The following is a 71010-nucleotide window of genomic DNA, read 5'->3' as shown; positions in this document are numbered from 1 at the left end:
ATATCCTGTCTCAGCCCGTTGCTGTCTTCCCAGCTCCTGGCTGCGCCTGTGTTGGGAGTAAATCCAACAGCCGAAGGCACCTGAGAGGTCTTTGTTCCATTGCCACAGTCACAAAGATCACAAAACCTTTTAGGATTTGTTTTGAAGGACTCACTTGCCTTGGCCTGAGCTCCTGGAGCTCCCCTTGCTTCAGCCCATGGTCAAACAGGGAAACACTGTGCATGGAAAGACTTGGGAAGCTCCCAGCGGTATTTCCTGACATGGGGATCAACCCAAATCCCTGTGAAGGTGTGCAAAACCTTTCCAACCCATCCATTTCCCCAAGTCCATGAAGAGGAGCCTGGGGAAGTGTTGATTGAATTGGCATTGCCTGGGTGTGAAATAGTGTCTGCCAGAGCTCCAGGAGGGTTTGGACAACGCTCTCAGGGACAGGGTGGGATTGTTGGGGTGTCCTGCCCAGGGCCAGGAGTCGGACTGGATGATCCTCGTGGGTCCCTTCCAGCTCAGGATATTCTGTGATTCTGTGACTCTCCCAGCAGCAATCAGGATACAAAGCCCAGGTACTGCTTAAAAACTCATGGAAACTCATTTGCTTTCCAGTAAAAACACAGGCATCAGCAAAAAATACCCAGATAGTCTTCTACCAGGGCTTCTACACAGTCACCCTGCAGAGCGAGGAGGTTTTACTGAGATCCCAAAACTCCTGACCTGGTTTAGCAAGAGCAAACCACGAGCAAAAGCTGGGGTTTAGCAGGTGGGATTTCAGCAGAAAATGTGTGTGTGTGTGTATCTGGTGGATGTGTTTGCACATCTATAACACAGCAGAGGTTTTAGAGGAGAACACTGTATGAAGCAAGAGCAGGACATATTATTTTTTGACCAAAACAGCATGTTATTTTTTATCAAAGATGAGACAATGTTAGAAAACAGCCAGTACCTGTTAAAGTACTGGCTTTAACAGTGTCTCCTGCACGGCCATTTCCACACTCAGCCTGAGCTGCCACCTGCCTCTGCCTGCAAGTTTGGGATTTGGGATTCCTCAGGATGGTGGTTATGAGGATGAGCAAGACCTTGGCCAACCCTTTGAGGAGGCCAGTGGCCATCCCAAGGGCAGCAGGTCCCAAATCAGTCACCATGAAGAGAAGCCATGAAAATACCGAATCTGGTCTCAATCCAGAGGGGGGAAGAAAAAACTTCCTTCAGTGTCAGAAGTGGTGGGTGTGCAGGTGGAGAAGGGGGTGGTGGAGCCAGTTGCATCCTCCTGGGATGCTGGGAGTGGGGTGAGGCTTTTTCTTGCAATGGGGATGAGGGAAATGGCTCAGTGAGTCACCCAGGACCCAGAGCAGCGTTTGGCTAAGCCGGGGTTTAGCACGATTATAAGCGGCTTTGGGAGCAGAGAACACACACAAAAAAAGTCAGGAAAGAAAAACAAACAGTGTCAGTGGTTATGTAAGGGATCAGAGAGCTGCTGAAGTGTCAGCTGGATGCCACGTGCTCCTTGGGGTCTTCCACCCCCCCTGGGAATTCGTGGATGGGCTTTGGTTCATCTTTATCACAACTCATTGAGAATTTGGGAGGAAGACTCTCAGAGAGGAGTGAAAGAGGGTTCAAAGAGATGTGAGGGCTCCTGTTGGAGGGGGGATAGAGGAGGATTTGAATAGAGCTGCAAAATTAAAGGTGTCTGGAGAGAGGATGTGGGACAAGTCCTCTCTGTCCCCTCTGAGCTGGAGACAAGTGAACCACCCAGTGACACTTGTATAGGGCAGGTCAGACAGAACAGGGAGCTGCTCCCCATCCCAGAGACAGTCAGATGTGGAATTATTGCTGCGGGATGTTGCAAGGATAAAATGTTTACATGGATCCCAAAATTTTAGCACCTGATCATCCCAAAAAAGGCTCTTCCAGACCAAGATCCCACCTCTCTGGTGGTGGAGGAAGAGTGACTTTTTACGTGGGCAAGTGGTGATAGGAAAATGGGGAATGGCTTCCCACTGATAGAGGGCAGGGTCAGATGGAATATTGGGAAGAAATTCTTGGCTGTGAGGGTGATGAGGCCCTGGCACAGGGTGCCCAGAGAAGCTGTGGCTGCCCCTGGATCCCTGGAAGTGTCCAAGGCCAGGTTGGATGGGGCTTGGAGCAACCTGGGCTAGTGGAAGGTGTCCCTGCCCATGGCAGGGGGGTGGAACAGGATGGTCTTTCAGGTCTTTTCCAATCCAAACCACTCCATGGTTCTATGATCATTCTACGATTCTTCCTTAGGAACTGTTTGAGTTTGAATTTGCTGGAGTCTGGGAGGAAATGACTCCACATCGACTGGATGTTTTTCCCCTTTTCCCTGCTCTCAGGGGTAGGACACTGTGCTGGACAGACCTATGGAGGGTCCATAGGATGGATGGTCTATAGGATGAACAGACCATCAGTCTGCCCCAGTGTGTCCACTCTTCCAGGACACAGAGGGCCTGTGCTGTGTTGAGATTTGAGCCCGTGTTTTGGGTAAAGTTCCTCCAGGATGTGAGCAGAGTTCACTGAAAGCAGCCAGAACACCGTGTACTGCAGCCTCTCACACAGCCCTGCTCCAGAAGAGACACCCTGAGCCTGCCCTCTGTGCTTCCTGCTTTATTTTTTTCCCCTGTACTTCTCTTTAACAGATTAATCCCTCCAGCTGGAAAGTTTGTGCAACCCTCAGTTGCACCACAGCCCTGTTGGGGTTGGCAGCACAGCAGGGCAGCAAGGAGCACCCTGAGCTATCCAGAACACTTGCTTTGCAGTGACACTCAGAAATACAAGAAGGATGGAGAGAAATTAGGGAATCTGTGAGGAAACCCAGCACAGCTGGACCAGGAAACAGCCCTGTGCTGACTCCACCCCTGGGCTGCGAGTGCTGTCTCTTAATTACACACAGAAGTGAAAAATAAGATGAGATTTATGGTTTTTTTTTTGCCCTCTGGCCCATAATCTTCCTTCCTAAAAGGGAAATACTTGATGTCATGATTTCAGGAGGTTTGGCATCAAGAAATTAGGGAGCCATCACCTTTCATAGGAGGTGGAGAGCAGAGACTTGATTGTGTGTGGTCACTGGAGAGTCTGTAAGGCCCCCGAGGAGAGAAAATGGAGCATCTCTGCTATGAGGAAAGGCTGAGAGAATTGGGATTGTTCAGCCTGGAGAAGAGAAGGCTCCAGGGAAACCTTAGAGCCCCTTCCAGTGCCCAAAGGGGCTCCAAGAGAGCTGGAGAGGGATTTTGGACATGGGCATGGAGTGACAGGAAAAGGGGGAATGGTTTTAAACTGCCAGAGGACAGGGTTAGATGGGATATTGGGAAGGAATTCTTCCCTGTGAGGGTGGTGGGACAGAAACAGACCCCTGGAACAAAGGGGAGCTGCCTTTAGGCCTTGGGGTGTTGGTGGGTGAGAGGCTGGACGTGCCCCAGCCCAGAAACCTCCTGGGCTGATCCCCCAGCGTGGGCAGCAGGGCAGGGGGGGATTGTGCCCCTCTGCCCCCTCAGCTGAGACCCCCCTGCAGAGCTGCTCCAGCCCTGGGAACAACAGCACAAGGACGTGGAGCTGCTGCAGAGAGTCCAGAGGAGGCCCCGGAGCTGCTGCCAGGGCTGGAGCCCCTCTGCTCTGGAGCCAGGCTGGGAGAGCTGGGGGGGTTCCCCTGGAGAAGAGAAGGCTCCAGGGAGAGCTGAGAGCCCCTGGCAGGGCCTGAAGGGGCTCCAGGAGAGCTGGAGAGGGACTGGGGACAAGAGATGAAGGGACAGGACAAGGGGGAATGGCTTTATGCTGCCAGAGGGCAGGGATAGATGGGATATTGGGAAGGAATTGTTGGCTGTGAGAGTGGTGAGGCCCTGGCACAGGTTGCCCAGAGAAGCTGTGGCTGCCCCTGGATGCCTGGAAGTGTCCAAGGCCAGGTTGGATGGGGCTTGGAACAACCTGGTCCAGTGGAAGGTGTCCCTGCCCATGGCAGGGGGTGGAACTATGTGATCTTCAAGGTCCCCTCCAAACCAAACCATTCTGTGATTCCACGATTCTAAAATGTTTTACCTCAATTTCCCCCCCAGGTCCAGCTCAGCACAGGTCAGAGGGAAGGTCAGAGGAAGCCTTTGTCAGATCCTGACATCCTCCTCTCTGTGCCTCAGTTTCCCCTGCTCTGGAATAGGGCAGAGACACACACGGTGTGTCCTGAAAAAACCTGCAAAAACAGCTTGGATGGAATCTGATGGAGTTTGCTCCAAATCCTTGGGAGGAGATGTTTGCTTTCCACGTGGAGTTTCTGCTTGTCATTAAAGCAGAGCCAAAAAAGCCTCTTTCAGACGAGGCCGTGAGGAAAGATTTTCACTTCTGCAGCCTAAACAGGAAGGTTTGTGTCCTGAAGCTTCCTAAGACCTGCCAGGCCTGTTATGCTCTCCAGGACCACTTTGCCTCCAGTGGCTGTTCCTGTCTGGCCCTATTGTGCTCCCCAAATTCCACCCTTTGCTCCCACACTGCTGTTTGCTTCCCATGGAGAAGATGAGTTGTATCCACACTGCTGTCACATCCTCTCTCAGTTTTTCCCTTGAAAAGCTGGAAATACCATCCTCGTCCAAAGCTGTAAAACTCCTGGTTGAGCCACCCTTTCCCAACCACTCCCAGGGTGCACCACTCCTATAAAAAAATGGGCTCATACTGTCAAAAACCCACTGCTGAGGCAGTTTTGGTGAAGTATCAGCTTCAGCTCATTTGGGAAGGGTGGATGTCCATCCCAGGTTTCCTCAGATATCCAGATTTGTCTCATTTCCAAGCCTCCAGCTGCTTTGGAGTGTCTCATTCCTCATCCCCTTTTGCTGCTCTTTCCAGATCCCATTTTCATGTGGATGTTTCCCAAGACCTCCTGGATATTCCCATGCATGTTCTTGGCCTCGGTGCCCAGTGGGGATGAGGCAAATTCCTCCTGCCTTTTGTTTCCTGGAGGGAGGAAGGATCAGGAGTGGGAATTGAGTCCTCTTTGGTGGAATACAGATGTAGCCCCCCCAAAAACAGCCTCAGAGAAGCGAGTCAGGTGGTGACAACCAGCTCCTGGATGGTGAGAGGAGATGGGGGAGAGGATCCAGGCAGGAGGGATGTTCCCATGGATGGATTCATCCTTCCTGGAGCCTGTTGAGGAGGGATTTTATTAATGCTCGGAGTGATTTGGCCGTGTGTGTGTGTGGAGCTGGCACCATCCACCAGCACCTGGCCTGGGATGAAATCATCATCCTGTGGGGGGATGGGGGGGCTGATTCACTTCATCAGGAGTCCTAATTAGGCACAACAAGCTGCCTGATTAGGGCTCCTGTCTGGGGGAAAACACCCAGCTGCTGAGGGACCCCTGGAGCAGGGTGGGTGGAGGCAGAGGGAACCCCCATCCCTCCTTGCCAAATCCACCCTGGATGGTGTGGCTGAGCCTGGGGAGCAACAGGACCATCACATCTGGTGGGACAGCTGACACTTCCCCCGGCGTCATTTCCATGCCTTTCATGTGTAACCTCACCCATCTCCTTTTCTTCCCATCCCATCCCATCCCATCCCATCCCATCCCATCCCATCCCATCCCATCCCATCCATCCCATCCCACTGCAGCCAGAGGGGGTTCAAGGACCTCATTTTTTCACACCCTGGGTGTTGCTCACGAAAATCAAGAGTGATTTCTGAGGTGTTTAACTGGCTGAAGACAGACACTGCTTGGTTTTTGATTATTTTTATCCCATTTCCCTAAGGAATCCAGGTTTCCCTCTCCATGCCATTGCTGGGGTTGGGTGTCCTGAGCACAGCCTTTCCCTGGGGTCCTGTCTGTGGATGATGGATAAAAGCTGAGGTGCTGAGAGATGGGTGATCACTGTCCTCCAACAGGCCTTGGCCTCGTCTTCCTACTTCTGGTCATCACAGGATGAGTTTTCCCAGGAAAACTGGAATGAACCCCCAAACTGTTGTCATAAAGGAAGTGCGAGGTAATGTAATGTCTTCACACTGCCAGAGGGCAGGGTTAGGTGGGATTTTGGGAAGGAATTCTTCCCTGTGAGGGTGATGAGGCTCTGGCCCAGGTTGCCCAGAGAAGCTGTGGCTGCCCCTGGATCCCTGGAAGTGTCCAAGGCCAGGTTGGAGCAACCTGGGCTAGTGGAAGGTGTCCCTGCCCATGGCAGAGGTGGAACAAGATGTTTAATGTCCCTTGCAACCCAAACCATTTAGGATTCTATGATTCCATGATTCTATGGGATTTTGTCCAACAGCATCAGCCCCATCCTGAAATTAAATGGAGTTGATTCCCCCTGCAATTTTATTAAAATATCCCTCAATATTCTGATACTGGGGGTGTGGATTTTTTTTTAAGTTTTTTCCAGTGAAAGGCTTCCCTGCAATATTTGGCCTGTGTTGGAGCTGGCTCTGCTCGTTCACATCCCCCCCAGCATCTGGGATGTGCAGAGGTGACTGAGCCCGCCTGGATTCTGGAGAGATGGGAATCTCTGCAGCCCGCTTGGCCAGTGAAATACTCGTGGGGTTCGGTGTGACCCCAGTCTGCCCTCACTTCCCATTAATTACAGCAGCATCACCAGCTGGCAGCACATTCCCAGCCTGCTCCATGGACAGGTGTGCAGGGAAAGCACCACTCCGAGGACCTCGGACCAGGAATATCCACTGCTGGAGGGAGCAGAGCATCACATCCCGGCAGGCAGGACACAGGGAGACCGGCAGCCCACCGGTTTCCATGACAACCAGTTCAGGTGTCACCGGTGGAGGGCTGCAGGTGGGGGTGCCTGCCGGGGAAGGGACCGGAGGACGGGGATGCTGCAGTGCCAGGGATTTGCACTCGGAGCCGTGGGGAGACGGCGGCTCTGGCGCTGGAAATCTCCTCTGGCAAATGTCAGAGCAGAGCTGGGAATGGCCTTACACAGCGAGTTGTGCTTGGCTCAGCTCAGCCCTGAGTGAGCTCACGTCTCTGCACAGCCCAGGACATGGTGTGACAGCAGCCACGGGGCTGGGAGGGCACGGGGGATGTGCCGCCGGTGTCCTTCACACTGGGAAGGCTCCTGGCATCAACAGGGCCCCCAGTGTTGGCTCCAGCTCGCAGGTCCAGGCTGCCACCAGGAATGTGGGTCCTGGCAGGCTGCCTGAACCTGGGCCAAAATGTTTTCCAAGCTGCTGACAATCCCAGACACTCTTCCAGTAAGGTGGAAGGGAGGAAGAGTGAAGCAGAGACATTTCAGGCTCCAGCACAGCCTTTATTTTGACCTGAGGTCCTTCTCCATCCCCCTCGGCCTCCCTTGGATCTGCCCTGCCAACATCCCATCCTGACCTACTGCCAGAGATGTGGAAAGATCCCTCCTCTACCCGAGGTACCTCTTGGTCTCTGTGGTGGCACGGGTCATTCCCTTCCTGATGGGTCCTTGTCCTCTGGATGTTAAAAAATAAAGTTTTATTTAAAGCTCCAAGCTGTTGGGAGGGGAATGAGCTGTGGGAGCCCAGCTGACTCCTCTTGGTGTGGGGCTTTTTCCTCATAGAAGCTGTATGTGCATCTTAAGAACAGGCCAACTTCAATATCCAGAGTTGGAGAGGAGGGATGTGGTTCCCAGCAGTCAGTGTTCAGTCTTGCAGAGGAAGGAAAACTCCTTGTCCTCCCTTCTTCTGGTCTGGGCTTGGTACAGATGCCATCAAACCCACGATCTGCTCTTCCTTGGGTGGGTTTTAAGAACAGGATCTTGTTCCTCAGAAGTGGCTGGGCTGACCTGGGTGTTTGTGCAGCTCCTCACAGATCAGAAACGAAGCTCAGGCTGCTTTGGACAGCAGGGTGGACTATTTTCTTGGTATAATCAACCTTCTATCAGAGGATATCAATGCCCTTTGCAAGCATCACTTTCTGCTGTCTGCCCAAGCAGTTTATTTTGTATTCCAGCTTTATCCTATTCTATTTAAATTTACCCAAAATATCTTGGTATGCTGGTGAGTGGCAGCTCTCCAGGATGAGTGTGCATGTGAATAAACTCCTGCTAACTTACAGAATCCCTCCTGCCAGTCAGGCAAATAATGGTGGCAGGGAAAATCAGGAAAGAAAAAAGGAAGGTAAAGACATGCAGCATCTCTGGGAATGACCAAACAGGAGAGCTGACCTGTGCCAAGTGCCTCACGTGTCATGAGGACTCTGAGGTGAGATGTGCTTCTGTGGTTGGACAGGGATGTGGGAATGGCTTCAGTTCTTATCCAATTCCCAAGGCAGAGGATGACATGATGTTTTTCAGTGGGTTTGGTGGGGGATGAGGACCAGTTTCCAAAGGGCTGTGTTTGACAGGTACCCTCCCATTCCAGCTCAGCCCTGGGCTCACACTCCCTGCTGAGGATTCACTGGGGCAGTGCTGGTCTCCAGCTCAGCCACAGCCAGGCCCTGCCTGGCCACGGATCCTTCAGCCCTGCCATGAGGGTTGACTTCACAGCTTGGCCTTGGACCTGCCTCACCACCAACTCACCTGCTGATCTGGCCTCCTGGATGAGCGTGGCTCTCATCCGTGGGCCTTTCCTGCTCTCCTTGACCAGGTCCTGTGGAGCTGGACAACCACTGGTGATGTTCCTGCCCTGCCTCCGCGCCATCCCACTCCTCTCCTGGCTCTCCATCCCTTGGGAACATGTCCTGGGACAGTGCCCCTCACACACTGTTGAGCTGGCAAAAGCTGCAGCCCATCAGAGCTGCTCAAATCACAAAATGAAAGGAGTCCGGATCTGTCCAGTGCTTGAACGAGAAATTTCCAAAGAAAAAATGGGTGTAATCCTTCCAGGGAAGGAACCTGATACTGCACAGGAGCAGGAGCCATCTGGCAGGTCCCCAAGGATCCTGATGGCCTGATGATGATGATAATGATGATGTGTGTTTTTCTACAGAGCTGTATCTGCTGTGTCAGTCCATGCCTGGGATGTGAAACCACAGCAGTTCATCGGCCAGGGCTGGAACAACACAAGGGAAATGCCTGGTTGTGCTGTGTCAGGGCCCAGCAGGGTGACACCAGCATGGTCAGCACCTCTTGCTGGAGCTGAGTCCCAAAGGGAAAAATCTAGCAACTGGAGAGCAGCCCTGGGACAGGATCAGCATCAGTCCTGCTCCCTGTTGGGAGGAGAGGGATGAACCAGCTCCAGGGCTCAGCCTGTGAGTCAACATGGAGAATGATTTAGGGGGGCTGGGTTATCCTCCCCAGGGCTGAGGGGAATAACTTTGGAATCACGGAATCACGGAATGGTTTGGGTTGGAAGGGACCTTAAAGACCATGCCATTCCACCCCCCTGCCATGGCAGGGACACCTTCCACTACACCAGGCCTTGGACACTTCCAGGAATGAAAGCATCGGCCTGAACAGCCAAATGTAAATTATTAGGACAGCAAAGCAGCCTTGAAACCTTGATACAACCCCCTTTCCAAACACTGCCCTTGTGCTCCTTGAACAGGACTTTGAGCCATTGCTCTGACTCCAAGTAACAACAGCAGGTTGGTGCCAAAAGTGGGAATGGTTTCCCGCTGCCAAAGGGCAGGGTCAGGTGGGATATTGGGAAGGAATTTTTCCCTGTGAGGGTGGTGAGGCCCTGGCACAGGTTGCCCAGAGAAGCTGTGGCTGCCCCTGGATCCCTGGAAGTGTCCAAGGCCAGGTTGGACGGGGCTTGGAACAACCTGGGCTGATAGAAGGTGTCCCTGCCCATGGCAGGGGTGGAATGAGATGGTCCCTTCTATCCTAAATTCTATGATGGTAGGAAAACCCCCTTCCTGTAGCTTCCCAGCACAGATCTGAGCTGTGCCCCAGAGCTCTGCTTGTGACCTGCCCAGAACCCACCCTGGTGTGAGTGGCATCAGCCACAGACAGAGGGACACAACCCCAGTGACAACTCAACCTTGTGTGGTGCCTGATTGCGAAAACTTCCCCGTGCAAACAACCAGCAGCAGCCCCGGTGACTTCCCTGCTGCAGGAGCTCCATCCTGTTCACATCAGCACAGGCTGATCAGCTCCCACCGCTGCTCCTGCCACATCCTGCCCTTGGATCACACCACATGTGCCGAGCAGCTTAGTCTGGGTGGCAGCACAGGGAGCCGAGAGGGGGCAGCCGCCCTTCCAAACATTTAGGAGCAACACTTCAGGAGCAGCAGGATCTAAGCCCACAAGCATTTCCTTGCTCTGGCTGCTCCCTGCCCGTGGCTGTTACATTCAGCTGATGATGCTGCGAAGGTTTTGCTGCCAATGCTGCAGTTTTCAGTACATCCAGGAGCTGTGTAATTTTTCCAGTAGCTTTTCCATCCTGCTAAAAGAAGTAAAACTCAGTAACCTGTTAATTCAACAGCAATACCTGTGTTGTCGCCTCAGTGATGTCACCAGGATGCTGGGCCAGGAGCAGAGTGGCAGGTGGCCTCCTCCTACCTTTCCCCCGGCCCTGGGAAGTCGGGAGAGAGGTTGTTTGCCGGGATGTGATGGTTTTCCCTAACCTTGTGGTCGCCCTCCAAGCCCTGGAGGATGCTTCGCTCCCGTTGCCATAGAAATGCTGTGCGGGTGGGGGGGATGAGAGATCTGCTGCTGCCATCTCCTGGAGGAGGCCTGGATGGCGTGGGGGGGTTTAGGAAGAGCACAGGCAGGTCGGAGATGCTTCAGGCAGAGCTCAGCCCAAATCTGGGCAGGTACATCGGGACCATGTCGTTTGGACCCCAGCAGGGCTCACCTGGGACCACCTCTTAGGGCCACCCTGAATCACGGGGTTCTGCCAAATAAACAGTAATGATGCAAATGACCCGGAATCATAAAATCATTTAGGTTGGAAAAGCCCTCCACGATCATTTAGTCCAACCCTTAACCCAGCACTGCCAAAGCCACCATTAACCCATGTCCCCAATTGCCACATCCACAGGGATTTTAAATCCCTCCAGGGATGGGGACTCCACCACTGCCCTGGGCAGCTGTGCCAGGGCTGGACAACCCTTTCCAGGAAGAAATTTTCCCCAATATCCAAACTAAACCTCCCCTGGCACAGCTTGAGGCCGTTCCCTCTCCTCCTGTCCCTTGTTCCCTGGGAGCAGAACCTGACCCGACCCCCCCCCCCCGGCTCCCCCCTCCTGTCAGGGAGTTGCAGAGCCAGAAGGTCCCCCCTGAGCCTCCTTTTCTCCAGGATGAGCCCCCCCAGCTCCCTCAGCTGCTCCTGCTGCTCCAGCCCCTTCCCAGCTCCGTTCCCTTCCCTGCACACACTCCAGCCCCTCCATGTCTCTCCTGTCTGAGGGTCCCAGAAGTGCCCCCAGGGCTGGAGGTGCCTCAGCAGTGCCAGCACAGGGACGGGCACTGCCCTGGGGCTGGGACACACCAGGGCTGGGAAAAACCAGGATCATGCCCAAACCTGCCCAGGTCATATTTTGGCCGCAGTAGCTTCACTCTAGAGAACTTTGGGCACGTCTTCTGCTGGTCTGGGCCCCCTGGCAGGACCCTGAAGTGTTGGTGAGGTCAGCTCAAGGATGGAGAGTGGCTCGGAGGTGGCTGCTCTTGGAAGAGAGTGCCTTGAAGGAGTTAATCCTGTCCTTAGTGCACTGATGGAAGAGGCAGCACAGGATGCAGATGGGAGGGGATGGGTGTGAGGTTTCTCTGTGTGTGTGGAGGCACCACAATGAACGTGGGACGTGTTAGAGCTGCAGCTGAAATGTTGTTTCTCAGGGTTATGACCAAGAGCTGCAGCTTTGCTGCACTTTCCCATGTATTCTCATCTCTCCTGTCAGCAGCTCTCACAGGGAACAGGAACCTCAGCACACGAGGGTGACTGCTGCTTCCATCAGCATGGAAACCTTGGCTGTGGATGGCTCCTGGTTGTGAAGGTGACATCAGACATCTGCCAGGGAGCCAATGTGGGGCAGGTGATGGGAGACACAGCCTGGATCCCTGTAACTCGGCCCACCCTGGGGTTTTGCACTGGAGCAGATGAGAGATGTCTGGATTATTGGTGCTGCCAGCACAGCTCCAGCTCCAGCAGCACCTCCTGCAGTCATTGTCCCATCCCAGCCTTCTCCTTGCTCAGAGCTTTCCCCCCACGATCCCACTGATCCCCCTCAGCCATCCAAGCCCTGCCCTTCCCACAGAGCTCATGCAAAGTGGGAGAAGCTCACACACAGCATTCCAGAGGGGCATCTTCCTAGCAGGGGAATAGGGAACTAAAAAAGCCCCCACAAATGTCCCCCAGCTCTTCTGGTGTGGGAGACTGTCCAAGGGTACCACAGAACCAGGACACCATGTCCTGCTCCGTGACTGTGGCGCCCGCTCCTGATTCCAGAGCCCCCTGCCAGGCTGGAACGAGGCCATCCTTGTGCTCTGTCCTATGACCTTAATTTGATGCTGGCAGGAATTGTCCTCTGAGACAAACCAGAAATCTCTGAGACAAGTCAGAAATCATCTGCAGTGTCCCTGGATCCACCTGGCCAGGAGGTGTTTTAGGAGATGAGATGCCCATCCCTCCAACACTTCCCATCCCATTTGTCTCTGAGCAGTGTGATCCTCCCTGCAACCACTCTGACCCTGCTTTTAGGTCAACTTAGCCAAATTTCAGGCCACTAAAATGGCCTGAAAGAGAGGCCAAAGAGAGTTGTGTCTCTCTGCATCCCACAGAAAGGGAACTGTGTCTCTCTGCAGCCCACAGTGCAGGTCTGTACAGGACCTGTGGGGTTTAGGGATAATCAGATCAGCTGGATAAACTCTGTGCTGAAGATGCCCAAAGTTCAGGTTCAGCTGCAAAAGTCTCCCTGTGTCTGTTCTTTGACCTTCAGGGTGGGCAGTTGTGCATCTTGGCCATCACCTCTGCAACCTTCCTTTGCCCGAGGAAGCCCCTGAATTCCCCTGGTCCCATCTTTCCACTGGCACCAGAGTTGAGGAGGGATTGTCCACCTCAACATCAGCTGGCTGGGAGCACAGGGAGCAGCTGAGCTGTGTGTCCCTGCCCCAGGGAGGTGGGTTTGGATCCCATCCTCTGGGTACTTCCATTGTCCATCTCTCCCTGTGGGATTCCTGAGACCAGGGCATGGGTTCAGGCTCTGAAAGGTGGGAGCACAACTCTTATCCACAGGGAAACATGAATGATCTACCTCCAAACTGGAGTATTCCCTGGAGCTCCTCTGAGGGGCTGCTTTTCCTCACAGCCTTCCCTCTGTGGATGGGGCAGGTCAGGCTGGCTGGAGATTCTGTCCTGACATGATGTGCAAGCTCAGCAATTTGGGAACATCCAACAGCTGCACAGGCACTTTCTGAAGGAGAGAAGCCACATCAGAGGGGCTTGTCTGGTGTCAGAAAGGGAAGTGCAGATCTTTGACTCAAAAAGGGGACATGAACTGGGTTACTGGTCAGCAAATGAACCTGGAGCTGTTCCTCTCTCACCACCAAACGAGCCCATCCCGGCACAAGAAGCCTTTTGAAAGGTGAAGAATCACAGAATGGTTTGGGTTGGGAGGGACCTTAAAGATCATCTCGTTCCAACCCCTGCCATGGGCAGGGACACCTTCCACTAGACCAGGTTGCTCCAAGCCCTGTCCAACCTGGCCTGGAACACCAGGATAGGTGAAGAAGGCAAAGCTCAGCCTGTCCCAGGTGGGCTGGGAAGGGCTGGGGCACTGCTGGTGTGGGGGCTTGTCCCAGGCCAGCTGAGAACCCTCCAAAAATGGTCCCCCTCAGCAGTTTGGCTGATGCCACTCTTTGTAAGAAAGACTTGTCTCCAGGGACAGCAAGTGCCACATTTGGTGACTCCAGATGTATCCAGAGATAAAATGTTCCTTTGTCTTTAGGGCAGGAAGGAGATTTTTCCCCATTCCTTTGTTTTATTCAAGCTTCAATTTTTTTTTTTTTTTATCTCAGAGAAGATAAAAAGAATTAAAGTCCCATCCCTACAGTGCTGCAGGCACAAAACTTCCCTGGATATGGGCTCTTCTGCAGGGATCCCTGCAGCCACAGATTGGCATTAATGATCTGGATTTGCTTTTGGGATTAAAAAGAAAGAAATCTGTGAATGCAGACTGTGGCTGTTCCTGTGCAGAGGGGAATGTTGCAGCTTCGTGATTCAATGCCATCTTGTGATATTTAGCATTTTCCTAAAAGGATGAACATACAATATGAATTAAAAAAGAACCCCAAACAACAAGAAAAAAACCCCAAGTCTGTTCCTAGTATCCATAGTTACAGAGAAAACCTGGAAACCCTGAGGCTGATGGGCTCTAAAATTTGTACCACAAAGAAATAAAATTAAAAGCTGTGACATTTGTTGCTTTTACATTTATTTTTTAACCTGTAAATGCTTCACACAGACTAAATTTTTCAGCTGAAATAGAAGCTGGAGTTTTCCTTGATTAGATCCAACCTTCTGTGATCCGAACAGAAGGTTTTCAATCTAATTTTTTTTGGCCTTTGCCTTCAGGTGGAATGGCAAAATTAGGACAAGCTCACCCAAATGAGCAAGTAATTATTATTATTATTCCTTCCATGTACAGCCAGAGTACCTGGGAGCTCTTGTGCTACTTCAGAGCATTTTTCATGGGGAAAAATGCTGCATAATGCATAGGAAAAGTTTAACAGAAAATAGGGAATTTATTTTTTTGAAAGTCAAATAATAGGTGGATGTTCCAGATTTTAAAAAATTACAAAAGTAGATTGGCCAAAGCAGCAGGAAGCAAAACATTGAGACCATTCTGCCTCTGACAGAGGGGCAGTGGGAGGAGGTGTCCTTGCCCAAGGCTAGTTCTGATGAGGGACTTGCATATGGATCATCATCATCCCAAAGTTAGGAGCCCAAAATCTCCAGTGCTGCCCAGTATTTTATTGTCTTTACAATTTTACCACTATTTTACTGCCCTGTGTTTTGCTGCTGATTGAGCCAGACTGTGGTGGGTTAACCCCACCTGGCAGCTGAGCCCCACAGAGCCCTCACACGGCCCAGGGTGGGATGAGGGAGGGAATCAGAGGGGAAAAGTGGGAAAACTCATGGGTTGAGACCACAGAATCATGGAATGGGTTGGGCTGGAAGAGGGATGAAGGATCAGATCATTCCAAGCTCTTGCCAGGGGCAGGGACACCTTCCACTAGCCCAGGTTGCTCCAAGCCCTGTCCAGCCTGGCCTTGGACACTTCCAGGGATCCAGGGGCAGCCACAGCTTCTCTGGGCAACCTGTGCCAGGGCCTCACCACTCTCATAGGGAAGAATTCCTTCCCAGTATCCCATCTATCCCTGCCCCTGGCAGTGGGAAGCCATTCCCCCTTGTCCTGTCACTCCAGGCCCTTGTCCAAAGTCCCTCTCCAGCTCTCTTGGAGCCCCTTTAGGCACTGGAAGGCTGGAGGGAGATAAAGAATAAAGACAGTTTAATACTTAAACCCTGGGGAAGGAGAAGAGGAGAGCACAGACTGTTCCACCTCTCCACCAGCTCCCTCAGTCACCACCCTCACCCAGGACATTGGGGACAACCCCCAGCTCAGCCACGACACACGAGGGTGTTCCCTAAATCAATGCCAGAATAACTCTTCCCTCCCTTCCCCCTCTTTGGGATCTATGAAATGTGTGTTATCACATGATTTATGAATTCTCTCAGTGAAGTAATTTTGGGGGCACAGCCCTGACTTTCTTCCCCCTCCACTTCCCCAGACACAGATTGAAGCAGCAGCACAGGTTTGAACTGCTTTGTTTATAAACCATCCCAACAAATGGCCCCAAGCAATTGCATTCCAGGGTTCAAACTGTTTCCTTGGATTTTGTGAGAGGATTCCTAGAAAACACAAGATGCTCCTTAATAAAAAGATGTTGATATGATGCAACTGGGTGCAAAGAAGAGGAATGAGAATGGTGGCAGAGGATTAAGGCAGCAGAGCAGCTGCTGGCAGAGCTACACGGTCACATCTTCCCCCAGCTGTGCCCATTTCTAACACAAATCTCTGCAATTCTTTCAATATTGTTGATTTTATTACGAGAACAGTTTAAGACAGAACAGCAAAATCTTGGTAAATTCAAGTAACTTTTAAAATGTAACAATGAGTCGATAATTAAGAGACTTTACAAGCCTCAAGTGTCAAGGAGCCTCTTTGCTGGTTGTGGTTGTGCAACACTGAGGATGTGCTGGTCTCTCACACCAACATGTGGTGCTGCACTGTAACTCCACACTCCTGCACTCCCCTATCCAGCAGCAGTGCAGAGATTAAATGGAAATATGTTCCCTTCCATTGTTTTATTGCTGTCTCATCCCACTGATAACGTGGCTTTTAGTCTCCTCAAGTAATCTCTATGTTTGGCAGAAACAAAACCTCTTGCCCTCCCCAATTACTGTTTATCCACATAAATCCTGTTGATTTCAGAGAGGAGAATTAACAAATTATTAAAAAAAATAAATATTCTTATGCAGGAAATATACTGACCCCTACAGTTAATACATTAGTAATCATTTACTTGCAGCATTAATTGCATGACTCAGAGTGTCTCAAGTTTTTATTTAAAAACCCCCAAACATCCAGAACACAGAGGCCACAGGGTGGGGGTGTCTGAGGCCTTCAGACACTCTGAGCTGGCTCTGACTTCAAAGGATGAATCATCAGAATCTGGTTGGTATCAGCAGAACTGGCCTGCACAATAATTGAGGCCAGTTCAGCCTTTCCCTGGAGGGGTTTCTGTCTCTTGGCTACAGGAAAATGATGCAGCTTGTCTGCAAGCAAACTTTTTATATTATTTAAACAAAGGAAAACATATTTATATAGCAAAGGTTGTCTGAAACAGCCTCTGGAAGTTTTAACAACAGAGCAACTACTCCTTCCAGAGTTTCAGGATATATTGCAGTGAGAACAAAGAGTATTTTCTTTTTATTCTGTCCTTCCAGTGTGGATACAGCAGATAAAACCTATTTTCCTGGGCTGTATCCATCACTTCCACGAAGTTTAACAGCAGAGCAAGAATTCTGAGTGCAGTGAAACCTGAATCTATTTGACAGAGACATCAAAATCTGCAAACAATACAAAGTCCGGGTACAGTCACACAGGACTCACTGCTGAGGTATAAATTACTGATATTCCTGGGCTACAGCTGCATCAGAGTGTTACAGCCCCATCAGAGTGCTGGCAGCCTCTGCTGCACAATCAAATGTCTTATTTTATCCCAGCTCTAACAGAGTGAAAAGCAAAACTTCTGAGAAGCCTTGCAGCTGAGGCTTCAAAAGCCCATCCTACCTTCAAGCACCTCCAGCGAACTAGAGAGGCTCTTGTTTGCTTTTAATTACGGGGTTTATTCATTCAGAGGTCAAACTCCTGCTGTGCTTTTCTCAGGCCACAGTTGGAGCAGCAGCTCTGCTGTCAGGCTGGAGGTTGATGAGGGAGTTGCTGGCCTGGGCCAGCTCGGAGATGGAGACTCGCCCTCGCTGTTTGATGAACTGCGCCACGGCCGCCATCTCCTCCGGGGTGATGTAGATGAACTTCCCTCTGTCATCAATCACACCTACGGGGGGGAAAGAAAGGGCCTTGCAGTCAGCACTTCCCCACAGACATCAGTCACTGCTTTGGGAAGGGACCTTCCAGCTGCTGAGGCAGCATTTCCTATCTGGGGCAGGCAGAGACAACGTGCCAGCAGTCAGTCAGGCTTTTATCTGCTGGCTGCTGCCGGGGCTTGGAGCGGGGCTGTGGCAGTGGCCAAGTGCCACAGTGAGACCCTTTTTGTTCAAAGTAACACATTCTTTTCACTGGGCACAGCTGGCTGGGAGTTCCACAGCTTCAGCTACATTGTTCTCAAAGAATCATGGAATATCCCCAGTTGGAAGGGACCCACAAGGACCATCCAGTCCAGCTCCTGGCCCTGCCCAGGACACCCCAACACGCCCACCCTGTCCCTGAGAGCATTGTCCAAACCCTCTTGGAGCTCTGGCAGCCTTAGGGCTGTGCCCACTGCGCTGGGGAGCCTGTTCAGTACCCAACCACCCTCTGGGGAAAGAACCTTTTCCTGGTATCCACCCTAAACCTGCCCTGGCACAGCTCCAGCCGTTCCCTGGGTCCTGTCCCTGCTCACAGAGAGCAGAGATTGGAGCTGCCCCTCGTGAGGAAGCTGCAGAACCTGATGAGCTCTGCCCTCAGCCTTCTCCAGCCGAACAAGCCAAGGGACCTCAGCTGTTCCTGATATGGATTCCCCCTCTAGACCCTTCACCATCTTTGCAGCCCTCCCTTTTTGGTGCTGGTGTTCTGGGCCCGGGCAGCTGGTGGAGAAAAGCAGAGCAGGGAGATCCAGGAGGGGATTCAGAGCCCCTGTGGGGCCCAGCTCAGCCTTTAAAGCTTCCCCTCTGAAAGGGAATAAAGCTCAGCTTCCATATTTCAGTTGCTCCAACCAGACTGAGAATAGCTCTCTCTGTTCTTATACATTACACCAAGGCACAGCCTCCCTGGCATGACTTCTGGGACACAGACACAGCCAGGGCAGTTACACATCTTTATCCTTTAATTCCAAGCACTCTGAGGTCATTTGAACAGGTACCCACATGTACCTGCCAAGAGAGTTGTTCCCCAGCCATGACCACAGGCTCAGGTCACTAAATGTTTGTGCTGGCACCTTCCCCTGCTTCACCCTCAGAAAGAACAAGACTGCCCAGCACTAAACCAGACTTGTTCAGACAGAGAGCTCCCCACAGGCTCAGTCTCTGCTCACATTCCAACTTGGACCGTGTGGGTACGTGGCTGGGAACAAGCACTTCACTTGCTCCAGCACCCTGGAGTGCTCTGGGATGTTTGCTTCTCCCACAGTGTGCTGCATCCCAATCCTGGGCTTTAGCCACCAGGCTGGCAAACCACCCCAAACTATTCCAGGGATCCTTTCAAATTCAGATTTCACAAGGCCCCATTTGCAGCTGGCTGCTCAGCAACCCCCAAATGCCTTCAGGACATGGATAAATAAATAAAATATAGGTAAATATCGAGTTATCAAGTTCTACGAGGATCCTTAAAACGGGAATGACACTGGAAATCTCTCTCTGCCACAGGGAAGGCACATCCTGCACCACCACCTCTCATCCCCTCTGTGCCTTGGCTGTCACCTGTCAAAGTGCCATCTGCCATCAGGTCCTGGATCCTGTTAATTGCATCCTGTGCAGAAGAGAAAAAGGAACAACAAACTGATCAAAAGGGAGGCAAAAAACATTTCACAGGTTCAGATAAGCTACAAACAGAGGTTTACATCTAATCCCTCAGTGTTAAGGGCTTCAGGGAAGGACACCCATCACTATTCCCACACAGACAGATGCAATAAGCCCTTTGGTCTTAGAATTTTCTTCATTTTGGGGTGTTCAAGTAACTTCACCACCCCAAAAGGAGACTTTAATTGCTGTTGCCTGACTGTTTTAAGGAACAAGGGGTGGGAAAGGCTTTTCCCAGGGAAAGGCTGAGCAGTGCCACTGCAACAGGCAAGTTCCATGAAGCACACTGAGGTACTTCTCCAAGAATCTTGCTCAACACAGTTTTTTTATATCTTTTTTTACCTTTTCCTTCAAACCTTTTCCTTCAAACCCCTTTTACCAATCCAAAGCAACAACTTGTTGAATCTATGGCTGGGTTAATTCTATATATAGTTCCACTACACCTTAAGTATCTAAGCCTTGGTTTCCACAGTTCTGCCTCTCTGCCTTCCCTGTGTTTATGGAACTGCAGAGGCAAATTACAGTTTAAATTTCAACCCTGAGTGACTCACTGCAAGCTTAAATGGAGCTCTGGTTTAAGAGAGAGGCAGGGGCACAGCAGCCTGGACTAAGGGCAGTGTAAACTGCTCTGAAGGCACACCCCAGGAGCAGATCAGGTACAGAACAGAAAACATTGCTCCACTTTCAGATTCACAAACGCTGAGGGATCCATTAACCAGCAGGCAGCTCTGAAAGGGCCACACTGAGCACTTTTCACTGCAGCAATCTTGTAAGCCAACAACCCTTCACTGCCTGGCTGGTACTTCGATGAATGGCCACATTTTTAGGGCTGATTTTGCTGATCCTCACCAAAATCCAAGCATTTTCACTAATGCTCAGACACTTCCACAGACAGATCCTCATTTACCTGTTATCTCTCCTGTCCTTTTAAACTCATTGCTTGCACTTGCACCCAAAAGTCAGTACTTACACCCAGAAAGTCAGTGCTCACCTGTGTTCTTAAACCCAGATGTGAAGCCAAGTCCTCCAGCTGGATAACCTTTGTTTTCTATGGGAACAGAGAGGAGTTACACACAGATGATGCATTAGCAGGTTGCCGTATTTTTTTTTCCATTCAAATAACAAATTGGATTTACCAGACAAAGCAGAACCTGTCACTCTCACTAACTTTTCCAAGTAAGCACTTTTTTTTTTCCTGATGAAAAACTCTCAAGTTACTTAAACCAGTGAGCTCTGTGGAAAGATTGAGTGCCCTGACCCACTTAGGGGAAGACTCAAATCCATTTGCCAGCTTTTATCCTGGACTTTTTCTTACATTAGGATGAGCACAATAAACAGCCATGGACCTGTTCTCCTGGCATTTGAGTTTCTCAGCTGCTAACTTTAATTTCCAGTGTGCTTTATCAAGATCCTTTTTTCTATGAGAGATGTTTCAAAGTACCTTTTAAAATCATCACTGGAATATATCAGCACACACACGAAATCCAGCCAAGACTGGCAGCATTAAGTGCTTTAGACTGTGTTACTAATGTCATGTGTATTAATGCCACAATAATCTTCCTAAGCAAGCAAACACCTTATTAAAATTGTCAGTGTTGGAACTTCAAACTGTCATTTTGCTTTTGACAGAGATTCTTCCTGCAGGTTTTATCAGTCAGGGCACAGTCACCACTGCTCACATCTGTTTTTATGCTTCTCTGGAGCTCCAGAGAAAACACCTGGTGTGCTCATCTGGAGCTGCTTGGTTCCTGTTCTCTTCTCTGCCAAAGCTTTAGGGACTCATCTGTTTTTAGGTGTTTGTAAGGAGCTTGGAAAACACAAAACTGTCGAAAAGTTCAGTTAATATTCAGGACCACATTCCTAAAATCCATATATATATGGCCAACAGGAGCTGCATCTCCATTAACAAACGCAATAGTTCAAACAATAAACTCATTTGTTTCTTGGGAGTACGACTGGAAGGACACTGAAGAAATCAAGGGAGGCTGGAATAGATTAATCTCTTTTCATTAATAAAATCAGACCCAAAAAAGCCCCCCACAGATTTAGTAGTAGTGAAGTTCGATGCAGCCAAGCTAGAGAACTGAATACCATGGACTGAACACATGGAACTGGAACCAGTCCATGGAATTCAGTTCTCAGAGCTGGGAACTGCCAACATTCGTCACATCTTCTTTTAAAAGGACTGGGGGGGGGGGGTTGGTGCAAAGCCACATAAACAAGAAAAACAGGACTTAAACCTTCACTTAAAGATATTCACCCTCAAGGACCAAGTTTAGTGGAAGCTTTCCAGAACAGATCCTGCTGTGAATAAGAGCCCAGGGGGTGGGGTGGAATTAGGATGCATTCCCCACACACATTCTGAAATATAACGACAATGTGAGGTCCCAGGGGAATCAAACACTTCACCACATGCTTCATGTTCTAGAAATATGCTTGATTTCCATAGAGCAACATACACACATCCATATTTTACTGAATTCCTTTAATTTTAGGTGTGATTCTGCTGCCGTCCTCGGCAAGGGATGAAACGGAGCAAGAGGCTGCATTTTACTTCCAACACCCTCAGGAATGAAGCACGGGGAGATATCTCCAGTCAGTTCTAACAGCACAATAAGTTATTCAACAGAAGAGCTAAATTCAATTTTACTTTTTAAAAAATGCCAATTACTCTTAATTTATACATTTTTCAGACAGCTCTGAGCAGCTCAGCGCCGCTTCCTGTCAAGAGTTTCTGTGAACAGAAGATGAGGGCAATACATAATCTATATATTAAGCACACATTCAAGATTAAAGAAAAATACTTAAAGTGATGCCCCAGTTCTGCAGCTCATCTCCACAGAGGAAATCAGGTGTTGAGGCGCTTCTGAATTCGGTTTTCAGACCGAGTTTAACTTCTCTGACGTCAAGATGAAGTGACTAATCTAAAACTAGACACGTGTGTTAAACCCCGAGCTGAGACTTTGTGACTAATCTGTTCCACCACAACCACCAGGGCAATGGGCAGAACCTGACCCAGCTGTGGCATCCCTTGGGAGCTCTCCAAGTGCTCATGGAAGATCCCGAGGGACACTGAAACCTCCTCTTGTTTTACCTGTGTTATCCTAAGGCACAGGAGCAGAGGGAAGCCCAGCAGAGCTTTGGAAGGACTCCACACTGAGCTCTTAGCCCTGCCTGGCAATCCCTCACACCCTAAGGAAACTTACCCGTGAGGCAAATCTGTTTTTAAGTCCATGAGGGAAATCCAGGGTTTTGCTGGGATAACAGACAAGCAAAACTGGCCCAGAGTGCGAGATTTTGGATTACAAAATGATTAGGACTTCACTAAGCATACAGGTGATTTGCTTACTAAAGAAGCCTTTCACACACACACCACACATCCTGAGAGTTCAGTTTCCATGGAAGGAGGAAAGGGATTCATTAGGACAGAAGATTTGCATAAGATTGTTGGAGTATGAGGAGAAAAATGCATCTGACCTTTGATACAGCAACAGTGGAGAGCAAGGCACTTGTCCTTACAGATCAAAAGCAGAAATCCCCATGAACACACCACAGGCTTTAAATACCCAACCTCACAACATGATGAAAGGGAGACTAACACACCCTGTTTAAAACAAGTGATCTTCTTATCAAATATCCCTGCCAAACATTAAGACAACTTTGCGAGGACAATCACACAAAAAGTTGGGACTGACCTTTCCAGGGCAGTGTTTGAGGCACAAACACACCCTGGATGGCAGCACATGCTGGTACAGCAACTCTCACTCCTGCTGAGCTCAGATGCAGAGATTGTTTTCTAAATCAGTGGCTGATTTTCACAAACAAAAAAGCCTGAATGTCCCAAATCCCAACCTCCAGCAAACATTAAACTTTGAGGGTGATTCACCAGGCCTGTCTTTATAAAAAGAGGGTAAGAGCCACATCCTGCTCCAAAAAGCCAAGACAGAGGTGTAATTACAAACCCTTTTAACAGCTCGAGATGGTTAAGTAAATAAAGCTTATCTAAGGTATCACTTTTGTTACTTGCTGAATATTTAAGCAAATCAAGGAGCAAGTACAGATGTCCCTCTTTGACAAAAGGTATTTCACAAAATCTAACAAGTAGGGAGGGAGGTGAAAGACCAATTGCAGCTTACCTTAACGTATTCCAGGAATTCCAAAAGAAAGCTGCGAGACTGGACACAGCAAGGAAAACAATTGTTATTGTAAATTCATGAACATTAAATGCATCACAAACTCGCTGAGTGCAAACATCATAGAACGGTTTAGACTGCATAATTCTGAAGTTTTAACTGCACGCACCGAGATACCGAACTGGAAATAAAGATTATCTAAATTTAACCTTATGAGGGATTTATGACAAGTATTTTCTAAGATGATGTGGCTCAGGTACAATTTAAGTGTTTTCTGAAAGGAAATCTTTGCATCGTTTATTCTTCCCATCACACACCCCCTGAAATAACCATGAGTTTGAACTTCATGAAGTTACATACGGACACTGAGGGTGTTTTGTAGAGAGGTAAAACCCACAATGACTCAGGACACAGCTCCTGCAGATGCCAAACGTGGAGGCTCAACCCTTTTACAGAGCCAAGCACCTGAAATCCGGTGCTTTCATGTGAGCAGCTCCATTTCCAAAGGCAATGCAAACAATGTGCACTGAAGTTAAGAGGAGATCAGGTTACTCCGCAGCCCTGGAAATCAATCAAGCCTTAATTAACTGCTTTAGCTCTGGACTCAGGAGCTTAATTTTCAGCAGGAGTTTCGGCAAAGCAGCCCCAACAACACAAGGCAGAGTCAGCTTTGTAACAGGACACTGAAGTGCTTCATCCACCACAAGGCAAGGGTGGCTTGTCCTTTCTGCAAGGCCGCTGTCTGCATGTTCTCATTTCTGAATATGACTTTTAAATCACCTCCAATTAAAGTTCTAACTCCCCACCCCGACCAAAGTTAGCTCAGGTTGACATCCAGGCATGATCAAGAGCCTTCCAAGCTCTTCAAGGCGAGGAACACCCTTCTCTCTTCTCACATATAGAAAGATTTATTTCTTCTTGACAGGCAGCTGTGAGAACATGGGCAATAAACACATTTTCCAGCTTTAAAGGGTGCCTAAAGTGGAACAATTTAGTATTTAGGTATAAACTCATCTTCTAACAGGATAGGCACAGATTTTTGAAAGAACTTTCAATGGAAAATCTGCATTTTGCTGTTCTCTGCACCTTAGGAAATTCCCATCACCATCTCTTTGGGTTAATCCTGGTGAGATGGAGGAATTTTTCTTAATGGGAAGGGGTCCACAGTGAGAACCTGTAATGGGCCAGGATTGCTTGACATCAGGCACAAGCCCCTCAGCTCAAAGCCACTCTCAGTCACACTAAAGCAAATCCATTTAATTCAACAGGGTCACTTCAGCAGAGGAGCAAATTCACAGAAGGGTGAAATAAATCCTTCTCATGAAATGCAGTGGGCAGCTCAAATTTGGCAGCTACAACCCCAAGAGCAAGTCCTGCATTTGATGGCAAATAAATTGAGTCTAACAGGTTTTCAGCAGACAGAGCAGAGAACTCTGCCTCCCACAACAGCAAAACTTCTTCAGGTTTGCTGTGATATTATACCAAGTCTCACATTTCAACCACCATCCCCAGCAGCTCATTTGCAGGCAGTCACAGGAGAGCATGCAAGGATGTTTTGCATGAGTTTGAAATATTATCATTTGCAACATTAAATGTATGATTTTCCAGAGCATAACCCACAAGTACCCAGGCTGTGTCCTGTGAATTCTCTTAACAAAAGTTTTTTAAGACAAGAACTTGGTTTTTCATTTGATTTCACAGCAGGTCTGTTGGTGGAGAAAATAAGGCCAAACCCAAGCAATTGCCCCCAAGATCTGTGGGCACCACCAAACTCCAAATTTAGCTTTGTGGGCTCACTCTCTATGGGTGATGACAGTAAAACATTATCTAAATTCCAAAAGGAGTTTTATTTCAGCCCTTGGATGAGGGAGGAAAGGACTCATTTCCAGTGATATGCATTTCCCTTAGCACTCTAAACTAACTCATAGGGGTCTGGTATGAGGAACTGTAGCATTCCCCAGGGAATATTCCAGGTTAACCTGTGCCACAGACACAATTTAGCTCTCACAAGCAAAAACCTTTGGCTGACTCCTCCTTTCCAGTTCATTTTACAGGAGACAGAATGCATTGAGTGCAACAAAGAGAAAGGAAACTGCAGAACCAGCCCAGCACATACCTGTTCCTCTGTCATTGACTCTTCAACCCCTTCCTCTTCAACTACAAAACTCTCCTTCAGCTTCAGGTACTCTTCATACTCTCTCTTCTCCTCTTCTTCCTTTGCCTTTCTTTTTTCCTCTTCCTGGACAGAAAAGATGACAAGGGGTCAGTCTGCTCCTCCCCAAGCTGGGTTTAGTTTTAAGTGAAGCAGCAGCTTCTTTCTCTGCAGTCAGGAGATAAAAAGTTTTTTAAAACGAGTTGAAGTTCTCCCTTGGTGGCATCACTAATTTCACAGGCCACCCTTGAGGCAGTGACCATCTCACACATGGTGTGAGCTCACACCAGACACCAAGGCTGGCTCTCACCAGGTCTGAGAGAGGGCACAAAACCACTCTTAAATAGCAACCTGCTGGCTTAATTTGCATGAATTTGCTTCTTCTGCAGATCCCGTGACAGGAAGTCCCTGCCCCAACTGCACTTTGATGCAACAGCCTCATTTTTTGGTAACTGGCCCCAATTCTGCTCTGACACTTGAGCACACTGGGAGTGACAACAAGGAGTCACACTGGTGTCCACCTGTGCATGGGAAGAAGCTCCTTCTGTAAAAGTTACAAGTAAAATCAAGTTTTCAAGTAAAATCTCTTCCTTATGAAAACTTTCCTTCAGCAAACTGTGCCTATGTGGAAAGTAAAGAAAAGTATAAAGTATTTCAGGCGTAGGAAACAAGGTATGGTTGTATTAAAAAAGGGGGTTTTGCATGGTTGGCTGTTAACCAAAATCTTCAGGCTCTGCTTTTAGTTATCTGCAATAAAATACTTTGTTGCCTGCCCTGAAAGAAATATTAAAGTCTTAAACCCCCCCCCCCAAAATGCCAACCCAGAAAACTCCAAGCCCAACATCAATGACATGGTTTTAGAAAATTCACACACATTCACAAAGCAAAATTGTGATTAAAGGTTTGGGAATGTGACAGATTACTTAATAAGTTATTAAAATAAGAACAGGTTTTTACTGGGAGTTAATAAATTCACAGCTTTCCATGATTTTCTCTTAAAATTTATTTTGCTCTTCTCCAAAACACTTTACAAGTGTAAACTCAAAGGCTGGACTTGATGATGTTGGAGGAGGTCTTTTCCAATCTAAATGATTTTTTGATTCACAGAGAATAAAAGTGGTTCCTTACAGGTCTTTTTCCTCCACAGAGAAATTAATGTTTGTGCAGCACCTGGTACAAGGAGATTCCAAATTGAGTGGCCTCATTCCAAAGGCTGATTAAAAACCTGGACAGATGAGTTCTTCAAATTTCAGTGACAATCTCGGGGCATTCCTTTGCCATTAGCACAGGAATTGATCTTTTAAAGAACAATTATACTGATTTCTAAATGCTTGCCATGCTGCATCTTTGACACTAATATGGTAATTGCTTCCTTTAATAGCTGGAAAGCAAACATTTGTTCCATTAAACCAGGAACAGACAGGAGCAGGTCATTAAATATATTGGGAAAAATCCATATTAAAAAAGATGCCCTGTAAGGCCCAAACCAGCAAGGTACCAGAAGTGGGGATGGGAGAATCGCCCTTCAATAAAAACCAAAGAGAAAAGAGTATTTGGTTGCCATTTTATTTAACCAAATTCCCAGAAAGTCAGGAGAAAGACTCTTGCCAACATCCCAGGATGAGAAAAACAGGACTGAAAGGATCTGACTGTATCTGCAAAGCCAAAGCCATTTTTTAAACTGCTATCTCATGAAAAATCTACAGACCTCAGGAAGCTCTTGAGACAAAACAAGACCATTTTTGGGTCATTCATCACTGTAACAATTAGCCCAACAGCACATTTTCTCCCTATAAGCATTACAGGTGCCAAGAACAACAAAACCATATTTCATTTGGAAGTGACAACAATTGTTCCTTTCTTGTAAGTGCAATAAATTTAATCTTAATCCTGGAAAACCATGAATAAGGTTCTTCCCCTGGTCTATTAGAGAGCTTGTAATTCAGCAGGGTTTGAAAATCAGGGGGGAAAAGAATAGTTACAAAACGTGAAAACTGCTTTGGCAAATAATTTCTAGATGGTTCTACAAAATAAATAAATGATCAGAAGACAGTGTCCCATTTGTAACTGAGAGCAACAATACCTAAAATGTATTTTCCAGTTTCTGGATGGCCTAACAAATGAAAAAGGCTCCTCCCTGTCTTCCTTCCCTACCTGAAGAACAGCATCTTCCATTTTTTAAAAGCATCTCAGCACTTCCATTTCCAACACAGGCAGAAAAGCAGCTCTGCTGTGAGACTGGCAAAGCACTCAAGCTACCAGCCCTTTTCTTTTGCTTAAAAGCCAACAGGAACCTGTTTTCCAGATGCTAAATTTTGGTCAGCAGAGCATTTCCAGGTGGTCTGAGCCACTGCTTTGGTAGCTGAAGTGTGTCAGCCCTCCAAGCTCCCCGGTGGTTGGAGCCTCTTCCGTAACACAAAGTATTTCCAGATGCTTTTTCATCTAATAATTAAAAATTCATGCACAACCTCATATACTTGACAACCTAAATTCACCTACGATTCAATCTCTGCAGAAAAAGAAGGATTTAGCCAGGCTGTGACCTGGTCCAGAGCCAAGAGCAGGGATGACTTTGCCCAACTGCACGAGGAGAATCCATGAGGAGCAGGAGAACCCGGAGCAGTCGGGATGTGTGGTCACGTTTATTCCCAGCTTTTTTCCCAGAACAAACAATCCCACTTTGGGAGGAGATTGTTTCCCACAATATTTTTATTGGGGAAAAAGAAAATTAATCACTCAAACCTTTCTTCCTTCTGTTCTTTTCCTGTCAAAATGCCCACATTATCACTGCTGGGCTGACTCCACCTCTGCTTGCACCAGTCTCATGTGCAACCCCAGAGCTTCCAGAGCTCCATGCAGTCCATGGATCTTCAGCACTCCAGGAGAGCCAGCACACTATCCCTCTTCTCCCACATGCTCGAGTCATGCAGCAGTGGCATGGAAGCCTCAGGGTCACATTTAGGCAGCAGCATTCCCACAAAACCCAGTGTGTCTGCAGGAATAACCCACGGGAAACAGGCTCAGCCCCTCAGGGTCTGCTCAGGGAACAGAGCCCAGGCCTTGCTTCCTGCAAGTCACATGGAGGGCACTCGGCTCAAATACAGGTTTTAAACCCCAAATCTTGGTCTGGCAGGTTTTTTGAGCCCTCCCCACTGAGATCTCAGCAGTGCAGCAGTGGCTCAGAGCTCAGAGAGGCTGGGCTACCTCCCCCAGCCATGGGGTGGGGTGCTGGGGAAATCCCAGCAGCCTGGAAATTTGGTAACTGCAGATGCTTCCCTTCAGCTGCTTTTATTTTTTTTGTCATTTTTCGAGGCAGGTTTGCCTCTCCTCATTTACCTAAATGTCACCCAAACTGTGGAGCACTTGTACAGTGTAAAGACTGCTTTTTGGTCAGTTCACTACACTGCATGTGAAGAACAAACAATCCCACTTTGGCAATATTTTTATTGGGAAAAAAAAATAAATTAGTCACTCAAACCTTTCTTCCTTCTGTTCTTTTCCAGTCAAAATGCCCATATTATCACTGCTGGATTGACTCTACCTCTGCTTGCACCAGTCTCATGTGTAACCCCAGGGCTTCCAGAGCTCCATGCAGTCTGTGGATCTTCAGCACTCCAGGAGACCCCTCCCAACATCCTTACCCCTTCCTATACTGGATCTGGTCAGCACCAATTCCCTCTGCACCCAGTCCCACCTGCTCACCAAGGACCTGGACTTGCTGTGAGGTTCCTTTCAGATCATCACCCTCTGCTTGCCTCTCACCTTCGTCCCAGGGATTATTTCCAAACACATTCCTTGTGCCAACTGCACAAGGGCCCAGCCTTTTGCCAGGTGAAACCCAGAGCATCCTGAAAACTCCTGCAGGCTTAAAGCTGGATTTCTGGGATCACAAATTTTGCTCAGGAGGTTCTGGGATGCTGCTTGAGAGGAGAAGATCTCCCTGCTAGTGAGGAAGGCAGAGCCAACACTGGACACTCTCCAGCCACCACCTGTACCTGTCACTCCTTTGTTTCTGACTGTTCCCTTAACGTGCAGGATGAGGAAGAGCATCCTGGTTCCCATGCCAAGTGCTCAGAGGTGCATGGACCAAAGAAATCCCCCTTGCAGAGCATGCAGGTTTTGTGCTGTTAGTGCAGCTCCTGCAGGAAGCAAGAAGGGACTTTACAGCAAATAATTTGGCCCAGAGCAGATGGATCTGTAGGAGTTCTGCCTCCCTCACTGCTTAGGCAGAATAAGTGTCCTTATCCCCTCAAAATCAGAGGAGAATGAGTTTTCTGCAAGCTTTTCCACTTGTGCTTCTTCAGGAGGAATCAATTTTCAGGAAAGGACACACACTTGAAAACTGATGCTTGAACTGGAGTTGTCTCCATCAGCCTCCAGAAATGCACTGTTTATGTATGAAAAAATGGATATAAATGCCAAACAGATAATGAAAAGCTCTGCTGGGAAACACTCCATGTTCAGATAATGATAAACATAATAAAATCACTGACAATTGGTGCCATTTCTTACATGATCAAGTATCAAATCAAAGAGTCAAAACTTTAGGGTCTGAGTTCTCAAAAAGCTCCAAGAGGACCCTTGTGTTCACAGCTGATCCTCCCTTTCCATAGCTCTGAAGATCCAGGCCATTTTTATTCAGGGACTTAAATGCAAATTTACAAAAATCCCTGTGCACAGGCAAAGACCAAAAAAAAAATAAATAAAAAAGCTCTCTTAAGTGAGCAAACAGCAAGGTTTTGTATGAAGACCCTGCATTGCAACATCAGAGGAAGTTGGCTCTCATTGATAAACCAGCTCACCACCAAAAAACTCCAAGAGGTGAGAGGGAAATCCCCAGGGCAAAGTAGGGCTGAGGCAAATGCCAATTATAAAGGAGCTTCCTCAGGCCTGCAGCCAATCAGGTCAGCAGAGCACTGCAGAGGAAACCTGAATTTAAAAATATATTATCTGGTTTGCAATGCTGAAGCCAAGGGGCAACCACATTTTATTTATAAGTGCATACAAATGTATTTAAATAGAAGCAGGGGGGTATTTTTCTCAAGAATATGCAAGGTTTTAGCCCCTATAACAATTTAGCCCCTAGCACAATTTTGGTTGTACTTCCTGGGAGAGAGAGTGAACAAAAGGTGAAATTGGAATTTAGCTAAGAAAGCTGGCTGTGCTTGTCTGGGGATTTGCCACTGTCACTGTACCTGCAGAAATACTCTGATGTGCTGGAAAAGGAAGGGAAAAATGAGGTTATCTGACAGCTGTAACAATTCTCAGACAAAATTCAGTGATAAAATCTAACTTTCTTGTGCCTTGTGGGATTATATAAACTACAGCAATGTGAGTAGTCAAAATGCCTCCAAAAACCATACAACCAGCTGGATTTTACCTCATGACTATCAGTCACTACTTGACCTACCTTTCAGAATTTTGCCTTTCCATCTCCTAATTTACAGGGGGGGGAACAGCATCACCCTGTGTAGTCCACAAGGGCTTACTGGTGACAAAACATTCCTCGTGGAAAGGAAGGATTCCTTCTCCAGAGGAACATATAAATGACATTTTATTCTATGTATTCTCCAAATCCCACAATAAACCCAATGATCCTTTCACTGCTTGCAGGGGCCCAGAAGAGAGGCACCATCCTCTCCATCATTTGCAACAAGACTGGAAAGATAAAATGACATGATCCTAAAGGCAGGCTCTGCTTACAGGCACAGTAATCAAGTATCCATTAATTCCATTTTTTTCCCTTTCCATCACCCTGTCAAGACTAAATCACTGCAGGTTTGTTGTTACCAACTCCCTGTGGCGCTGCTGCCTTTGCTGAGTGAAGCAGGAATTGGAGCAATGCAGCCTAAACACGGACAAGTCTTGAATTGTTCTGTTTCCTCTTCAAGACTTGGATAAAAACAGACTTACAATTACTAGAAAACAGTTGAGGATGGACTTTAAATATTGTCAGATACATTTACTTCGACACACTCAGCAGTTCCTGGATTATCAATTTAGACACAAGGAAAAAAATAAAATATTGAAAGGATTTTCCTCTGAGAGGCAGAATAATGTTGCTGATGTAGCCTGGTGGGCTGGCTTTGCTCTCCTGATAAACACTGGGAAAAATAAGCTATCAGAGCAAACTAAAATGGCTTAAAAAGACAGAATTTAAGTATCTGAGGAAGGTATTGGCTAAAGTGAACAACAAGCTGGATCCTGGCATTTGGGCAGTCTTCCCAATTCTAGTAAGTACTCCCTTGAATTGTTGTGCACAAAATTTAAAAACCAAAACAAATAAAAAAAATCAGAGCCCCAAAAAATCACCACCACCACAGGTTTATATTCCTCTTTTTCACTGAGCCTTGCAAAAAAGAGGTGGAAGTGCTTTAGTGCAGTCTTTACTAGGAATACTGAAAACTAAAATAAAAATAATAAGACTTTCCTCATTCAAACAAAATAAATTATGCAGCCTTAAACTGAATAGAAACAATTTTTAAAAAAATATGTTAATAAGCACTCTCTGTGTGAAGAGATCTCTGGTTAGAATTTCACCCTTACTTTCTACTCAACTTTTCAACCATGGCTGACTGATCCTGATTATCCAGGTAACCCCCAGGTCAAACCCACAGGCAATCCCAGGATAACATCCCTGTCCTGTGCTACAGCTTCCTTTGAGCAGGTTGGCCAAGCTCAGCTTCAATTTGGTTTTTTTGGAACTCTCCTGCCCCCCCTGGAAGGACCTGGAAGTTCCAGTGCCACTGGAAGTGACACTTACACAATGTCAGTGTTGAGCCAGTGCATCCTTCTAATTCTCCCAAAGTACTGGAGTCATCCCAACTCACTCTTCAGGGTTTCGAGGACATTAAATTCTCAGAACCGTAGGAAAATATTAAAATAAATAAATCAATAAATCAGGGAACTGAGTAGAAACAAAACATGTAAAGGAATCACTGGAGGGAAAACTTGTCATCTGAATTCTCCATTATGCCAAGCCCCACAGAGATGGGCTTTAGAGGCAGCCAGAGCTCACCTTGCCTCTTTCCAAGCTGGAATTATGAGGGGGACAAACTGGAAATACTTGGGAGAAAAGCAGAGTGGCTGCAGAGCCCAGAAGGCAGGAGCTGGTGCTGCTGGAGCGTGTGGACAGGGAAAAAGAGGCAGCTGTGGATCCAGAGGAAGCCGAGTCTGTTCCAACACACCTTTGGAGTGGCCAAAATCAGCTGTTCAACCTCAGGGTTCACTCTTTGACCCCCACCAGGTATTTCTGAATTCGTTCATCTCTCTGGAAGGGAAGCTGTGGAATTACTGATCTCCTGGAAGTTTGTTCAAGCTGCTGTACAAGTCAAAGTCTTGGGCTATGCTACATAACCTGATGTTTAGAACAGACATTCTCCTCCTCCACTTCAATTTCTGAAATTCAAGAGACTTGTACTGATGAAAAGGAAATAAGAGAGTTCAGAAGAGGAAGGATTTGTGGGGGAATAACCCCAAAGGTAAATGGATATTCACATAAAGATCTCATGGATACAATCTGCATGTGGAACATGTACATTATTTCTTTAAAACACTGCTTTTTCCTGCCTTCATGCCTCCAACAGAGGAAAGGGAAAATTGTCTTTTCCTTTCTTAAAACGTTATCAGCGACGCACTCCCCTTACACAACCTGCACTCAGAACAAGTTAAAATAAATCTACGGACCAGAGACACACATTTCCATGCACATAAGTATCCCAAAAAATTCCCCAGTGAGAGCTGGGGGCTGTGCTCCCTTGGGACAGCAATTGTTCAGCACAGGGCTGTGCAGAGCGCCTCGGTCCTGACCTCCAGCAGCAAAAAGCCACCACAACTTGCAGCAGCACCAGAGCATGAAGTTCTCAGCCAGCAGCACTGATGCCCTGAGTACACAAAGCAGCTCTGAACTAAGTTTTCCTCCCTCACTCGTGAAAATTATTCAACAAAAGCATTTCAGCTGAGCAGCACCTGTTTTTCTGGGTCACTGCTGCTGTCACACACCGTCACATGCGCAGTTTAGAAACCTTTAACTGGGAGGCACGTGTAAATATGGATAATTGGAATAAAATTATAGGATTTTACACAACAAAAGTTGCAAAATCAGTTGTTGATGCCTTTCCCTTTCTGCCCTGCTGGTCACAGCTGGCAGCTCAAAAGGAACAGGGGCCCAGGGAAGTTGGGAAATCTCCGTCCTCGGGAGACACTCGGAGCTCTCCTGGTCAAAGTCCTGAACAAGCAGCTCTGCCTGGACATGGTTTGAACAGGACACACAGAGTTCCCCCATCACAGACCTTACACAAAGCAATTCCAAAAACAAACCTGGTCCAGTATTTCCATGGATAAACACAACTAACCCCACCTGTCGTTCCTCCTCCAGCCGTATCCTCTCCTCTTCTTTCCGCCTTTCCTCCTCTCTTTTGGACTCAAGTCTTCTCCTTTCTTCTCTCTCTGCTTCCTCAGCCTAAAAAAACCAAACATTATGCAAACCAAGCCTTACTCTTCCCGAGTGTACATTTTTTAATTTCATACTGTGATAGCATGAGGGGGTTCCTTACTGTCTTCCTAAATCCATGCTCAGAAAGAAACATTAAAAATAATAATAATAAAAATAAAAAGTCAAAACCATTTAACTTCCCCTCCCCTTTAGAATTACCCCTCTCCCTTGTATTTATCTGTACCTCAATAAGGCTTTAAGTTTATTACTGTAGTAATATTAAGCCATATTGTGTCATGGCATTCCATTTCTCCTCACTTAAAGTTTAGTCAGAATGGACCCTAAAAGGAGAGGAAAACAAAGGATTGGAAATATAAATTCTGTAAAACCAAGTGCATTCAAATTCATCATTAACCTGGGCAAAATCTCTTAAAGAAAATTTGTACTGGTCTCTTAAAATACTTTTGTTTTTGTTTTTAAGCCAAAGAGATTGTTGAGAAATGGGGGAAAATAAAAAGGGCGTTTAGTGTATTTTTTATAGATTGTTTTTCTTCAGTGTCTTCAGTACACTTGAATTTGAAAATATATTAAGAGAACAAGCAGAAAACATTCAAATGGAGGATCAGTGGCTTTGAATGTTTCAGAGAAAAAACCCCAACCAAGGAATTTATCTGTCTGCATGGGAAAATAAAAATCAGCATGTTTTAAAATGAAATAAAAGATTCCTCACTCCACCAACTGATGCTCATCTAATTTCACTCAACTTTGCTCAGATTTTCCACAAAAAAGAGGCCAGTTAAATAGAATGAATATGGAAAGTAACAACACAGTGATGAAAGCACTGAGTGAGTGAGAAAAGGTTCACAATGGAAGTTTATATAGAACATAGTAATTAAGTTTATTACCAACTGCCCCGTCTACAGGACAGGTACCACTACACTGTAAAGCAGACACTGGATTTAATCCTCAGGGGACACTAAAATCCCCAAGATGTGATTTCAGAAGCTTTGTTTGGACTCTCCACACATTAAAAATGTTCATACAGAGTCTGCAAAAAATATAAAGAACAACTCAAAGGAATTAGTGCCCAACCTGCTGCCTTCCACAAGCACACTTCAGAAAGCTGCAAAGAGCCTGCTGCTTCCCTGGAATTAACAGCAAAATGCTTTTCGTTGTTCCCAGTCCATAAAAACAATAAATGGATGATCCTCATGGATCCTTTCTGACTCAGAATATTCTGTAAACACAGGTAAAGCCAAACCAAGTTTTTGCACTATGAGAGCACATGAAACACCCCTCACAACTGCCCACGGTTTTGTCACAGTGTCACAACAACAGCGTGTGGGTCTGGGGGTATTTTTAAGGGCAGACAGTACTGACATTAAGGCACAAGCCAGTGGAAACATCTAATAAAGAGCACTGAAATTTTAACTCCTTTCCTCCCCACAAAAATGCCAGAGAACTGAATGGAAAGAAAACGAGACTCCGTTTTCCCTCTGGGGATATGACAGAAAAAGCTGAATTTACAGTTTTAAAATTTACAGTTTTAAAATAAATCAACAATGTTTGTAGTGATGCCACTGGTTTTGCCTTTCTGAGGTGTCTCTCACCCCCAGTTCTTTGCTGAGCTGTTCAGGCTCTGCTCGGGGTTTGATACGTGGCAGGAAACACTCACCTCTCTCTGTGCTTTCCTGGCTTGTTTCTCCTCTAATTTCCTCTGCTTCTTTGCTCCAATTTTCCCAGACACCTGAAATTCTGGCGCCTCCTCAGCATCCTCTTCCTCTGCAACATTGCACAAATGACAAATTGTAAACTGCCTGTAAAAAAACCTCCCTTTGAGAAAATTCCCGGGAAAGCAGCAGCAGAGGAAAAGGAGACACACACACACACACTTCAGGCAGGACCTATTGGATGGAAAAAAAGGCAAAAAAAAAAAATCATACAAGACTGCCAAAGCCACAGAGCAGAAGTAACAAGGCAAACACACAGTAAGTGAAGGTAGAAGTAAAAATTCCCTTGATCTTTTGAAGGAAGGCTTTTCACGAGTGTTTCGTGCTTTCCACAACTAAAAGAGGCATTTTCTCTTACACATAAATTGTGCTAATGGTGTCATTATGTATCTGCTGAACGACTGACTTTCTTCCCAGTCACTTTTAGGCTTTGCACTACAGACATCCATTGAAAAAGTGGGATTCAGAGGCACACCACTCATCCACTGGTTCTGGCTGGATATAACTAACCTTTAAGGGAAGAGGGGAAAAAAGTCACTGAAATGTAAACCTGACTGCAAGAAAATGACACGTTAAGTAGTTGCCTGTTTTATTGGTTGCTTGGTTGTTTAGAGAGGTGATTTCTGCCACTGTGAAATACGGGAGAGTCTTGCTCAAAGGGTGTGCAAATGATTATTTCTGCTCTCTCAGGGGCTGAGGAAGAAGAGTTTTAAAGGCTGCCACTTCCTCAGGAAGCTCAGGAACATCTGGCCACCTCATTTCCTGGTCTAGAGTAGTCCTTGATCCCACCACATAAGCACTGTGGACTGACCTCAACATTCCAAGAGAAATCCTCAGCTCACCCCATGGAACACCACACAAGACATGGAGATTCACGTGCCTGAATCAGATGGCAGGATCAAAATGGAAGATCTTCACACGTGGCTCCCTTTTTGAGTAACATAATTGATCTTTAGAGCACCCACAGTGCTGGTATGCTTGATGCTGACTTCAGATCCAGACTGGAAGAGATTTGGCAGGGCTGGTGCCAGGATGTTTTCTGTAGGGAGCTCCCTGGTCCCCTTTTTTGGGAACCCCAAAAGCTGCTGTAAAAGGGGCACATGGATGACTGAGACCCCTTCTTCTTTTATATGCAGAATTAGGTTTGAAACACTCTTGTTTTACTGATTCCAAGACACAGGACAGGACTATGGTTAAGCCACAGAGACACATCATGAGAACCAAATGTAAGTGAGAGCTGTGTAGGTGGCTCTCAAATAACTGAGCTGTTTTCAGGAGATTATATGAGATTAATATGAGCTTGGTTGCTGAACTGGGCTTCAGAGAATTACTGGTGCCTCATTACTGAGATGATCAAAAGGGTTCCCCCTTCCTACACCACACAAAGCAACGGGGGATACTCAGACTTGACACAGTTGCTTCTGCAGTTCTGCTGAAGCTTAAAATAACTTTATTTATATTTCAAATAGGGAGTCAAGGGGAGTTCCAAACACAATGCTGGGTGAGCAACCCAGCATTAGCAGTTATTACTCCAAAATGAACAGCTCAGTACTGGTATTATTGCTTAGAAAATTATTTCTGGCAAACACCACAAGCATAAAACACCATCTTTGACACTGTTCCACCCGAGGCTCTGAGGGCTTCTCAGATTTCATCTATATTAAGATTACCTGAGCCAGACATTAGGCAGAAACCTAAGCAAGGCTTTTAAAGCCTTATTCCAGTCCTGGATCAAACGTGCCTTTGTTCAGGAGCATTTGCTTTCCTCCTGTTTGAAGCATCTGATGCGATCCCTGAAGTACCACGGGTGGTGCAGACACAGCCTGTGATTCAGCAGAGCTTGAAAGGCCAACACTGCACTAAACCTGGGTGCAATTAATGTGTTCTAAATAAACCTGAGCATGCTGACAGGAACATAAACACGGGGTAAAAGTATTTGCTGAATCAATTTGTTATTACAGCAGAGCATCTCCACCAAAAGCAGAGAGGTTGCTGCACGCAGCCAGCAAGATTTCTTTACTTAATTTTAAATAAAGCAGCAGCTTTTAACAATCACTTTTCACACACTCAGAGCTGTGACGACAACAGGAGACTCCATGGGGGGGGTCAGTTCCATAGGAACGTGCATTTCACCTACTCTTGAGCCTCAGATGTGATGCAACATGTTAATTGTGTGTGAAAGCAGTTTATCATCACCCAAAGCACTACAGTTGGGTAGTCTGGGTATGCACTCAGCTGGGAAACACAGGCATCAGACATCATTAAAAAAGCCAGAGGGCAGGGATAGATGGGATACTGAGAAGGAATTGCTCCCTGTGGGGGTGGTGGGGCCCTGGCACAGGTTGCCCAGAGAAGCTGTGGCTGCCCCTGGATCCCTGGAAGTGTCCAAGGCCAGGTTGGACAGGGCTTGGAGCAACCTGGGCTAGTGGAAGGTGTCCCTGCCCATGGCAGGGGGGTGGAATGAGGTGATTCTTCATCTCCCTTTCAACCCAAACCATTCCATGATTTCCAGAGCTTGCAAAGTATTCCCACAAGTTTCCAGCACCAAGAGGCAGAAAGCAGAAACAACCTGACTCACAGTGATGTTTTCACACCACTTGACATGTTCTGCTTTACATGGGTTTGCTCACCTGGCCAAGCCGAGAGGCAGCTTCAGGGAATCTTTGCTTTCCCTTAATATTTTGAACACACTGAGAGGCAGCACAACAGGAAAATTTAAAAGTCACAAAGGCTGAATCTCTTGAAATTTACAGATTACTTTTCAAAAATGCTTCCTAATACCATCAACTAGAGTGCTGATGTTTTCAATCATGACAGGAATTTACCAGCTACTGTGTACAAAACAGGCAAGAAACTCCAAAAGAAACAACCAGCACGTATTTTAGTTATCACAGAATTACAGAATGGTTTGGGTTGGAAGGGACTTTAAAGATTATCTCATTCCCCTCTCCCTTGGGCAGGAACACCTTCCACTAGATCAGAGTGTTCCAAGCCCCATCCAACGTGGTCTAATTGTCCATGTCATCCATGTCAAAGGGTCCAGAACTTACATTAAGTTCTGGAAGTGAAGCAAATGGATTCCCATCTGCAAAAAAGAACTCACAAAAAGTCCTTAGGGCAGAGCCAGCTGCTTTATTTACTATTTATGCAGCACCTAAATAAAGGAGTAGAGAAAAGAGGGGGAAAGATGCCAGTCAAAACAAGGAGCTCATCTTGAAAGCAGATGATGTTATTAACAGCATGTTATTAACATCAAAGAGATGTGTGACACCAGCCACTGAAGGGAATTGGACCAACATATGGAAAGGTGTGGGCACTCCTGAGTAACACAGCCCTGTGGTGGGACTAACAATAGCCTAATAACTAGTCATAATTTTTATATTTTTTAAATTTCTTAATTTAATTTGGTGTATCTCCCGTTTAGAAACAGAACAAGACATTGGTTAATTAATCTGAAGCCACCAAATCGGTCAACGCTTGGGACAGAAAAAGTGCAGCACAAACAAAGGACATCAGACCTTTAGAGCAGAACTCAAACGACCAAGTTTATTCTCAAATAAAGTCATTTGGCAGAAGTGAGAAACCACACACCTCCCTCCCCCTTCCCCAGTCTGTGCTCGAACTGGCTCCAGGACAGACACACTGTGGGCACTTCGATAACACCAAAGTCACTGTATGAGTAGCAGCAAGTCAAAATTGACTTTTGATTCACTAGTTGGGATATTAGTCAAAGTTTAACTGTACTAGAAAGGTTTTCCTACTGATTAAGCATTAAAATGATTTCAACCACTGCAATTAATGCAGCTCCATTTCACCAGAACCGTGTGGGACCAACATCGCTGCTTCTAAATTTACACATTTTCCAGATCTTTCAGCACTCAGAAAAAGTACTTCTTATTTTAAGAAATTTCAGCACAAACACATCCTTCTCAGATTCATGCACAATATCCATCACGGAATGGGGATCAAAAATTATCTTTTAAATTATTTTTCCCCCAAACTAGCAGAAAACACTCACGCAAGATTTTTCTTAGCTGCAAGATTTGAATGCTGAACTTAGATGCTACAAAAAGCAATAATGGGCATTTTAACATGCCCAATTATAATTTTTAAAGCTTTAAAAACCTTTTTTGTGTTGTGTTTTTCTTTCTCAGTAGTGACTTACAGTTAAAAAGAATAATTCTGATCTCCAAGTCTTGCCACGCAAAAGAAGAGAGGAACTCATGATTTCATTTATGTTGGACTTTAACTTTTCTTTATCATGTTTTATTTACAAGCTGCCAAAAGTAGAGAGCCCATAGCCTGTACCAGTTTGGAACAAATAATAAAAGTAACCTGACAAAACCAGATTATTTCTTTGATGCAATCCTTACTTTCTGTTTGTTAAAAAAAACAAACCAAACCATAACAGCCCACACAAAGTCCCATTTTTTGGCAAGACTTTTTGCAACAAGTCAGAGAGGTCATTCCCGAGGTGTGGAAGTGAGTGTCTTTCAAAACTAAACCCTTGAAATCCTTCCTGGAAACGTACTGGGCTGTTTAGGCTCTCCTGGCACGTCCTTCCCTTCTGCCTCATTTCTTCACGGAGCTCCCACCACGCCCAGGGGGCTGCCCAGTGGTCTTTGTTCTGCTGGACACTTGGAGATGGCTGTAATTTCTCAGAGAAGTCTGTTTTCTTTGTCACCTTGCCATGATCGAGGTAATTACACTCACCATTTTCAGTCAACAAAAATGCCACCATCTCACACCAACAGCAGCAAGTGCTGGTTCAAGACACCCTTTCAGGGGACAGAAAACCTGGGCTGCAAAACCTGTGTCCTACTCCCCAACTACCCAAACAACCAGGCAGGCAGGTTTTCTCCTCACATGTTTGCACAAAGTCAGAAATAATGTCCAACAGCTCTCCAAGCTAACACACATTTGCCTCAGATCCTCAGCCTCGTTAATTTTACCACAGCGGGGTCAAAATGACCCCACACCATTCCTGCCATTATTTGTTCATCCTCACAAGTTTCTTGTCACTTGACAGGAAATTTTTTATGGGAACATCAAGTGGCTGGGTCACTTTCTGCTCCAAGACACAAAAAACCACAGTGTCACCTCTGAGCTCTTTGCAGTGGGACAAGCTCAACTGGAGACCTGGAGATTTTCTGCACACGACCAGCAACCAAGAGCAAAGTTTCAATCAGAGTCCAAGTGGAAGCACTCAGAGCATCAGCCAGGCACAAACAAGAGCTAAGAACAACCTCCTCAATCAGTAAATAAATGGGATTTGAAACTGGAAAATGGCTAAGGCTATTTATCCACACTACCCCATGCTCCAAAGAACACTCAACCCAACTCCAGTTTATCCCCTTTCCCCTTGCTCAGCTTGGCCACTCCTGCCCTAAATGATTAATGCCTGAAATCCTCACCCATTTATGCCTTGCAGAGGGTTTGTTTTCATCTTGGCTGTAACTTGCCCACAAAGCCACCTCTGTCTGGGTTCAATTTAAATTAAGATACACCAGAGCTAATTAAGTCTGCGAGCTGGGATATCAACCCGAGCTGGGATATCAACCCGACCACATGAATACACAACTCTCCTTCCAGACTCCTGTTCCACAGGGAAAGGAGTAGGCACCCTCCTACAGAGCACATCGACTTTAACAGGGCTGCAGGAAAGGCAGGAATGTTATGGCTGGAATTAAATTGGCCAATTTAAGGCCATCAAACCCATTTTTCTAAAGCCAGCCTGGAAGTCATGCTGGTGGAACACACTCAGGGGTCTCAGTCATTTTGAGAATCACTTTGTCACCCGGGAAAACTGTCTCCCCAGCAATCTCTGGCCATCAGAAGGTATTAATAGTTGTTGGTTTTCTAACTGAGACCTCCTTTGAGAACTCGACTAACCACTGAAAAGCATTGCTCAGCACACCGGGGCAGTGTGGGCACCCAGCTGGGGGCCTGGCCCACAGCACAGCCCACACAGAACCCGTGAACAGGGAACCCACCACCCTGTGGTGTCATTCGGGTGGGAAAGTCGAGGCATTTAGTGCTTCACCCTTTATTTTCAGTCTGTGAGAATCTCCCAGTAATTCAGGGGTCTCACCCCACCCCACTGAGCTAAAGGAAGGATTACAAGCCTGGTTTAGTTCCACTGACAGTGTAGATTTGAATATTCAAAATACTCATTGACTATCCTTTTCTGTATTAAATGACTCCTTATGCAGACTTGCAAGTAAATCAGATTTCAGCTACAGAAGGAACAATTAAAAGTTTTCGAGATTCTGACCCTGGTTCCCTAGAGGGTTTGGGGTTTTTTTTCTTCTCCCCCATTAGTCTGTCAAAGATTTGAGTCCTGGCACAAAAACAACAACTCAGCACAGGCAGCAGAAACCATGGGCTACCACTTTACCCTTGAAGCTCCTTTCTCATTCTGGAATTGAAATCGGATTGTTGGATGGAAAACAGAAAACCCTTGTGGGTAACCACAACTCCAAGTGCTGCTTTGAGGCCGTTTCCCCAGCACAGCTGGCTCCCAACAGGCAGAACACAGACTCAGCCAGGGCCTCCTCACACCCTCCCCGAGGGGCAGTCCTGGGTATCTTGCAGGGTTGGTGAAGAAATCACATCTGGGCAGAAGTTGGAGTGACACAGAGGAGGATCAGGCAGCTCTGCCCAAAGCTCAACACATTCCACACACAGAACAGAAACTTCCTAGTGAAACATCTCAAAGAATTCAACAAGGAAAAAAGAAACCCACTCCAGTGGCAGATGATCAGAAGCCTCCTAAAGCAACACGAGCTTTTACAAGGCAAAACTGAAGAAGCCAGACTGGTTTGGTTTTGGCATTTCTGTCTAAATTGCCAAACAACTTTGCTCTTCAGCACTGGGTGCCCCAGCTGGTGCTGCACTGCCTGGCATCACACACCACTCTCTGTACTCTGGGCTCTCTCTCCGTGTGAGTCAACTACTCCTGTGACATAAAACTCTGCTGTGGGGAGAACCTGCTGCTTCAACAGGCTGAAATGGAGGCAGTAATCTGCCCAAACTGCTTTACATTGGACTGACACGGAGAAAATGCACCGAGGGGACAAATCCAAGAGGGATTCCAGGCCTAGGTCATGTGTCCACAGAGTGGGCTTTAAAACATGTAATACATCATTTTCCAAGGGGAAAAAAAAAACCAAACTCCACACTACTGCAGGTAGCTCAGGGCCAGGCTAAAAGATCTGCAGCACAGACAGTCAAAGACAAAGGAAGGGTTAATTTTAATTAATAATAGCAACACCTCAACGCTGGGGAACCAGGGGCAGAGGCTTCTCTCCACAGCCACACTGCTCAAGTCTGTGCTCAGTCTCCAAAGGCTTTGGTGTTCCTGTTGTGCACCTGTGCTCAGGCACTTGGAAAAACCATCCCAAAAATACAGGTAAAACCACACACAGAAGCACAAAACAGAAGCACGGAGCAAGAAGCTGTTTTAATTTGGAAAAGAAATTAGAGAAAACAAATAAAAGAGGGATGTCATTTCAAAGGAAACTTCATGCAAGAGAGGCAGTGCTCGCATCTGATGTACAGAAGGCTGCAAAAGAATTATTTATAAAGCCCAATGACACAGATTCTTCTATTGCTAAAGTGACTAAGATAAGATGAGCCGTTCGCTTTGACAGCTTCACTGTCGGCCTTCAGCATTCAGACTTTTGATGTCTGGAGTTGAAAACTAAATATTTTTAGACTCCATTTTCTTTCCAGGGTGTTCTCACATGAGAAGAAATAACCAAAGTTGAAAAGTTCAGGCCTGTCCATTCTCCATCTGTGAAGCTGCTGAACATAATTAGCTTGAAGAGCACGTTTACCTGTCAACGTGAAGAGCAAGAAGCTTTCTACAAACTGCAGGGCAATAAAGGCTGAACAAAGTGCAAACAGCCCCTAATCAAGGCATCACACAGGTGTGTGCTCACTGCTTGAACCTACTGCACACCAAAAAGACACCCTGACCTCCACTGCAAACCCAAGTGAAGCAAACCCCATTTGAGCAGAACCCTGAACACTTCACCCACAGTCTGAAAGTGGAAAGAATCCAGTGAGGTGAATCATGGTGAGATCATCTCTGTAGCAATAAAGATAATAATGTGTGAAGTTTCAGCAGAAAAGGAGGTGATGCTTACAGGGTGCAGAAAGATGTTATTTATCACCCTATTTTTGTCCACAACCACACCACAGACGTGCAGCTATGAACTGTAAATCCAGCATGGGTTTTACACAACTCATTGGCAACAACCTGCTGGCCAAATGCAGCAGTCTGGGGTGATCTCCAGGGAATCAGCTTGGTCCTGACCACCACCTGCATGGGCTCTTTGGAAAGAGAACTTCAGATTTTGCAGGGATTACACTGGGAAACTAATGCTTCCCACCAATTTGCAAGAAAACAGTATTTTACTGCAGCAAGGCAGTAAATGCAAGGTGTGGATTCTGTTTTCCCAAATTGAACCTGCACGGCTAAACAGGAAATACCAAAGGCAGTTTTTAGGAAGTAAGTGAAGAATACGTTGTGATGCACCAACAAACAGCCAGGATTCACCTCAGAAGGGGGCAGACACTGCAGTTAAAGGGTGGGATCTAGGGACCACTGATGAAGTGGGGACAGGGACAATCATATTTCCTAAGCATCCAGATGTATTAAAATGTAGCCATCTAATTTATTATTTACCTATGGGTATGAAAAGAATTATTACTAAGAGAATTCTTCAATTTTTAAAGAAAATATCATAATTCAGAATCTGTAATTCAGTTAAAAAAAATTAAGCAAGCCAGTCTAGATTAAGGTTATCCAGTAAAACACTCCACCTATAAATTCACTGATATAAATGCAGTCAGATTACGGTCAAGCTGGAAACAATCAGGTTTGTTTTGACGTTTGGAAGATGAACTGAAGCCAGAGTTACCTTCCCCCCACTCCTCAGCCTGCTGGGCTCTCCTCTGGGCCATCAGCCGGTTTCCCATGTTCCTGCGGCGCCGGGGCATCCCCTCTCCCCTCTCCTCCACCTGGGGACGAGGCCTGGCCACTGCTGCTGCTGCCACATTCTGCTGGTGCTCCTCATCAGCTGCAAAAAACCAAAATATTCCTGCTTAATTTAATAATTTAATTAGTTTTTCCCTTCTGCCTTCAATTCCGAGTTACCAACAGCAAAGACCCCGAAGTCCCTTTATCCCCCCTTTCTAAAGTATTTTGATTTTGTTTTAAATTTTATTTTCATTTTGTACTTGTGTAACTCAGAAGTAGATTCATCTGATCGAAACCTCAGAGCAGGAATCCTTGAGAGTGGAATATGTAAATTGTTAAACCCAAAACAAAACCCCATGAGCAAATAAGGATCACAAATTACAGCTGAAATAAACACAGTTACGGGGTAACTTCACTCTGTCCCATGGATTTAAACTCCCACAAGCACATGTAGGGGCAGCAGGACACCAAAGGTCACTGCAGCTCCTCTCTGAGTATTCTGTAGTTATTAATTAAGATCTGACAAATGAGGAATATCCTGACAGGAGCAGCTGGCAGGAAGGAACTGACCGGTTTCAGGACTCGTTTCAGAGGTTTTCCATAGAAAACTCTCCACCAGGTTTTTTTTTTTGAGACCTCCTGTTGCCATTAACTACGGCAGTCAGGCCAAAACAATCAGATAATGGTAAAACATCATCATCCCTGATACCTGCTTTGCATATTCCGTTGATAAGCCAAACTGATATTTGTGTATGTTGTTACTTGCTCAATCCTGCAAAGTATTAAGCCTTAATTCAGGCAAATAGTCAAATGATCTCATGGAAATCTGCAGAACTAGTCATTTACTTCAACTCAGCACACATTTATTTTGTGCTTTGCTGGATTATATTGTGTCCCAGCAGGAGCACAAAATGCTTTCCACGCTCTGCCAAGTCTCCAGCATCCTCTCATCCAAACAATGCCTTCCTAAAAAAATTAATATTTGCATATCTACCATCAGAAAATGAGATTCATTATGACAACAACTATCCTGGGATCAAAGGTGTGCCTGCAGCTCACCTCAGTGTATCTCAAACCTTCAGAGCACCTGACTTTGGGACTGATAAGGGCACAGCTGCAGCACCAAGCTCAGCACAGGCAGCATTTGGCCAGCAGAGCCCTGAGCCTGCTCTGTAGTAAATCCCTAAGTCCAGGCTCCAGAGATCCCATTATTTGCTTCAGGGCTTGTCCAGTCCTATTCACAGCATGATAATGCTCATTTTGGATGCTACAGGTAATATTTTCCTGCAAAGGCAGAGCAGCAGATCACTTATTGGTCACTGCTAAATGCCAGAGACACTGCAAAAAACCTTTTACACAAATGCAGTATTTCCCTTACTAAGGTCTTGAGATACACTGCAATTCAAACCTCAGCATCCCTTCACCTGCAGAAGTCAGTGTGTGTCTCTCACTAATTCCAAATACTCATTCATTCTGGTTTTGGTTCCTGTTGTCCTGTGAAACAGAGACTGCTTTGCATTTTGTGAAAGAGGAACCTATTTTTATAAGCCATGTATTTATTTCAGACTGAGGAGCTTAGCCCTCACAGAGTGAAATGTGTGAGCCAAGCCCTCCTCTTTTTCCAGTTTCATTCTCTACAGGACACTTGGAAATTCCTCAAAGGGACGAGTGTGAACAGGGCTCAGGCTGAAGCAAAACTCACCAAACCTGACTCATATCGTGGTCAAACACACAAGGCAGCAATTGGACTTGTCAGATCTCCAAAACAATCACACAAACAACAGAAGACACCCAGACACTCTGGATTGTCATTTTGTAGGAAAAAGATATGTTTTAATAAAGCTTTCCTTCTTCTTCCCTCTTCCTAAAATATTTATCTTGACTGCAGTTTCTTTTTTAATAGCACAGAGTGGCTGGACATGAGCCCAGGGGTGCCCAGGTGGCCAGAAAGTCCAATGGCCCCTGGTCTGTGCCAGCCCTGGTGTGTCCCAGCCCCAGGGCAGTGACTGTCACCCTGTGCTGGCACTGCTGAGGCACCTCCAGCCCTGGGGGCACTTCTGGGACCCTCAGACAGGAGAGACATGGAGGGGCTGGAGCGTGTGCAGGGAAGGGAACGGAGCTGGAGCAGCAGGAGCAGCTGAGGGAGCTGGGGGGGCTCAGCCTGGAGAAAAGGAGGCTCAGGGGGGACCTTCTGGCTCTGCAACTCCCTGACAGGAGGGGGGAGCCGAGGGAGGGTTGGGCTCTGCTCCCAGGGAACAAGGGACAGGAGGAGAGGGAATGGCCTCAAGTTGTGCCAGGGGAGATTTAGGTTGGATATTAGGGAAGATTTCGTCACTTAAAAGATTGCCCAGCCCTGGCACAGCTGCCCAGGGCAGTGTTGGAGTCCCCACCCCTGGAGGGATTTCAAAGCCATGTGGATGTGGACTTGAGGACATAGTGGTGGCCTTGGCAGTCCTGGGGGAATGGTTGGACTCGATGATCTCAGAGGTATTTTCCAACCTTTTTGGTTCTAGGATTCCACAGCTTCTCTTTGCCAGGCCTTCAGCTGGGCAGTCCTTTCAAAAACATGAATGTCAGTCACTGCAATTCTTCCAAACCTTCACAGGAGAAGAAAATCCTCATTTACTCTGCTGCAACACACCTGCACCTGGTTCTTCAGGGGTCAGAGGTTTGTCTACGTGACTCCAGACACAGCATTTGCTGTGACATCCAGAAAGTCAAGCTGTGCTCTGTCTCCCTCTGGACTGTGTCAGTGATGGGGGGGCACTGGAGGCTTCACAGAACACAGAGGATACACCTGAAAATCACTTTGCTTTGATAATAATTCTCTCTGGGGTCAGTCCCTGCTGGTTTTTTTCCCCTCCCCCTGCAGCACAGGGCGGGGTTTGGCAGCTGCACTTCCCTGAACACATCTCTTCACTCCCCTGGAGCTGCAGAGGCCTCAGAAGTGGCACCCCAGGATAAACCAAATCATGCAGAGATTAGTCACACAAGGACTAATTAGACTTGATACAGAGCCATCCGAGTGAGAATTAATGACCAGCACCACAGAGGTGAGACAAGGGATCTCCAGGCTTTGCAGAACAGCAGGCCAGGCTAAATTAATTAGATAAACCCCTCAAATTAACAGGCAATACAAACAAAGCTTCAACAGATGTCTGGAAAACGGACATGTGTTCAGTGTGTATCTTCAGCTGTGTGTTCTGCAGTGTCTGACCCAGCCCTCCAAAGCCCAGGGAACACATCCTTGCTGGGCACTGCAGCTCTGCCTCAGTGTTCAAGAAGCATCAGCACAGTGCAGAGATGATTTCATCTGACTTTTCAGCCAGTGCACAGCAACTGTGGCACTGGCTGTGTCCCCTTCCTCGGGGAGAGTGAGCAGAACTGTGCCCTGAAAGCAGAAATCTTTCCTAAACTGGGCATGAAGCACCAGCCCCATCACTGCAAAGTGAAATCTTTCAGAGCCCAGGCGTTTTAGGACCTGAATTTCCACCCCCTGGGTGGAAATCTGCCCCTTCACAAAATTTTGCAAACTTCCACTGGCTCAGAGCATAAATATTTTTTTTGAGAAGCAACCCCTTGCTTATCACAGCAGCTTATCTTCAGCTCTATCAGATCAGCAAGTGCAGCAGGGTGTCACCTGGGCTGGCACGGGCAGAGCTCCACCTGCTGCTGCCTCGCAAGCTGGTGGCACTTCCCACCACGGTGGCACCACCCTGAACCTTCTGCCTTCATCCAAAACCTGGGAAATCCAACCAGGAAGCGACCCCAGATGCCCCAGGTGGAAGTGTGCTTGGCTTCCCTGCAGAGGGGCTTCGTCCTCCTGCAGCTCATCACAAACGGATGTAAAAAAGCCAGAAATGCTACTTGGGTTTTTTGCTGTTCTCGGCAGAACAAGTCCAGGCACGATCCTGCTGGGAACACTCTGCTGCTCCAAATGACCTCTCAAAGCAAATACAAAGGCACAGGATTTACCTCTTGTGATCCTTAACTCCCTAAAGAACGCAAGCCCTGGACATTTTAGAAAGGCAATTTCCATGACAGAACATAAAGTGAAGCTGCTGCCACAATCCCTGGACATTAACAGGGAAAGGTGAGAGCTCCCACCACTTTTCCAAGTCAAATGTCTCTGGTTTCCAAGTCCTTTCCATGTGGCAACGTAGATTTCCTGGCAGATTTACTTCCATTTTCCACGTAAGAAAAAGGAACAGGAAAGCAAATTCCTGCTTAAGACTAAATTTGGCGGATATTAAACACCCCACAGCCCCAGCAGGTTTGAAAAAATAATTTCTGTTGTGCACAAAGTCATCCCCACCAGATTAAATTCTGTGAAGGATTTTATCATGACAGAAACCAGGATATTAAGGGAGAAATTACCTTAAAACCACAATTAAAAATGGCAAGACCAATGTGGAAGTGTCAAAAAGTTAACTCTGAAAAAGAAGCTTTGAAAGAATTAAATTATCCTGAATGTAAACTAACTTTAACCAAGTTGCTCAAAATCAGTATTAAAGTTTTTTTTTTAATAATTCACAGTATTTAAAAAAAATGTTTGGGCTTCAGTTTAGGACTCTGAAAGCTTAAAAAGAAAATCAACCCTCCCAAGCCCCACAGACCTTGATTTATCTAAGTCCAGCTCAGGAAATGATGTCCCTCACTTTTACCAAAAGCTCAGCTCTAAGCCATCAGGAATACGATGAAATTCCATCCGTTTCCAAATCTTTCCAAGAGAAAGATTTAGACCAGGTCTATATAAGCAGAGGTGTGAGGGAAAACGTGTTGGAAAACTTAATTATTATTTAATTAATTTAATTTTAATTTCATTTATTTTTTTATGTATTTCATTTTATTACTATCAGCCAAAACTGCTTTTAACACAGAGTCTTTACCAGCACAGTCTTGCACTGAATAACTCTTTTTATACTGGAGGTGTGGGGGTTTTTTTCCTCTTAATTAAAAATGATCAAAGCTATTCCCCCAAAAGAAAAATACCACAAACTCCAACCCCAAACCACCCCATATCTGCAAAACCTGTGGTGATACTGGAATTCAGTGTTTGTCCTGGCTAAACATCTTAATTTGAGACCTGGCAGCCAAACAACCTCCCTGCTCCCACTGTGGAAACACAAGCCTGATAAGTCCGTGGCCACATCTGACTTCTTCCCATAACATTCAACTCCCACCCACAAAAGGTCCTTCCATCACAGTGGAACTGGCAGAGTTTTTTATGGTTGGACTGGAGGATTTTAAAGGTCTTTTCCTTTCAGAAACTTAAAGGATTCTGTGATCTAACACTGGTCGGCAGTGGCACAGTGGCTGTTTGAGGGAGGGCTGGAAGTGCTTCATCATCCACCAGCTCCCAAAACACACCTGAAGTGGCCAAAAGGAACAGAAGAGGGAAAGGGACCTGCCCACCTTCCTGTCTGACAGGAACATTAACCCAGGAGCTGCCAGGGAGCACCAAGGGGGCAGTCCTGCCTGTTACCTCACAGCCCATTCCCTCCCCAGCTGCAGCAGAAGCCTGGGGGGGACAATCCCAGGATGGGTCAGGTTGGGAGGGTCCACAGTGGGTCCATCTGGCCCCACCTCCCTGCTCCAGCAGGGCCATCCCAGAGCACATGGCACAGGATTGTGTCCACACAGTTCTGGAATATCTCCAGTGAGGAGACTCCACACCCTCTCTGGACAATCCTCATGTCCAGGTGGAACTTCCTGGGCATCAGTTCCTGCCCCTTCCTCTTGTGCCATTGCTGGGCCCCCCCCAAGCAGAGCCTGGTCCATCCTCTGCCCCCTCCCTGCAGACCCTACAGACATGGGGGAGGTCCCCTCTCAGTGTCTCCTCTGGAGGCTGAACAGCCCCAGCTCCCCCAGCCTTTCTTGCTCCCAGAGCTGCTCCAGTTCCTTCATGACCCTCACAGCCCCCTCTGGACCCGCTCCATGAGCTCCACGTCCCTGCTGTGCTGAGGAGCCAGAGCTGGACCCAGCCCTGCAGATGAGCCTCACAGGGCTGAGCAGTGGGGCAGGATCCCCTCCCTGACCTGCTGGGAATGCTCTTCCCAATGCACCCCATGATCCCATTGGCCTCCTTGGCACAAGGACACACTCCTGGCTCAGGAACAGCTCGTTGTCCCCCAGGTCCTTCTCCTAGAGCTGCTCCCCAGCAGGTCACCCCCAGCCTGTGCTGGTGATAGGGGTTGTTCCTCCCCAGGTGCAGGACCTGCATTTGCCCTCGCTGAATTTCAGAAGGTTCCTCCCTGCCCATCCCTCCGGCCTGTCGAGGTCCCCCTGAAGGGCCACAAAACCCTCAGAGGTATTGGCCATTCCCCAGTTTTGTCTCATCAGAGAACTCGCTGAGGAGGCAACGAACCCTCATGCGAGTCATTGATGGACAAGTTAAACAACAGTGAGCCCAGGACAGAACCCTGGGGGTCGCCAAAAGTGACAGGCCTCCAACTGGACGCTGATCACGGCCCTCTAGGTTCTGTTCTCCATTTCCCTCCCCGTTTGCAGGAGGAGCTTTGGGGGCACCTTCCCAGCCCTGGAGTGAGAACCTGGAAAAAATCCCTGACAGAACCCCTCATAGAGCCCCTCACACACTTCCAACCCACGCCCCTCACCCTGGGGCTGCCTCAGGCCGGGAACCCCCGGCCCCCTGCGGCAGGACCACCAGGCCTTGGAGCCACCTGGGGCTCCTGCGGGCGGAAGGCAGAGCAGGACCACAAGGACACCCCCCTGGGACGCCCCAAAACACCTCAGGACCCCCTAAGCCCACCGGGACCCCCCAGAACCCCCCAACATGGCGGGTCCCCCTCAGGGGGAGCCCCCGGGACGTGGCGCCCCCTGGCGGCTCCCGCGGCACCGCGCCGGACCCAGTTGAGAGCAGGGCCGCGCCCACCGGAACGGTCCCGGGGGGGGGGCGGCGTGGGGAGCGGCCCGTCCGGTCCGCGCTGCGCCGTAACCCACCTGCCCTGGCTTGCCCGCGGAGACGGGTGGCGAAGAAGAGGAGGACGGCGAGCAGCACGGCGGCGGCGGCGAGCAGCGCGGCGTCCATGGCGCAGCCCCGACTCCGCCCACGGCACCCTTGGTACAGCCCGGCCCCTTCCCCGCCGCAAGGTCCCCGCGGCGCGGGCTGCCCTGCGGGGTGCCTGCGGCGGCGGGGCGCGGCGGGCACTCTGGAGGCTGACAGGCGCGGCGCGGGCAGCCCGCTGGAGGGGTCCTTAGGCGGGCGCTGAGGGAAGGAGGGGAACGAGGAGTTAAAGGAGGAGTTAAAGCGGGAAATGGAGCGGGAATTAAAAACTATGAGGCAAAACCGCCCCTGAGCACGCCGTCCGTGGGCCTGGCCGCCCGGCACGGCGGCTGCGGGCGGCTGGTGAGGCTGAGGAGATCCTCAGCCGTCACCCCGCACCGAGCCCTCAGAGCTGTCAGGATGTCCCTGGTAATGGTGAAGCTTAAGTTACACCTCTGAGTGATCTCTGTCGCCTTTCGGTCTCTTGTGTGTGGGAATGGGATGAAGACGGAGCCGTGCCAGGAGTGATGTCCTGAGCTGGCCTGGACCAAAGCAAACGTGCCCGTGACAAAATTGGAGAGGCTGAGAATGAGCTGGCCCAAAGGCAGCTGTCTGATGTAGTGATCTGGCTTAATTTGGTACAAGTGTAGGAAACCAGGCTGCCCAGAGGAGCTTGGGGGGGCTCAGCCTGGAGAAAAGGAGGCTCAGGGGGGACCTTCTGGCTCTGCAACTCCCTGACAGGAGGGGGGAGCTTGGGGGGGGTCGGGCTCTGCTCCCAGGGAACAAGGGACAGGAGGAGAGGGAACGACCTCAAGTTGTGCCAGGGGAGGGTCAGGTGGGACATTGGTAGGAATTTCCTCATGGAAAGGGTGGTCAGGCCTTGGAATGGGCTGCCCAGGGAGGTGGTGGATCCCCATCCCCAGAGGTGTCCAAGGAAGGACTGGATGTGGCACTCAGTGCTCTGGTCTAGTTTAAAAGATGCTGTTCAGTCATAGGTTGGACTTGCTGATCTCAGTGCTCATTTCCAAGCTAAATAATTCTGTTATTTGTTTAAGAATCAGGTTTACATTGACGTGTGCAGAGCCAGTACAGGTGGGAGGGCTTTGGCTATAGATGGGTCGTGTTTCAAGCTGATCTAACCTTGGTGTCCAGCCAAAGGGAGGGTTTGCCTCCTGCCTCTCCCTTGTGTTGGCAGCAACAGGCCAGAGCAGGCAACTAATTCAGTCTTTTTTTTTTTTTCCTTATTTCTTTCTGGATTTGTTTTTTTAGATCAGGACGAGTCTCAGCACAAAAAGATGCAGGAACTTGGGGCTGGAGATGGAGAACAAACTTCCCCCCTTTGGATGGTCACTGTTAGATCAGAAACCATTTTTCAGGCTCTGCCCCAGCCCTGTGAGTGAAGAGGGAAGGATTGTGGGTTTTATCCCATTTCACTTGCTTTGTGGTTGTGAAGTTCTGGGTTATCAAACCCTTTCTTGCTTCAGAAGTGCCTTTAATGTGGCCATTTGAACCACTCTTCGTGGGGGGAGTGTTTTAATAAGTTGAAAATGCAAATTAGAGGCTATGGGACATCTAAAGCAGTGCTGTAGCTAATTAGTCATAGCTGGGGACTCCACAGCTGCTTCTGCTCGTGTCATGAACTAAAGATGAATTCAGATCTGTCTGTCACAGGAAAAACAGCTTTTATTGAGAGATTTGCTAAATTTTAGCAAAGTAGAACCAGGGACATGGGGGGAAGTTCTCAAAAAGGAACTGATCTACAGCCTGAATGTTTTATTGCAATGTTTTATTTTAATAATAATACTTTCAAATCTTATTTTGGATGTCAGTCATAGAATCATGGAATGGTTTGGGTTGGAAGGGACATTAAAGACCATCCAGTTCCACCCCCTGCCATGGGCAGGGACACTTTCCACTTAGGTTTTTCCAAGACCCATCCAACCTGGCCTTGGACACTTTCAGGGATCCAGGGGCAGCCACAGCTTCTCTGGGCAACCTGTGCCAGGGCCTCCTCACCCTCGCAGACAAGAATTCCCTCCCAATATCCCACCTAACCCTGCCCTCTGGCACTGGGAAGCCATTCCCCCTTGGCCTGTCCCTCCATGCCTTGTCCCCAGTCCCTCTCCAGCTCTCCTGGAGCCCCTTCAGGCCCTGCCAGGGGCTCTCAGCTCTCCCTGGAGCCTTCTCTTCTCCAGGGGAACCCCCCCAGCTCTCCCAGCCTGGCTCCAGAGCAGAGGGGCTCCAGCCCTGGCAGCATCTCCGGGGCCTCCTCTGGACTCTCTCCAGCAGCTCCACGTCCTTGTGCTGTTGTTCCCAGGGCTGGAGCAGCTCTGCAGGGGGGTCTCAGCTGAGGGGGCAGAGGGGCACAATCCCCCCCTGCCCTGCTGCCCACACTGGGGATCAGCCCAGGAGGTTTCTGGGCTGGGGCAGGTCCAGCCTCTCACCCACCAACACTCCAAGGCCTAAAGGCAGCTCCCCTTTGTTCCAGGGGTCTGTTTCTGTCTCTTAGGTGGGTCCCAAACTCACTCTGTGTCACAGAGGATGTGTCCTCTGGTACCTTCTGAGGCATGGGGAGAATGGTTAGATCAATTATCAACGGTTCACAATTAGATCAATTATGAACTGGAGGTTTCCTGGTGGTTATTTCCAGGGTACTCCTCAGACAGTGGTTATTTTATATTGTGTGTAATGGTCAGGGTTTCTTGGAAAAATAAAACCTGAGTGACAAGTGTTGGATTTTCTTCTGTGTCTTTGCCTGCAAGTTTAAGAAATGGTGGCTCTTTAATGAGAGTTCCTGTGCTGGTTTGGGCTGGGGTAGAATTAATTTTCTTCAGAGTAGCTCGTGAAGGGGCTGTGTTTGGATATCACAGAATCATTTAGGTTGGAAAAGTCCTCTTAAGATCAAGTCCAACCATTCCCCAGCACTGCCAAGGCCACCACTGACCCCTGTCCCCAAGTGCCACATCCACATGGCTTTTAAATCCCTCCAGGGATGGGGACTCCAACACTGCCCTGGGCAGCTGTGCCAGGGATGGACAACCCTTTCCATGAACGAATTTTCCCAATATCCAATCTCCCCTGGTACATATTGAGGCTGTCTCCTCTCCTCCTGTCCCTTGTTCCCTGGGAGAAGAGCCTCCCTGGCTCCAACATCCTTTCTATTTAACTTCCTTAAAATTCATCCTGATTAGAGAACACACTGAACTTCTGAAGAAATATCCTGTAAGAATTATCTGTAGTCCTGTAACTACTCAAAACCTTGAGAGGTGCCTCCAGAAAAAAAGCAATATTAAAGAAATTCTACTTTTTATTTAGTTTGTTTAACTCTGCTGTAATTTGTAGTTTGCAGATGTGGAGAAGTTGGATGTTCCCAGGTCCTGTTTGTCACCCTCCAGCTGATGGCCCTGCCCTGCAGCCACCACACACTCGTGTGGGTGATGAGTGTTTTATTTGCCTGCACGGTCCCTGCTGCCTTTAATGAGGAGATAATATTAATGGTGGGATGTTACCTGCTGCTCTCTGGGCTGCAGAGGGAGCAGATGAGTTTTTCCTGTAGGTGTCACCAATATCCCGTGCAGAAACAGCTTAAACTCCAGAGGAACGACAGGGTATGGGATGCTCAGGTCAGTTTTGTTACACACTGAATCTTCAGAAACATTTGACATCCCTTGAGGTTTATTTCTCAGAAACCTTTTTGTATTTTTCCTGATTTGGATCTGAAAAAATCCCTCTGGTTTCCTTAATAACCATTTGTGAATTTCGGAGGATTTTTGAGGCTGACTTTGCACCAGGACACTGGGAAAATGTGTGTGAAGGCTGCGAGGAGCTGTGGGTGGTGATTGAGTTGAGTGACGGCTGCTGGAGCGTGACTTGTCCCACTCAGCCTTAGAAATACTGCTGGTGGGACCATCAAACCATGGAATGGTTTGGTTGGAAGGGACCGTAAAGCTCATCTCATTCCACCCCCCTGCCATGGGCAGGGACACCTTCCACTAGCTCAGGTTGCTCCAAGCCCCATCCAACCTGGCCTGGAACATTTCCAGGGATCCAGAGGCAGCCACAGCTTCTCTGGGCAACCTGTGCCAGGGCCTCACCACCCTCACAGGGAAGAATTTCTCTCTAATATCTAATCTAAATCTACCCTCTTTTATTTTAAAAATGTTCCCCCTTGTCGTAGTAATTGTCAGTCCTTAATCCCAGTAATTCATGTGCAGACCTCTGCAATTTCCTCACCCAGTGTGGGGGCAGCACCCGATCCTGGTGCAGGCAGATTTGGGGGAAAATAGGTGTCTTTTCAATTTATTCTTTATTTTGACCAAAGGTCAAATAGCACAATACCCTCTCAAATGCCTCATTTTATAGAAGTCTTATGGAATCACAGGATCATAAAGGTTGAAAAAGCCCTCTAAGGTTACCGAGTCCAACTGTTCCCCCACCACTAACCCCCGTCCCCAGGTGCCACATCTACACTTAAAATCCCCTTAAATTTACATCCCAGCGAGGCTGGAGGCGTATCCACTTGTGTGAGGGATCATCACTCCTTTGTCCCAGAAGGAGAACTCATCCAGCTGGCAGTGCATCCCAGAGGGTTGGATTCAGGGAGTGCACGGTGGCCTCACGGATCGATGTCCGGTAATGAGGCTCCAAGCAGAGGCAATTCAGCTTCGTCTCTGCTAATAAACTAAGTGCATCCAGGAACTAAGTGTATCCTGGGCCCTGTGGCCAACTGGCACAAAACACCCTCCTCCACACTTGTAAACTTGCCTTCCAGGAGAGGGTGGCTGGATGCAAACTCCCCGCTGGGAGTTGTTCCTGGACTGATCTGTGCACTGAACCCTGCCTAGGAATTATTTGGAATTATTTGGAGAGTGCAGGTTGGCACCCAGGTTTAGACAGGGGAGCTTTCTAACAATTTTCTCACATGGATGTACTTCCCAGTGCCTGGGCATGCCTGGATTTGCAGCATGGATGGAACCCTCAGGTAACAGAATGAATTTACAGGGATAAATAATGCAAGTGCTGCCTGCCAGCTCCCTCCCACTTGGATATGGACCTCTGGGATTCCTCCAAGTACTCTGTAAGTGTGATAATGAACGGGAGTGTTTCTGGATCTATTCCTTTGTGCCAGTGGGACAAAGCACCTTCCAGGAAGCACTGGGTGGATTGCAGGATCAGACTCTGGGAAGTGTCTGACTCAGGGTGCCAAAGAGCTGCAGGTTTATTTAACAGTTGCAGGGCAACGAGATGGGAACCCAAATGTTGGGTGACCTCCACCCAGGACCTCAGTGGAGCTCAGCTCCTCCCCAAAGCCTCTGAAGAAGCTTGTGAGACTTGCCCTGGTCTGTTGAGATTTTGCTGCTTCCTTCTTGCTGGACTCAGGTCACTTGTTATGAGAGAAATAAGATGGTTTATTGTTCCTTGAGATAACTTTCAAATTTACCTTAAAAGAGGAATTTAAATACAAATGATGGTCATAATCAAAGCAGAGCCCTAGTTCTTGAAAACAAAACTGCAAAATTAAGACATGCATGAAGACAAGATGAAAATGTGGCAGAGGAAAATGAGGTCCTGCTTGTGTTGGTTTCTTGTTCCAGAGTCACTGAGGGTTTTATGCAAAGGGAACAGTTTGTCAGGGCTCTGCCTCAGGAGCAGAACCACAGCCCTGGGTTTCTGTCTCCTGTACACTCCCAGGTCACTGCTGAAAACCCTGGGCAGCCCGTTCCAGGGCTTGACAACCCTTCCCATGAAGATTTTTTTCCCTAATATCCAATATAAACTTCCTCTGGTACAAATTGAGGCTGCTTCATCTCATCCTGTCACTTGTTACTGGGAGAAAAGCCCGACCCCCACCTGGCTCCAACCTCCTCTCAGGGAGTTTTGGAGAGCAATGAAGTGCTCCAGGTTTGAAGGCTGGAAATCAGTGTGAGATGATTCCCACTGTGTTGTGTTTCATGGCAACTCATTTCTGCTCTCAAGGTTGGAGTGTCTGGTCCAACTCTGCCACAGGGGCAGGATGTGTGAGTGATGCAGGGAGTGAGACTTGAGCAGGTAGAGGCCTCTTTCACCTTAAAAGCTGGGGGAAGATTTGGAACAAATAATGCCAGTAAAGATCTAAATCTAAATTAAACCCAGCCAGGCTAAGGATTTCCTTGAACAGGTCTTCAGAAATATTTGGAGATCGAGGCTTCTGTGCTAACGGGGGATTAAAGACAAAAATAGTGGCGAAGGGAAATCCCTATGACTGAAATTCAGTCCTTTCCTCTCTGTGACCACAAACCCAAAACCTTTCAAAGGCTCTTTAGTGAGCAGTGAAGCCACACAAGGTGGTGGGTTTGGATGTCCCTAATTTCAGGCAGGGGCTGTCCCAAGGTAATGCCCTCACCACGTGAGGTTCAGACCACATGGCTGTTACTGCATCTGTGCAAGTGGATGATTTTCCAGCAGTTCATCTGCATGTTTTCTTCATTTCTTTTGGCTACAAATTATTCCAGGTGACTCCTAACCAGTGTTTCTTGGGAATGGGCACATCCCTAGAAAAGACCTGTTGGAGTCCCCATCCCTGGAGGTGTTCAAGAAACAACTGGACGTGGCACTCAGTGCTCTGGGCTGGGTGACAAGGTGGGGATTGGTCACAGGGTGGACTCGATGATCATGAAGGTCTTTTCCAACCTAAATGATTTGGGGATTCTGTGGTTCTAGACCTGGGATTCTAGTCAGGGAACTCATCCTTGACTAACTCCACTTGGCTCATCTGAGCGTGGTCCCAGCCCCAACAGGTGAGTCCTCCGTGCCTGGCATTTTGTAGCTGAAAATCAGAGATAAAAATACTGTCTTTCTTCACAAAGTCAGTCCGGGGGAGGACATGAACAGCAGTGGTGGTAAATTTTCAGAGGTTACTGCTGTTCTGGGTGTCTTTCACTCAGAGCCTCTCCCTCCTCTCCCCTCGTGCCCATGGAGCTGTTTGTCTGGAGCCTTAATGAGTTTCCCGTATCTTTTCAAAATGTAAATTGTAACCAATTTAGAAGTCATTAGCGAAGAAGTCTGTCACTGCAGCCCTGCTTTAATTTCACCTGTCCCTTCCCGTGTTTCCATTAGACGCCAGTTAATTAAAGCTCGATTTGGTTCTCGGCGCCGTCAGCTCCGTTTGAAATCAGTGTCCTTCCAAGTTTGGGACTCAGGTGACAGCACAGGAACAGCCACCAGGACCTGGGTGATCGGGATTTCCAGCACGAATTAACCAAGAACTGTTCTCCTCTCTCCACATACCACAGGCACAAAGGGAAAAGAAAACCAGGGATGCCAAAATGCAATTTGTTTTCTTTTCGGGATGCAGTTGTAGCCCAGCAATAGCTCCCTCAGGTTGGCCCAAGGGACTTGCAGCTGGAATGCCATTGCTGCTTGAGGTAAGGCTCTTAGCTGCAAAAATTCACATTTCCAGCCAAGTTACATAAATCCAGTGTGCTTGGTTGGATTGCAGACTCCACTTAATGGGAATGTTGCTCACGCTTTCACATCCTGATTCCAGCATGTGCAGGTTGAGTCACAGGCTGCATTTCTCCTTCTGGATGCAACACAGGACAAAGCATTTTTATTGTGTCTTGGCTGGAGGCAAAACTGTGGTGGTTGTCTCTGGGGCAAAGCCTTCCCTCCTCTAACAGGTTGCCCAGAAAATCTGTGGCTGCCCCTGTATCCCTGGAAGTGTCCAAGGCCAGGTTGGATGGGGCTCGGAGCAACCTGGAATCGTGGAAGGTGTCCCTGCCAGTGGCAGGGGGTGGAAATAAGATGATATTTAAGGTCCCTTCAAACCCAAACCATTCTGTGATTCCATGATTCTTAAGGCTTTTCCCCACCATTCTCAGCATCCCTTCACTTGTGCCATCCTTCTGTGCTTGTGAGCACTTGGTGGAACGGGCCAAGGAATCAATCCTGGCTTCTGAGAACCTTTTGATGACCATAGGAGGTGTCCATGGAACAACAGCTGTAGTAACTGGTGTAACCCAGGAGTGGGCTGTTTATCTGCCTGAGTTCATGTCCCTCTCAGGCCTCTTTGGTGAGGCTGGACAAGCCCAGGCCCTTTTGCTCTCTGCCCTAGCGATGCCAGACTTGTCTGCACTTCATGTGTCTGTCTGTCTGTCCTGAATAGGAACAACTTGGCCAGTTGAGGCCTTGCCTTGTGCATTCCACCGTGTGAATGTCCTAATGAGCGTGATCAGGAGGCTGGAGCGCGTGGCACAGATTCATAGGTTTGTTTAGGTTGGAGAAGCCCTCTGAGGTCATCCAGTCCACCCATTCCCCCAGCACTTCCAAGGCCACCACTGAGCCATGTCCCAAAGTGCCACATCCACACGGCTTTTAAATCCCTCCAGGGACGGTGATTCCACCACTGCTCTGGGCAGCTGTGCCAGGGCTTGAGCACCTTTTTGGTGAAGAATTTTCCCCTAATCTCCAATCTAAACCTTCCCTGGCACATCTTGAGGCCGTTTCCTCTTGTTTCCTGTTCCCTGAGAGCAGAACCCGACTTGCCCCCGACTCCCCCCTCCTGTCAGGGAGTTGCAGAGCCAGAAGGTCCCTCTTGATCCTCCTTTTCTCCAGGTTGGATGTAAGAGGAGAGGCAGAAGGATCTGGCTTGGTGTGGCCTGGAGTAGAGAAGGCTGAGTAAGATCTAATGGCTCTTTTCATTCCCCTAATTAAAGTTACAGAGAAGGGACAGTCTGATTCCTCTCAGAGGTGTGTGACAAAAGGACAAGAGGCAACAGGCATGAGCTGCAGGAAGGGGAATTCCATCATGAGTTACAAGGAACAATGTTTTCACTGTGAGGATGGTGAAAGGCAGGACCACAAACCCAGAGAGGTGGGGGCATTGCTTCCCTTGGAGGTGTTCAGCACTCAGCTGGACAAGGCACCTTCCAGCCTAAATTTTTGTGCAATTCTGCAAATGCCCATGAAATAGAGCAGAAGGAATTGCATGTGCAAGCAGAGATGGATGCAGGATGCACGGTCTCCTTATCTCTCTCTGAAATAACACCGCTCTGTTCAGCAGCTCCACACTGACATCAGGCCAAGAGCTGAACGAGCTGCACCAGAGACGAGGAATATTTGCTTTTCTCCTCAGCCTGTGTGGAGAACACAGATAACTCTGAGAGCAGCAACGCTACTTTCATCTCCCTGGAGCTAATCCAGATGGATCCCGTTGCTGGAGGAAGTGGGGGGAGAGCAGGAGAAGACAGAGTATCTTTATTTAAAAATAAATTAAAGAAATCCTTAAAATCAAAGCACTTAGCAGGGGTCCAGCAGGATGAGGAGGCACCATCCTTGCTGGTGCTGAATTTAGTGCCTGTGCTCTGTGTCTGCACTGAATTTTCTTCTCTCTCCAACAAGTGGTGGTGCTCCCACCTGGTGTTAGTTGGGCAGTGTGGGAGAGAGAACTGTACCTGCTCCGTGGATAACTGGGGGAACATGGAATTGTGAGAGTGCCAGGCTGGATTAGACTCCAGGCACGTGTAATCTGGTTCCTTGCTTTCTTTGATGACTGACACAGCAGATTTCCAGGAGTCATTTTAAAAGCCACACAAAAGGCTTCAGAGGAAAAAAAAATCATTTATTTTATCTCCTCCTTTTCCCCAAAATATTACCTTGTCTGCCTTCCTTGAGGGATCAGTGTTAAAAAAATTGGGAAGATGTTTCAAGAGTCTCTGGAAGCCTGTGAGTTGTAGACCCACAGGGGGTTACAGGGACAAGTGGTTGGGGTTGCCACAACCCCCTGGGATGTGGGAAGGCAGCTGGGATCCCCCAGGAAGGTGGAAGGAGGACAAAACTGGTACATGGCCTGAGATACCAGGGATCTTTTGCTGCCTCAGTGTGTTTTACATGTGCACTGAATCATGAAAGTCTGGAGCCCTTGAGGTGTTGGACTCCCATGATCCTTGTGGTTCCCTTCCAGTTCAGGATGTTCTGTGATATTCTGAAGGAAAGGGCAGGGGAACCCAGGCAACATTTATCCCACAAAAGCAGTCAGGAAAGCACTTTTGCAGGGATCTCTTTCTGCAGGGATCTGTCTCCAGCAGAGGTCAAGATCCTCAGAAATGATCTTTGCTTGGGGTTGCCGATCCTAAAGTAGCTAAACTGAACATCCTGGGGAGAGATGCAAAACCCATAAATGAGATTCACTGGATTTCATCTGCCATGAGCAACCAAATCACAGAATCATGGAATGGTTTGGACTGGAAAGGACATTAAAGATCATCCAGTTCCAACCCCCTGCCATGGGCAGAGACATGCCCAGGTTCCACTAGCCCAGGTTGCTCCAAGCCCCATCCAGCCAGACCTTGGACACTTTCAGGGATCCAGGGGCAGCCACACCTTCTCTGGACACCCTGTGCCAGGGCTTCCCCACCCTCCCAGGGAACAATTCCTTCCCAATATCCCACCTATCCCTGCCCTCTGGCACTGGGAAGCCATTCCCCCTTGGCCTGTCCCTCCATGCCTTGTCCCCAGTCCCTCTCCAGCTCTCCTGGAGCCCCTTCAGGCCCTGCCAGGGGCTCTCAGCTCTCCCTGGAGCCTTCTCTTCTCCAGGGGAACCCCCCCAGCTCTCCCAGCCTGGCTCCAGAGCAGAGGGGCTCCAGCCCTGGCAGCAGCTCCGGGGCCTCCTCTGGACTCTCTGCAGCAGCTCCACGTCCTTGTGCTGTTGTTCCCAGGGCTGGAGCAGCTCTGCAGGGGGGTCTCAGCTGAGGGGGCAGAGGGGCAGAATCCCCCCCTGCCCTGCTGCCCACGCTGGGGGATCAGCCCAGGGCACATGGACGGAGCCTGTTGAGCTTCATGTCCGTCAGCAGCCGCAAGTCCTTCTCCTCAGGGCTGCTCTCAATCCAATCTCTACTCAGCCTGTATTTGCCCTTGGGATTGTCCAGACCCAAGGAATTTAAAGGAATACCTCTTGTAAATCAAGAGGAGGGGGTGAATACCTTCTGAATCCCTGTGGGAGTCAGGAAAGCAGACTGGCCATTCCAGCCAGAGCCCCCAGGGCTCCCATAGCCTTCTCCATGTTCCTCAGGGACTTCCCATCCCATTGCTGGGCATTATCCCAACTCTAACCTGGGTGTAAAGGGAGGAGCTGAGCTCTGGGTGGGTGCTGGAGGATTTCATGGATATTAAAGGGTACATGGTGGTGGGGACAGGTCTTGTCTTTAGTGCCATTAACACAGGGCTGGGAATGAATCTATGGCCAGAGATGACTGCCCAGGTTACTTTGTCTTCTCTTTGATTTAAGCACTGGATGATTAGTCCAGAGCTTGAAAATTGTGCTATTAAACACTGTGCTGTCCCTTTTAATGGATGGCCACCGGGAGGACTTACTGGAAGGTTTCCAATACTCCTGTTTCCATAGAAAGTGTGCAAAAATGCAAGGGCTGCCCAGGATCCCACCTATTTGCCCCAAATCAGCCTCACCTCTACCTGCTGCATCCCTAAAATCTGGCTGTGTGCTTGAAAGCCACCCCTGATGGGACACATGCCCCAAACCCTTCCAGTTCATCACTGTCCCTGTCACAATAAGGGTTTCCTTTATGCCTGACCTAAATCTTCCTGCAGACAATGTAAGCCCAATATCATCACCATTCCATAATGAATATTCATTATATTCTCTAATGCATAATGAAGGTCAGTGTTCTTTAATAAGAGAGAAGAAAGGCACACAGGAGGTCCATTTAATAACAGAGGTGACTGGTACATAAAGCAGGGAGATATTATAATTAATATCTCAAGAGTGGTAATGTGCTAAGGAAAACCCTGGCAACCAGGATGAAGGGATGCCATGAAGTTTTAGCTTCCAGAAGTTAAAAAAAGCTTCGACTGAAGTTAATGGAAATTCTGCCTGCATAAGAAACACAGGTGGAAAGGAAAATCGGCTTATTTTAATCAAAGCAAGAGGAAAAAAACCCTAATTTAAATCAGTCCAAGTGATTGCAGGCTTAATTCTCTCCCCTTATTAGACTCTTCAATCCTAACCCTACAGTCCTAAGAGATCTCTTTACATTGGAGACGCAGGAATTTGATTTGTATGCACAGTGACCCCCTCCAAGTGATACAGCAAAGTCCTCCTCTCTCGGTGGGGTGGCTTTGGAGTTGAATCTGCTGGCAAAGAGGATTGTATTGACACTGACATTGTATTTTCTGGAAAAGGTGATGAGTGGAGAGAGTGTCCCCCCAGTCAGTGTTCTCTGGCACGTGGGTCTGAGGTGCTGAGTAATTGCTGTGGATGGAAGGAGGAGGAGGGTGTTTTGCTCCTGTTCTGAGCTGGAGGGAAAGGAGGGATGAAGCACTTCCCCTATGAGGAAAGGCTGAGAGAATTGGGATTGTTCATCCTGGAAAAGAGAAGGCTTTGGGGTGATCTAATTGTGGCCTTCTAGGGCCTGAAGGGGCTCCAAGAGAGCTGGAGAGGGACTTTGGACAAGGGATGGAGGGAAAGGACAAGGGAGAATGTCTTTAATTTGAAAGAGAGTAGGTTTAGGTTGGATATTAGGAAGGATGTCTTGCCTGGGAGGGTGGGGAGGCCCTGGCACAGGTTGCCCAGAGAAGCTGTGGCTGCCCCGTCCCTGGAAGTGTCCAAGGTCAGGTTGGAGCAACCTGGGCTAGTGGAAGGTGTCCCTGTCCGTGGCAGGGGGTGGAATGAGATGGTCTTTGATGTCCCTTCCAGCCCAAACCATTCTGTGGTTCTGTGATTCTATATCAGTGTTTCCAGAGTGAAATTCTGGAGGTATCTTTGTGTGGAGAGCCTCTGCTTTGGAGCTTGGGGCTTGCTCTGCTCTTGCTGCAGTTCCTGGGCTGCTGGGTGGGGGTTGCTGAGAGGACCATGCAGAGGCTCCTTGTCTCTCTGTAGGATTTATTCATTGCAGGCAGTGACCACAAATCTGCCTCCTTTTCCTGCCTGCTGCCTTTCAGGACACCCATGTCTCCATTCTGCTGGAAAGCCCAGAACTGAAGCCCTCAGGGTTACAGCTGTGTGGAGCCAGCAGGTTTATGGAGATTAAAAAGGAGGGAGGGGAAAGTCAATCAGGAAATGTTTACTCTATTTAAAAAAAAAAAAATCATTCCCAAAACATCGTAATTTACAAAAAAAGCCACACATTAATTTCACACCTTTAGTTTTATTTTTCTCCCTCCTGCAATTTTTATCTGCTCCAAAAAAAAAGAGAGAAAGGATGCCAGGGAGGTGTTACTTTTAGAAAGCCCTGATAAAAACCCCTGATTTACCTTCGTTTAAATGGGGTTCAGCCAGAATTCCTCCCAAGACAGAAATGTCAATGCCTTCCTTTTCTTCCCATTCCACTTTTTTTTTCATCACAGAAATGACACAGACGGAGAGGTTTGAACCAGCCAACTCACATGAATAAGTGGAGGAGAGACCCCATTTCATCCTGGCAGTGCTTCTGGAAACAGGGCCAATTCATTAGCCAGAGATCTCTGCATCCCTCAGCAGAACAGCCTGTTCTCCCTGCCCTGTGATCTCCTTCTGCTCTCCCACCATCCTCAGAGGTTGCTACTTGGAGTGGGACAGCCTTGGAAAGCTGCAGCCTCAGCGCAGCTGATTCTTACCCCGATTTATTTCTATATATTTGTCTTTGCAAAAAAAAAAAAAAAAAAAAGGTTGTGTTTTGCAAACATTTTTATTTTTCACCTCTCCCATCCACCTTTTTCCCCATCCATGGGAAACATCCAACCCTGGGGGATTCAGGCAAAAAGAAGTGGAAGTATCCTGGTGTGTTTTACAGGTGTTTTTTGTTTGGTTTTTGGTTTTTGTTTTTGGGTTTTTTTCCAAAAGAAAAGCAAAAATAACCCTAAAAAGTGGAGCTAAGAGCTCATATACCCAGCCAGGCAAATATCAAAAGACCATTTTGCTTCCCCTTGTCCCTGTCCCTTTGCAGCCTCGGGTTGGGTTGTGCACTGCCAGCCCCAGCCCCGCTGTCTCCTCGTGCCAGCAGTGGTGCCCAGCCAAGAAGGACTGGGAAAACTGGGTTTGGAGACTTCCCCAGTGATGGATTTTGCTGCCATCCCGTGGTCATTGCCCTTTGAAGCCACTGAACTGGTCTCAAGGCAGTTTGATGGGCTCCATGTCTGGCAGTGGGATCTTGTTTCCATCTGTAGGTACCCCGGGATTTTTTGAAGGGTCACAGAACAGTAGAATCTCCTGAGTTGGAAGGGACCCACAAGGACCATCCAGTCCAACTCCTGGCCCTGCCCAGACACTCCAACAATTCCACCCTGTCCCAGAGAATATCATCCAAACCCTCCTGGAGCTCTGGCAGCCTTGGGGCTGTGCCCACTGCCCTGGGGAGCCTGGGCAGTGCCCAACCACCCTCTGGGGGAAGAACCTTTCCCTGAGATCCAACCTAACCCTGCCCTGGCACAGCTCCAGCTGCTCCCTGGGTCCTGTCCCTGCTCACAGAGAACAGAGATCAGTGCCTGCCCCTCTGCTGCCCCTCATGAGGAGGGGAAGGACACAGGCAGGAAATCTGGGTGGGATGAGAAGGGGCTCGTCTCCCTCTGCCAACTGCTGCTTTCCAAAGTCCATATCCACTCTCTGTGCCTCAGTTTCCCCATGTACATGTTCTTGGACCCCACCTTGCCCATCCCAGTGTCCACCAGGTTATCACCTTCAACAGCCTCGGGGCTGGGGCACGTTGAAAACATCACAGCTACCTCTGCCCCTCCACTGATGGACAGAGCCAGCCCCTTCCAGGGTCCTGGCATGGAGGCAGTTGGGAAATCCCTGTTTCTCCCATGGCTTTTCTGTGTGGCACTGGGCAAGTCACTTCACCTCTCCCAGCTTTTCCTTTGGCTGTGGAGAGAGGAGAAACCTCCATCCTGTTGGCCATTGCTTTAACGCAACAGATCTGTGGTGTGAGCCACGCTAAACCTTTACCTACCCAACACAGGGATCAGAGGGAGGCAGAAAAGTACAACAGGACTTGGAGAAGAGGAGCCACTGCCACCTCCTGGCTCATGGGGTGACTTAAACACCTGCTGGATTTTGGTCCAGGTCCCTTAAATGAACTCTTGGCTAGAGCCCACATGGATTAGGAGCTCTCACACCTTGTGCAACCCACGTCCAGTGAGGTGTTTCTGTGTTTTCTGGGTCTGTCTGTGCACTGAGGTTCTATTTTTCAGCAAACTAACCAGGGCTTGTTCTTTGCCTTCAAGTCCAGCTGACCTCCCTCATACTTCTCAACCTTTACAACCCTTAAATCATGCTCAGACATCCCAAGGGAACTGATTCCCTGGCTCCAGCATTGCCACTTAAACGTCTGGGCCATCGCTTTGCAGTCGGTGCTTGAGTGACTGGTGTGGATTTAGTGTGTCAGAGCAGAGACTCCACAAAAAGCAACATGTTCTGGATGCAGCACCACATTTCAGCGCTGAGGATAATTCTGGATTCCCATCTGCTTTATTTTAAGCAGCTCCAGGGATGGAAAGAGCCACCTTAAGAAAATACAGCCAGCGCTATCCCGCTCCACCCGCCCACGGGCTGACAGATTAAATCTCGTTTTTCTTGTGCCAGAGTCTTGCTCACTTGTTTGTCATTATCTGCAGTTTTGTTAGGCTGTGTTAAAAAAAAAACAAAATCAGCAAAACAGAACTTTTTTACCTTTTTTTTTTTTTTTAATAGAAACAGAGTCAGGGACGGAGAAGGTGCAGACATGCTCTGGGAGAGCAGCAGAGCAGGAGTGGTCTGATCCTGCCGAGGACACGTGGGGGGAAAGCTCTGGAAAACTCACAGGAGGAGCTTCTGGCCATGCCACATGGCCATGGCTCACCTGGGATACTCACCCATTCCCACAGTCTGTCTCTAGGGCTTGCAATTCCACCTCCCCTTCTAATTCTTAAATTCCTTCCAAAATTTGCTGTTATCCTGGGAGTTTTCTTATCTTGCACATCTTCTCCCACCCACGCTGGACACCAAAGCTACGATATCACAGTGAATTACATCCTTCTCCATTCAAATTCAAATGGAATAAGCCCAGATAGGAGCTGAGCAGACACATTTTGCCACCACACATCATAGCTTTCCATGCCAGTGTTCACATCTCCCTTGCTTCCCCTTTTTTCCCCTCCCTGTCTGTTTTTTTACTTCTTGTTTCACATCCTGATCCAGAGAATAAATCAGATGGACTGAACATTTCTTCGAAGGCCACCACTTCCCAGATGGAAGAATCATAGAATCATAGAATGGTTTGGCTTGGAAAGGAATTTAAATACCATCCAGTCCACCCCCTGCCATGGGCAGGGACACCTTCCACTAGCCCAGGTTGCTCCAAGCCCCATCCAACCTGGCCTTGGACACTTCCAGGGATCCAGGGGCAGCCACAGCTTCTCTGGGCAACCTGTGCCAGGGCCTCACCACCCTCACAGGGAAGAATTTCTTCCTCATATCCAACCTAAACCTCCCTGCTGTTAGTGCAAAATACCACCTGGAAATGCAAGGAAAAGTTTTTCACTGTGAGAGTGATCAAACATTAGATAAGGGAATCAGAGAGGCTGTGGATACTCCATCCATGGACATACTCAAAACTCTGCTGGGCATGACCAAGGGCAATAAACTGAGTTAAAAGATGACTTCTTTCATGCAAAAGTTGAACCGGAGACCTCCAAAACCCCCCTCCCACCTCAATTATTCTCCAGTCTTAACACATGGAACAGATGGAGGCACGTTTCCCTGGGGTCTGTCCAGATCATTCCTTCCTCTCTGTGCTCTTCAGTGCCCTTCTGCTCCCAAACCCTCCCAGGAAGGTGCCTGCAGGAGTAGCTGAGCAGTGCCAGGCAACTCATCCGTGCACATCCCGCAGCCCGGGGAGCGCTTCCATCACAGGCTTCATTCTCTCCATTAAATCATTGGGATAATTAATTCCCCAAGTCAATTTTAATGACTCATAGCAGCCCTGCTGTGCAGATCAGCGTGACAGTGGCTTTTCAGGTGGGTCAGTTCTCTTCCCAGATTATTCACATCCAGTTGCTACCAGAGACAGGGCTCAACGGTGAGTTTCCCCCCCCCAAATCTGAGCCTCAGTGGCCTTCTCAAACTGAAAGAGGGGAAATTCAGGTTGGATATATGGAAGAAATTCCTTCCTGTGAGGGTGGGGAGGCCCTGGCACAGGTTGCCCAGAGAAGCTGTGGCTGACCCATCTCTAGGAGTGTTCCAGGCCAGGTTGGACAGGGCTTGGAGCAACCTGGGATAGGGGAAGGTGTCCCTGCCCATGGCAGGGGGTGAAACTAAATCATCTTTAATGTTCTTTCCAACCCAAACCATTCTGGGGTTCTATTTTATAATTCTCAGGTGCATGGGGTGAATTTCTGGCAGGCCTGGCCTCGGAATCCAGGCATCTGAATTCCAGAGGGCTGAAATTCCACCCAGATGTGCAGTAGGGTAGACCTTTTATCTGTATCAAGAGCAAGTCAAGTTTTAAGCCTGTTTAACTGCTTATGGCACGTAATCATCTCTAGCACACTTTTAAAATCATCCTTTTTCACTAAAGGGAAGCAAAAATCCAACTTTCCCCTTTATCACCCCTCCCAAAGATCCCTCACGGAAATGATAACGAACAACCCACACAGAATTTCAGAGATGGAGCTGCTCTTATCTCCGGTCTGGCAGGTAATGTATTAGAGCAGATAGCTTGGAGGGCCTGGAGAGCTACATTTTATCACCAGGGATAAAAAAAGAGGGACAAACTCAGCCTCTGGATAGACTTTAGCATGGAGCATCTTGTTTTGGCTTCACGGCCCATTTAAATGTTATTACATGGAGTCAAATAAATTGCCCAACAATCAGGACATTCCTTCTATTGACCTCTGGGGACCAAAGAAAATAAAAGCTGCAGTGCTTAAATCAGGCTGTAATGAGAAGATTAATGTCTTTGGGAAGAGCAGCTGACTGCAGCTTGGCCCACCCTCTGCCCTGAGCTGGGTTTAAAGGCTCAGCTTTGCAAAGTTTTCCCATGGAGAGGCTTCCTGGGAGCAAACATCTTCCAGCATCCCCCTAATCTTGGCTGGAGCAATCCCACTTGAAATGGCCATGCTGATGGGTGAAGGCATATTTTTTTTCATGTGTGAGAATGCTGGAGGAAACTGCCAGAAAACGGCTTTGATTGGTTTTTTTTTAAATTAGTTTCTTTTTTTCAATTATTTTTTGTCTCATTTTTTGAGAACACTGATGGGGACGTGACTGCAAAGCCAAACAACTCCTTTACTGGGTGGTTGGTGGCTTCAAGGTGGGACCAGTCCCGCACAGGGCACTGGGGTAAAGCTCCACCTGGTCTCTCCCTGGCTTTGCCCTGGGTCTGGGGGCAAATAACATTCCAGGGACTGGGAACCACTGTTTTTTGCCAAACTGGAGTGCCCAGCACTGGACATGACCCACAGGACTGGGGTGGGTTCAAGTGCATTTGTACCTGGTGGATTTTCATAGGAACACCTTCAGGAAATCCATTAAATCTCTATTTCTAAGATCAGTCTCTGTATCTGCTCCTACATAAACTCCAGAAAAGTTTTGTTCCTTCAGTGAAAATCTAAAATATATTTTTTTTAGGATACTGTCAACAGATTTTTGTTCAAACTGGCACATTGTGATGGAGAGGGTGAGTAAAAGCTTTCAAGGAAGGGATACCCTATCCTTGGAAGTGTCCAAGGCCAGGTTGGATGGGGCTTGGAGCAACCTGGGCTAGTGAAAGGTGTCCCTGCCCATGACAGAGCGTTGGGATGAGGTCTTTGAAGTCATTCCAAGCAAAACCCTTCTGGGATTCTGTGGACTCTGTGAAATGACAGGAACATCTCAATCCTCCTGGTGAAGGACTCCAAATATGACTGAACCAGTATGACACCCCAACCCCAGAGTGAAGCCACCCAGGACCCAGAGGGACAGGGAGAGGTGAGGAAAACCCTGGAAAAGGGGTGGAAACTAAATACATGTATTTTTCCTGTATTAAATATGATAGGGCTTGTGATTTCAGTTATACCAGCAATGAGTTTGTGGCTTTACATGCAGAATAGAACCATTTAGGTTGGAAAAACCCTCTGAGATCATCGAGCCCAGCCATTAACCCAGCACTGCCAAGGCCACCACTAAAGCATGTCTCTCCATATAAATATAAGGAGTGTTTCCACTTTGTCCATAAAACAGTATTTTTAGTGCAACACCATTAAATCTGTGCCTGCAGTGATTTTACCTGATTTACACCTTTCCCTGTTGTCAGAAGTGTATTTTTCCCACCCTGTCCCAGGCCGTTGTGCCATGTGGATGCCTGGCTGTGTCTCCCACACCAAGGGTGGGCACATCCCAACTGCAGCCAAACTCCAGTGTCCTAAACCTCCCACCACTGCTGGAGATGTTCATCTGACCTGGACATGGCTCTGAGCAACCAGCTCTGATTCCAAATTGACCTCAGAGGTCCCTTCC

General features: G+C 47.9%; 1 protein-coding gene and 1 long non-coding RNA gene across 2 annotated transcripts; one reads left to right on the top strand and one right to left on the bottom strand.

Moving 5' to 3' along the window:
* Nucleotides 1-15913: 15913 nt before the first annotated feature.
* DDRGK1 (DDRGK domain containing 1) lies at nucleotides 15914-51635 on the bottom strand. Its single transcript, XM_027712657.2, has 9 exons — nucleotides 51527-51635; nucleotides 44505-44663; nucleotides 35523-35629; nucleotides 33773-33874; nucleotides 25378-25500; nucleotides 23265-23303; nucleotides 20120-20176; nucleotides 19030-19078; nucleotides 15914-17450 (listed from the first exon to the last, which is right to left on the bottom strand). The coding sequence occupies exons 1-9, from the start codon at nucleotides 51612-51614 to the stop codon at nucleotides 17278-17280; spliced, it is 897 nt and encodes a 298-aa protein (XP_027568458.1). The 5' UTR covers nucleotides 51615-51635; the 3' UTR covers nucleotides 15914-17277.
* A 213-nt stretch (nucleotides 51636-51848) lies between these two features.
* LOC120324099 lies at nucleotides 51849-65187 on the top strand. Its single transcript, XR_005565110.1, has 3 exons — nucleotides 51849-51998; nucleotides 58841-58972; nucleotides 64908-65187. It is a non-coding gene; the product is annotated as an uncharacterized LOC120324099 (long non-coding RNA).
* Nucleotides 65188-71010: the final 5823 nt, after the last annotated feature.

The sequence above is a fragment of the Pipra filicauda genome, unplaced genomic scaffold, assembly GCF_003945595.2.
Source record: "Pipra filicauda isolate LSUMZ 115617 unplaced genomic scaffold, ASM394559v2 scaffold422_size665910_pilon, whole genome shotgun sequence".
Lineage (NCBI taxonomy): Eukaryota > Metazoa > Chordata > Aves > Passeriformes > Pipridae > Pipra > Pipra filicauda.
The sequence above is the reverse complement of the archived record's forward strand: the minus strand, read 5'-3'. Positions and strand labels throughout refer to the sequence as shown.

Bases quoted from the DNA above. Each gene is read 5' to 3' on its own strand.
- DDRGK1 (XM_027712657.2), bottom strand. From the start codon at position 51,614: ATGGACGCCGCGCTGCTCGCCGCCGCCGCCGTGCTGCTCGCCGTCCTC. The intron at 33,875-35,522 runs GTGAGTGTTTCC...TGGTTTTTTTAG, and splicing joins CCAGGAAAGCACAGAGAGAG to GCTGAGGAAGCAGAGAGAGA. The intron at 20,177-23,264 runs GTAAGCTGCAAT...CTGTTCCCATAG, and splicing joins AATTCCTGGAATACGTTAAG to AAAACAAAGGTTATCCAGCT.